The sequence below is a fragment of the Candoia aspera genome, chromosome 2, assembly GCF_035149785.1.
Source record: "Candoia aspera isolate rCanAsp1 chromosome 2, rCanAsp1.hap2, whole genome shotgun sequence".
Classification (NCBI taxonomy): Eukaryota; Metazoa; Chordata; class Lepidosauria; order Squamata; family Boidae; genus Candoia; species Candoia aspera.
This window is the reverse complement of record NC_086154.1, coordinates 168158647-168230735: the sequence shown is the minus strand read 5'-3', so window position 1 is coordinate 168230735 and position 72089 is coordinate 168158647. Positions and strand designations below refer to the sequence as shown.

The 72089-nt window shown below is 44.0% G+C and overlaps 1 protein-coding gene across 1 annotated transcript; it reads right to left on the bottom strand.

The window, feature by feature from the left end:
• Positions 1–27180: 27180 nt before the first annotated feature.
• Positions 27181–63439, bottom strand: LOC134490175 (stimulated by retinoic acid gene 6 protein-like). The gene is made up of 18 exons (XM_063293065.1): positions 63317–63439; positions 62615–62715; positions 61760–61890; positions 52254–52374; positions 49523–49568; positions 48491–48616; positions 44976–45046; positions 43564–43675; positions 41713–41860; positions 39142–39217; positions 35641–35722; positions 32850–32898; positions 32638–32755; positions 31913–32032; positions 30740–30903; positions 29448–29579; positions 28735–28794; positions 27181–27894 (listed from the first exon to the last, which is right to left on the bottom strand). The coding sequence occupies exons 1-18, from the start codon at positions 63437–63439 to the stop codon at positions 27755–27757; spliced, it is 1920 nt and encodes a 639-aa protein (XP_063149135.1). The 3' UTR covers positions 27181–27754.
• Between the last annotated feature and the right edge of the window lie 8650 nt (positions 63440–72089).

The window sequence follows — 72089 nt, the reverse complement described above, 5'->3', positions numbered from 1 at the left end:
ATCTTATTTATTTATTTACTTACTATCCCGCCTTTATTATTTTTATATGTATGAGTATGTATATATGTGTTTTCCTACATGTTGATAAAGGAAAATAAGTGCACCACACAAAGCAAGTTTAGCAAATACGACATAACTAAAATAAAAAGGTCAAAATGGAGAGTGAAAAATTGAAAAAAGGAAAAAAAAAACAGTTGGGTTTCTGACCTGCCCCCTTTTATGCATCTGCTGGTTTGCAATATATACAAGGGTTTACGGCCCCTCAAAAACCAATCTGTAGATGATTATGTAGCCTCTTAACATTAAGGCTTCCAAAGGCTCTCTTCCTGTTGGCACTGGGACTGAACCTTGCACCCTAGGCTTTCACCATCCTGTTGGGATGCAGAGGGCTTTGGATTTATATCTTGATATGAACAACTGTCATTTGCAGGATTCGATGGAAGCCCAGGGGGGCTCCTTAGACCAGAGCTTTGAAGACATGGAACCATTCCTGATTCAGCAAGGTACCTGCTCTCAGCTGATTCTGAAGCCCCCAAGAAGAAGGCTGCAGTACCACCCCAAAGAAAAAAGGCTATGGGAAATGTCTGCTGAGGGGAGGGATAGATTTCTATGGGATGCACGCTCAACCCCCTGGACAGGAAGACTTCCTCTTTCCTCCTTAATAGGATGGGGGGCAATTTGGAGCCAAAGGGGGACCTGGGCAGGGAGCGCATTGTTAATGTTTTCTACTACAGATTAAGGTTACTATGGTAACTAATCATTTTGGCCGGGTGAAGAGGTTGAATTTAATTGTCTCCTTTTCGGATGTTAATTTTTGCACCTGGGGGGAAGAACTTGCCTGGACTTGTTCTTTAGTTTCTGTTTCCCTTCTGTATAGGCATGTAGAGAGTTAAGCAGCTCTCACTGAGAGCCTGTCAGAATGCAGAAGCTTTTAAATATGTTTTGCTTTCTGTAAATAAAATTATTTTTATAGAAATGCCTGGTGTGTAACTTTTCTGATCTCTCCTGGGCCAAAGGCTTTCCTAGCAATCTGCCAACAGGTTATGGGCCCAGTAAACAGCCCAGTAAGCCCAGTAAAACCCAGAGAGAATAGAGAGATCAGCTCCACACCTCATGCACAATTTAAAGGCAGGTAGCAAAGACCTGTGAAGATTTTCTTTGGAGCCACCTGGAGGTTTTCCAGCAACTGCCGGTCTACAGGACAAAGAAGCCAGCTGAGGTGACTTGCAAAAGAAGGAAGAAGCCATGGCTACCTCCCAGCCCTCAGCGATGCCTCTGGAGTGCCTATCAGAGACCAACTATTTGAATTGGACCCTGAAAATGGAGATGTATCTTCGCAGAGAGAATCTTTGGCTGCCAATTGGTGAGCAAACCCCCCAAAATCCCAGTGCTGAATGGCTGAGACAGGACGAGCGAGCCAGAGCCACCATTATCCTGGAAGTTGAGGACAATCAGCTAGTCCACGTGCGAGGTATGCAGTCTGCAAAGCAACTTTGGGACGCTTTAAGAGACTTGTATATAAAGGCAACAGCAGGGAGTAAAGTTACCCTGACAAAAAAGCTGCACAAAGCCTACCTTGCAGAAGGAGATAGCCTTCCTGAGCACCTGCATTATATTCAGCAGCTGTTTGTTGAGTTGCAGGAGAGAGGAATGGAATTTACACCTCTCACAAAATCCTATATCCTCCTGTCCTCACTGAATGAAACATGGGACACGCTGATTTGTACCCTGGAGGCTATGCCTGAAGCAGACCTCACTCCATCATATGTTACACAGTGCTTACTCGCTGAATGGGAGAAGAGAGAGGAAAGATCCCCCCCATCTCTTCTGGAAAGCTGCAGTACCAGAAAACAAGGGAAAGGAAGGGAAAGGAAGCTGAGGCCACAGCACTAGCCAGCCAGCGATGCTTCACTTGTGGTTCAGCTGGACATTTGCAAAGAGACTGTGCCTTGAGACCCAAGAGTAGAAAGACAGAGAAGAAGAACACAAGGGCAACACAGAAGAAGGCTCTTCAGACAAGCCAAATTGCACAGGTTGCTGAGAAGGGTAATTCTGATGTATGGGTGTTAGATTCTGGGGCCAATTGTCATTTATGTAATTGTAAAAGCTCTTTTGTGTCACTGTCTAAAACTGAAAGACAAATTGTATCTTTGGCTGATGGGTCTGTGACTAAAATTATGGGACAAGGTGACTTGTATTTATCCTGCTTGGGAGAAACTGTAAAAGGTGTGTTGGATATAAAAATCATGAAAACTAGACCAGAGATCTCTGAAAAGGAACTTACTTTATTGAGCGGTTTGCAAAGCGCGGTGGGCACCTCGACCAGGTTACGCAGAGCCTGATCGAAAAGAGAGATACCACACACAAAATTACAAATACACACTTTCTTATACCTTTTCCCCTGTCCAACCTCCCCCCTCACTTTTTCTGGCCTGTTTCCCATTGGCTGGGTACTCTCAGACGCACAATCTTCCAACCGTCTCATCCCCTGGACCGCTCTATCTTATTTTGCTTACGCTTGTAAAAGCCTCATTTTGAAACATTTTAAACATTCCAAGGTTTTCACACATTGAAATCTTTATAGGCCAATCTTTCATATGGTGACATTTACTCTATCTCCTTGCTTAGCACATCCTGGAGGAGCCTCCTTTGAAGTTGTTCTTATCACACATCTGGCATATGTCTCCTCTGTTGGTCAGTGTTAGGCTAATTAGTTAGAGACCAATTGCTTCCCTTTGTTTCTTTTGAAAGCATTCTAAGTTGTTACCTTATTTGTAAGCCTGCCAGTTTTTACCTCATTATCCCAAGGCTTTTACACATTTAAATCTTTACCTGTGTTAACTGTCTCTTTCTGTCTTCATGTTAGTTTAATTATTTAACATCATGTTACTTACTAGCTTAAACTTTGCTATTAACTAATATTAGTATTTATACCTTAAAATCTCCCCCAACCAAGATCTATATGATATTGCTTTATATGGATATATAGATAGATAGATCTTCCTTATTTACAAATTGTATTTTTCTATACCTTACAGGTGTGTTGTATGTGCCAAATTTACAATCAAACTTTTTATCTGTGGCACAATTGGCTGCAACAGGGTATATACATTTAAGAAAAATGGTTGTGAGATACGTAAAAATGGAAAATTGTGTGCTACTGGTATATTAAAAGACTCCTTGTACATTGTGCAAAATGCAAGGAAGCCAAGCTGCAGGGCTGCAGTTGGCAACACGCCATATCATGACCAATATGTACACCTGATGCACAGGAGATTTGGTCATGCTAATTTCAAGTATATAGCACAAATGCCACAGCTGTGTGCTGACCTAAAGATAAAACCCTGTGACAAATACTTAGATTGTGTAGTTTGCAAAGAATGCAAAACACTAAAAGCTCCTGTGAGTAAGCACAGTGACAGAGTTACAACTAGACTTTTGGAAATTGTACACTCTGACATTATTGGTCCTTTTGCTCCAAGTCTTGGACAAGCAAGGTATGCAATGACCATCACTGATGATTTCTCAAGATACACATTTATCTACATCTTAAAACATAAAGATGAGGCATTTGAGAAATTTAAAAGTTTTGTGACATGGGCAAATAGAAAATTCCCTAGGCCTGTATCTGCACTCCAATGTGATAGAGGAGAGTACCTTTCTCACAAATTCAAAAGGTTCCTAGTGGAAAAAGGGATAGAACAAATTCTTTCTAACCCTTACACCCCTCAGCAAAATGGTGTTGCTGAAAGAAAGTGCAGAACCTTGCAAAATGCGATGGGATGCATGCTTAAAGATTCTTATTTATCCTTTAAGTATTGGGGAGAGGCAATATCTACTCCCTGTTATGTACAAAACAGATTGTATAACTCTGTGATTCAGGACACTCCATTCCATTTGTTTTATGGTGTGAAACCAAAGGTAAACCATCTTAGAGTGTTTGGTAGCACTGCTTGGGTTCATATTCCAAAACAACAGAGAAGGAAAGGAGGCCCCACAACAAAGAAAGCCATCTTTGTTGGCTATGAACAAAGCCAAAGGAGCTACAGGTTCATAATGGGAGAGAAATTAATAATTAGCAAAAGCGCTTCTTTTGCTGAACAAAACTGGGGGAGATTAAACTCTAGCTCTCCAGTTGATCTGACCACAAGAGAACAGCAAGGACTTGCTGATGGTGATCTTTTGCCTGATGAGGACATTAAACCAGAAAAGCAAACTGAAGATCTGTCTGATGAGACAGATGCTTCTCAGGAAAGTGATAGGAGTCAAAATTTAAGCCCTGTATTACCTCGCAGATCTCAGAGAAGTAATAAAGGCGTTCCTCCATCACGTTTTCAGGCTGAAACAGTAAAGGCTTTTCACATATTCACAGAACCTGAGTCTTTAGAACAAGTGAATGCTTTACCACCTGAGATTGCACAAAATTGGCATTCTGCCATGCAACAGGAGTTAGCATCCTTGAAAGAAAATAAAACATGGAAACTGGTAAATCTACCTCCCAATGAACCTGTCTAGGTTGTGATTCTGACTGGGGAGCAGATGTCAGTGACAGGAAATCCACTTCTGGGATTTTAATTCAATTTGCTGGATGCATTCTAGAAAACAAACACTTGTTGCTCTTTCCACTGCAGAAGCAGAGTTTTCCTCCAACTCGGGAGATGCGTCATGCAACAGAAGCACCATTCTGGTCAAGCATCCTGCGCTTGATAGGCCTTCTCTTCATTCTAGAGCCCCCAAGTCCCATGGAAATAGCAGTTCTGAGGTACTTTTCCCTTTCTGGCCACAGAGGAGTCATTGTCATTCACAGGATTCGCCCAAAGAAGACCAAGACACCCTGGACAATGTCAGCAGCCTGCAGGATGAGGCCTGGGACCCCAGTCTCAGTTTAAACAGGTGCCCTGTACAACCACTGAGGAACTGCCACCCCTTCCCCATAACACATGGCTGAAAAGCATTAGGTCTTTTCTGCTTGTTTATTTAAACCAGCATTTGATGGAAGCCTTGCAAGATGGTGGCTATTGCAGATAGAAATGCTTCTCTCCTCTCTTCTCACAGTGGAGCAAAGGACCTACGGGGAAGCTGGTGTGCTGTAGGTGTAAGACAAAATGTCACCTGAGCAGTTGATGGCAGAGGGACCTGTCCAGGGAACAGAGGGGCCCTTGGTCGGATCCTGCATGGCTCTATCTCACCTCTATTTCTCTGTCTTCCTCCAGAACCTTAGTTATGACTCCCATTCCACAAACTGACCCCTAATCTAGATCTAATCATCCTGTATTTCTCCTCTCAATAGCATGTCCGCAGAAGAGGGGAATACAACAGGGACCCAGACCCGGACCCGGAAGCAGTCAACTTCTCTGCAGGAATGTCGAGTAAGGCTTGCCACTGAGAGTTAAACTGAGGGCTCCCCAGAGAAGAACCTATTCCTGCAACCTCCAATTCAGCCCTCACCTGGAGGAATTAGCCTTTCACCATCCCCTTCCATTTCCTCTTTCTTTTTCTCTTGCATATGCAGGAAGTCCTGGATAAGATCTGCCACCTGGCCTCTCCTCCCTCCCTTGGATCGAGCCAGGTTGTGCACCACCTACAAGTCGTGGCCCAGAAGAACTTGGAATTGGTCACGTACCGCCTGTTAGAGCTCCCATGGAGGTAGGCAGGGGTGCGGATTCTTCTTCCCTTGAGTTTCAGGGAAGTCCAGCATCAGGCCGAACTTTCCATATTTCTCCTTGTGGACCTGGAACAGGCAGAGGGGTCTGACTTCGTCTCCTCTTGATTTTCTTCCCAGCACCTGGGCTGTTGTCATCTCGCCGTACTGCAGTGGGGATGCGGTCCTGTCCCTCCTCCTGGCCAAGGAGAAGGAGGGCCCCTGGGTGCCTCAAGGAGAGGAACAATCCACCCATCCTCTTCCCGCAGCTATGGTAAGGGGTAGAGCTCAGAAGGAGGTGGTCTCTTGTATGCCCACACTTCAACCTCTCCATCTTGGAGATGCCATCTTGTTGCCTGCATCTATGGGCTCCCCACAGGCAAATGGGAAGGCATTTCTTGAATTTTGCTGAGAGGGAGTTTGGGAAGAAGTGCGGGGGGAAGCCTTTTGGGTGGTAAGGGTTGGCAGAGAGAGCGATTCTACCAAGAGTCAGGGCTCTGTTAGCCAACTTTCCTTAGGAGCTCTGTGGGTGAGGCAGACTATCCTTTTCTCCTCAGGCCAGAGTGACAAGGCTCATCAGGAGGATCGTCCGGTCTGAGGAGTGCCCTGTGGTGCTGGAGGCTTGGTTCCCCGAAGTTCTGCTCTGCCTGGTAGATATCATCATCAAAGGTGCCAGGCTGCAGAATATATCATCTGAAGGAGAGGACCATCTGCCTCTGGAGTAAGCAGCAGCACTGGGAAGGAGAAACCTCCCTCTCCTTCTTGGGCTTTCGAGTTCCTCCCCCTTTTCTCTTCACACATCCAAGGATTATTTCTCGTTTAGCAATGCCCTTCTGGCCCAGCAAGTCCTCTTCTAAGATAGGCCGGGTGTTGCATAGACCCCAGGAAAAAAAGCTCTCAAGCACATAGTGCTCCCAGCTTGGGCACCTTCCTTTTCCCATGACGTCTGTCCTGAAGCTTTAAGGAAAACAAAGAGAACAGAATCTGTGGCTTCCATGATGTTTCTGGAATGCCCTTGGGGAGGGGTGGAAGGACAAACTCACACAGATGCAGCAACTCCCATTTGGTGGTGAACGGCTGCAAGGAAGAAGAAAGGTCCCTCTGCAGCTTCCTCCCCTCTGTGCTCTTCTCATGGCATTCCAGGGAAAGGAGGGAGAGAACCTGCGCAGGGAAGCTTCCCTGTGGGCATCACGCAAAGGATTTCTTTTGCCCCTCAGACTACAGGATCGTTCCTTGGTGACTCTGGCTTTCTCTCCTCTGCAGGGAGACAGTTGACATCATCCAGGTGCTGCTGGCCAGGGAGGCACACCTGTCCCTGAAGGAGACCTGCAGGGAGATGTTGTGCCACCCCAGATGCTGCCTCCATGGCGTGGCCATGTTGGTGATGTAAGTCAGAGGGCAAAGGGGAGCTTTTCTCCTCACAGAGAACCTTTCTTCGGCTCTTCAAGGCCCGCCTGGCCTGTCCGTCTGATGGCTTTTTCTCAAAAGAGCTTTGGTGTGTTGCAGGGCCCTCGTGGAGACCTCCTGTCCTGCCATGTGCAGCCTCCAGAGACATCTGAGCTCTGTCCTGGAGAAGGAAGAGGCAAAGGAGCATTCAGCTGCAGCAGTGGCCTTCTTTGTTGAGGTGGGAAAATCCCCACCTTAGTCTGTAGGATTCTGAGCCAGGGAAGCAGTGGGAGTTGGCTGACAAGGGTGATGTGGAGGAGAAAACGGGAATCGACCCAGGCCACTGTGAGGTCCCGTTGAGAGGCATAAAGTTCCCAAAGCAATCTCTCTTGCTTTCCCTGCCACTAAAGGAGAGCCTAGAGGCATGTTCCTGCTTCTCCAAAGAGCAAGGGTAAAGCATCTTCCCTGGGGTCCTTTTGGGCACCTTCTCCCCAGTGAAGCTAGCTCTCTCCTTCTCTTTCCTCCTCCGGCCACTGACGGGCCTTTGACTGCTCTGCTCTCTTTCAGCTGCTGACTAACTACAAGAGCCAAGCCCCCATGGAGAGGACCTGGAAGCTGCTAATGGCTTGGCTGGAACACCCCAGCCTGACCATTCGCCAACTGAGCAGGAAGGGTCTTCTCCATCTCTGCGAGAACTACAAGGTGATAAGTGGCCCTCGCCCACAGGCGATAGACAAGCACGGAGCTTCTCCTCTTTGGTCACAATCGTAGAGGATGCTTCTGGGAAGCCCCTTCCAGCAAGTACCTTCTCTTTCGAAGTACTGTACAGCAATAATGTTGCTGGCCTGGACAGATTTAGCCAGTGGGCTTTCTTACCCTAGGATGAGATCTAATCCCTCTGGTCTAGGATAAATCGAGCATGTGGGGAGGTGGCACTTTTACTCAGTCCTGGGATGATGATGGCTTGCTGTCCTCACATTCCATCTTCACTTCGATCTCGCTTGGAGTTAAGAGGAGATTGATAGCTAAGATACCCAACTGTGATGAGAAAAGGTTAGGCGTCTCTTCTCTCTTTCATCTGAGGAGAGTTTTTCAAATCTCCCATTTTCTCTGCAGCTGATGAGCCCCGAGGAGCTTTGTCATGCCATCCTCGGTGGGCTCTGCAGTTCCAGCCAAATCATCACCTTGCAGTTCTTGGGCTTGGTGGAGCAGCTTGGCCTCCAGACAGGAGAGGAAGTGTGGACTCCCCTGAATGCCTCCTTGGCTGCCCAGTACCGCTCGCTCTTCCACCACATGAGTCCTCAGCTCCTCCTTCCTTGGAAGAGGAGAAAAAGTCAATGGATACCTTAACTGGGAGGCTCCATGGGACCCATTCCTTGCAGGGGAAAGAAAAACAGCCTTTTCCTTGGTCTGTCATAGGAGGCGGCAACCATTTGATGGGCAGCCTTGAAATACGTCTGGCCTCTTCTGCAGCACTGGAAAGTTCTTGAGGGGACAGCAGCCATCCACACCCTTATTGTGGTGCTGAAGCACATGGAAGATGCTGGGGAGGAGGTGGCGAAGGTGAAGGCCCAGCTTGCCTGGGAAAAGAGGGTTGCAACTTGACTAGCTGACTCACTCAAGGAAAGCAGTAGAAGAATGGCACCAGCTTTTTTCTCTCCTCTTTTTCTGAAGGCAGCAAAGGTTATCCTGTAGCACCTAGCAGAGGTTCGCCACTGGGACCTTCAGGGCATCCTCCTGGTAGGGGGGAGTTACAGTCTGCAGGAGCTTCTTCATCAAATAGCCAAGCGCCTAGTAAAAGCCCTTCTCTGGCTCCTGTTCCCCTGAGAGGCATGGTTGTGCATGCAGCACTTGGTGGTCTCCCACCAATGACTTTTCTGCCCCTTCTCCTAGATTCTGTTCCCCATCTCAGAGGGGCAGTTGGAGATGTTCACTTGCCTTTCTTACTTTAAGAGCAAGCAGGCTTCAGTGAGGTGCACCCTTCAGTTCCCCATCTCAGAGGGGCAGTTGGAAACAGAAGTGTTCACCTGCCTTTTATACTTTAAGAGCAAGCAGGCTTCAGTGAGGAGAACGGCTGCTATGTTCATTGGTATGGAAAGAGAAGGCTCTTTGTGGGCAATCAAGCAGGTGGTCTCATCCCCCAGGTTCAGGGTTTCTCCTGCTCAGGGAAAGCCACGTTCCAGCCAAAAAAGCACACCCCCTGCAGTTTTTCATAGAGTCACTGGCCTGTTTGGGCCATGGACCTTCCTTTAGGCCAGGCAAGGCATGAGCCTGTAGTCCTCTTGATGAGCTTCTCATTTCTACCTGGATCAAAGGGACAGGGAATTCTGGAGTTCTGGCTGCATTCAGTGGAGAAGCGGGCTTTGAAAGAGACGGCATGTTTTTCTCCCTACTTTCCTCTATTGGTCACCTGTTTCATCAGAATGGCAGCCTCCTCGCTGGAGAGACGCTTCCCATCTATCTTGCTTGTAAGTAATGCCTGTGCAAAGTGACAAGAGGAACAGCTTTGGGTTGGGAGTGTTGGGGGGGAGGGGGGAGGGAAAGAGGTATTAAGCAGGATGCATTTTGACGCTCTGGTCTAACTGTTGTCTTTGCAGATCTGGAAATGCTTCTGGGTGACCAGGACCCTGCAGTCAGGCGAGTCGCCCAGAGAATGAAAGGTTTGATACGAAAGGCCTTCTCCCTCCACTCTCAACATGGGCTGATGGCTGCCCTTCAGCGCTTGGTGGCAGGCTGTAGGAGACAACGTTATCCCCCCGAGCATGAAGCCTTTCCGCCTGATGGACCGGTGAGGGAAACTGGGCAAACACTGCCCCAGGTGTAGGATGGAGGCTAATGGAGGGAAAGCAGGGGAAGAGGGCCAGGGTTTTCCTCTGCTGCGACGGGACTTGCTGTGGCCTGAGTCGGCTTTGTTAGGGTGGGGGCCAAAAGCAGAGGACCTTCCCATGAAGGGAGGAATGTCCCCTGATGGGCTTCCTCCAGTGAAGTTGAGGCAAGGCTTGCGAGCGGAGAAACTGACTGCCTGATATCTCTGTGTCTTTTCAGGGATTCGAGCCCTTCCGTGCCAGTGAACACCTTGCAGCACCGCAGGAAAGACCACTAGGGTGCATACCATCTCCTTGCTACGGACAAAAGTCAGTCGCCGGTTGACGGGGCTGGGAAGGAATTTTACCCATAATTTGCCTTTGGACTCGGCAAGTGGGGTTTTTGCCTTCCCCGTAGCAACGTTCACGCTACGTTGGTGGTTTCCACATTAAAATTGTTTAATAAATGGTGGAATTGCTACTTTTGACCTTGTGGCTTAGGTTATTTCATGTGTTCACTCCATTCTGTCTCTTTATCAGGCTTCCTCTGATCAAAGAGTGAAAATGTTGTTAAAAGCAGCAAGAACTTTGGTGTTGAAATACCGCTAAGAGTGGAGAAGGAAGAGAAATCAGTGCTGCTTTTCCTTATGTCAGTCTTTTAGGAGGCAGGTCTGGAGCCGAGGAGCAAATCCACCCGCCTTGGGACAAGGAGTCCTACTCCCCGCTTCCCAGTGGACAGGAGGGATCATGCAGGCTCATGTCAGAAGACCCAGGGATTGTTTCCTCTAGTCCTGCTCACACGGAGCCCTTTCTCCCTCTCTCACTTGCGAGCACCTTTTATTTGTATTGATTGTTGGGATGGTTTTGAAAGGAGAGGGAGACTGGCCAGAGCAGGCAAAGGCCTTGAGCCCAGATGCAGCAGGCTTTGAGCCATGGTGGAGAGAGGCTGGCAGCTTTTGTCACCTGCCCGGAAGAAGCTGCACCCTTTTCAATTTTCCTCTCTTATACAGCAGCAGCGCTGCATTCCCCAGAATCCAGAGAAGCAAAGATGGGTTTTACCTAATTAACATCTCCCACCAAAAGAACACCAGCCCTCTGGGATTAAGCCTTCCTAATGCCAGTGTGGTGCTCGTGTGGTGCAGAGTGGTAGGCAGCAGTATTGTAACCGAAACTCTCCCCACGACCCAAGTTCAATCCCAGTGGAAGCTGGATTTTTGGGTAGCCAGCTCAGGTCGTCTCAGCCTTCCATCCTTCCAAGGTCGGTAAAATGAGTACCCAGCTTGCTGGGGAAGGTGACAACTGGGGAAGGCAATGGCAAACCACCCCGCTAGAGTCTGCCAAGAAAGCGTCGCGAAAGTGGCATCCCTTCAAAGGGTCAGACATTGCACAGGGGACCTTTCACAATGCCATGTAGCTACTCACGAAGAAAAGCTGGAGCAACAGACTTCTGAGCATAGAGGGTCAAGATTCAGTGCCTTTTTAAAACCTTACCTCTCTCATAACACAGAAACCAGTCCTCGTTTTTAGACTGTCTCACTCCAAAGAATCTAAGAAGAGGTGTCATTTTCATGTCTTACAGAATTTATTCTGGTCAAGCCTACTTCAAACTTCTAGGAACAGAGATGTTCTAAGGAGCAATTTTCCTCCCTTCATCAAAAAAGGGCATCAAAAAAGACACATATAGTTTTCCTTTTTCTCCTGGTTTGGGTTGCTGTGAGTGGGTTGTCTTTGAATCGATAAGTCCACAGATTTTTTATTTCCCAACTCTTAAGTCCCGCTCCCTCCATCTTTCTGGAGGTCTTCAGTTTTCATTTTCTTGCAGGCTCCACAAATTAACTAATTTTCCTGCCACCCCCTACTACTCTATATCAGATCTATTTATTTCTGAACTCTTCTGCCTTGTTCTGGGTTATATTCCCTGTCATAGGATCTACTCAACTATCTGGCAGCACCATGGTGGAGCGGTTCAAGTTACCAAAATCTCTTCTTGCATAGCTATTATGGAGATACTCACCAGGTTGACGCACCTCTACATTCTTAATTATTATAGATGTTTTTAAGTATGATATAATGGTTTAGGAAAACATATTAAAAGTTCTCAAGTGAATAGACAGGGCAGAATTTCAATTAAAGAATCAATGCACTAATAATCTGCTATTGGCTATTTTTGGGAACTGACCTCCTCTCAGAGTACATGTCTTGCATGCGGAAATTCCTGGGTAAAATCTGAGCATCTCCATTTTTAAAAAAGGACCTCTGGTGCAATGCTAGGGAAGTTTTTTCATAGTAAAGTTCCATCAGACAGCAAAAAATGGGTCTTGAAATCCAATGCATCTGAAAGGTATCAGGCCAGAATGCCTGTAATGACCATCCTATTCCAAATTTGGATACTGTGCAAGATTTCAATCTTTTTTTTTATTTTACTTCATTTTTATTTTCGAATGAGTGAGAGATTGATAGCACTTAACTCTGAACAGTTACTCAGCTATGATGCAGTGCTAATGGGGCAGTTAGGAAAAGGTACATAATGGTTTAAAAAGTATCCTGCAACATGTTGTCTTTCACTTTGCTAATCAATGCTGCATCAATCACACTTCAGATGGAAGAAGGACATAGAAAATACTAGATTGTGACCATTTGACAATGACTTCAAGGACTGTATACTCTTAAACTTTGCTATTCTGCAATTATTAAAAGTGGAATTAAAATGGATGCTCCCCCAAAGATTGGTAATATATACTTTATAAATCTTTCTAGAACTGTTTACTGAAAGATGTAGGAGTCTTCAATGCTTTGGTAGTGTTTTGCCTATCCATGTTTCATCCCTGCCCCCAGTCCCCCAAGACACCAAAAATCCAATTTGAAGAAACCTGGGAGGAGAGGTCAAACACAGTGAACAAAAGTTGGTAATTGTGAAGATGAAAGTTTGTGTGGAAGTGCCATAATGTGGACCCCCTGTAAAAATGAGTGGACAAAGTATCACTCTGAAATGGACCTTCCAGATGTAGTGCCATGGAATTTGCACATTTGTGAAATTTACAGAGAACCCAGAAGATGTTGATTTTCATTTGGAATCCTCCCATTTTTTAATACTATTACTGAAAATTATTTAGAGAGAGAAAGATGGAATAGCTGCATAATCTCAACCACTGTGACTGCTAGGAACATTCTGTTTGAAAGTATGCAGAAAAGCAGCTTGCATTCAAGTTTTGTAATGTAAGGATTTGTCTGTGAATTTTAAGGCAACCAAATTTTCATTTAACACTCAGGCCAAGTTTACCACAATCATCCTAAAACAAATCAGTAAGGCAGCTCACAGAACACTTGGGCTTACCACTTATCACACAAAGCACATATTTTGAAATACTTACACTTGAAGGTATTTTTTATAAAACTTAAGTATGCACAGAAAAATATACTGTGTAGAGCAGTCCTCATTTAGACTGCATGACATCTTGGCCAATATGCCACTGGGTTCTGGAAAGAATTCAACAGGGAGTAGTAAATAAAGGTTAGACCCAAAATTAAATAATTAAAGCTTAGATCCAAAATAATAGCAGATTGTTTCTGTTCACCCACGGGGCCAACTTTGAAATTACTTTAAGGTTTCACAGGGGGGATAATGCCACCCACTAGCTCTGTCCTCAGCAATGCTCCCTGCCCTCACCCTGAATCGGCTTTGTAGAACCCAGCATAGTTAATCACACAGTGATGGTGCAACTCACGTAAAATAAATACAGAAAACTTTGCGCTAGCAGAGCCTTTATCTCCAAATAAGTGCAAAGGAGAAGCCATACTGTAAACTCAATATTTACCCTTTCCCCAACATTTTACAAAGGACTCCATGCTAATACTTCTCACTATTCTCCAATCAAACTTGAAACAAAATTATTTAGTTAGAAATGGCACATATTAAAAAGGAAAATACATCAATTTCCTGTTGTTGGGGGGTGGGGGTGGGAGAGGGTGCTGTCCTCACTATAAAAATGTGCTTTTATTCTTGGGACATGAGCTTGAGTCTTTTTTCCCCCCTTTATTAACATTATTTTGTTAATGTTTGCAGTGCTATGTAATTTTGACACAATTAATAGAAAATAACATAAAATCATCAAAATCTTTATATATACCGTATGTTTTAGCATCAGCAATATCCTCTCAAAGACCTAAAGCTGCTATTTTATTTCCCACAGAGATTTCTCCTTTAATCAGTTGGGAAGGCTTTTGGTACTGGCAGCGCATGGCATATACAGTACTGTAAAGTAACTTGCCCTTTCAGGCTTGAATTTCAGGGCATTGCTCAAGATAGCCAGGGTTTTTTGCCCATGTTTGGTTTAGGGTTGAGAGCTGGGAGGGAAGGAGGAAAAGGTGATGCTGGAGTCCAAAGTGCTGAGGCTCAGATTCCCCTGTCCCTCACCTCCAACTGATCCACCATCCTTGTCATGATCTCAAGAGACTGATACAGTAACCTGTCTCTCTGGAAAAAGAAAAAGAGGGTCCTGCTGGAGCCTATTCTATTTTCTTGAATTACAACACTTTCTTTTCCATCTGACATTTCATCAGGAGAGTTAAATAATTTTAGCGTGCAGGTTCTTCATTCATTATCTGGGAGATTCACTCCCAGCAGATTCTCTTTCATTTGCTTTTGCCACCATCTTGCAACAAGCTGCAGCGGATGGATCCATACATGCCATTTCAGAAACATGGGGAGTCAGGAAAGGAACACCCAGGCACATAACCCCGAAATTCAATCAACAACAGGGCAGACAAATTGCATAAAGATTTAACAGAAGATTGGGGCTGCCTCCTTTCTGCTTTTTGATAGTTTCCAAAGTTCATTTTTTATTCTTTCCAGTTCTATGGCAAGCTGGGAAAGGATTAGGGGAAAGGTCTTGGGACCTGTCTGTCAGCAGGAACACTTTCTGAACAGAGATCAGAGAAAGACCAAATCTGATGCAGGGGGAGGAGCCAGCAAAAGAGAAAACGAGTTCAAAAGTGAGCTGAATCTGGCCAGGGGCTGTGGAGAAAAGCATTCCCTAATCCAGCCTTTCTCAACCTTTTCACCCAGGAGGAACCTTTGGGATATTTTTTAGGCCTCAGGGAACCCCTGCACATTCAGGCTCATATACAGGCCAGAAGTTACAAAATTATTATATATGTGTTTTGAAGGGCCGCAATCACGGCTTAGGACCGGAGTCCCTTAAACTTGGTATGGGTCCCAATAAACACACCAAGCGAGAAATAGGATAACCCTTTTATTTGAGCGCTCAAGTAACAAGGGGTTCTCTCCTCTGAAAAGGAGAGGCCTTTGTGTTAGTAGACAGCATCTTTTATACCATTGTCTGTAAGATACCTATAGCAAAGGATCGTTACCTTGTCGTGGTGCTGGAGCTTGAGCACCTCAATGATGCCATGAGCTAAATCGTGAAGGGCCACCCAAGACGGGAAGGTCATGACAGAGAGGTCAGACTAAATGCGATCTCTGGGGAAGGTAATGGCAACCCACCCCAGTATTCTTGCCGTGAAAACTAAATGGATCAGTACAACCAGAGATATGTCGGTATACCATCGGAAGATGAGACCCCCAGGTCGGAAGATGGTCAAAATGCTACTGGGGAGGAACAGAGGATGAGTTCAACTAGCCCCAGATGTGATGACACAGCTAGCTCAAAGCCGAAAGGACGGCTAGCAGCCGACGGTGCTGGTGGTGAACAGCGAATCCGATGTTCTAAGGATCAACACACCATTGGAACCTGGAATGTAAGATCTATGAGCCAGGGCAAATTGGATGTGGTTATGGGGGTGTTGACGACCGACAGGAAGCTCTGGCGTGGGCTGGTCCATGAAGTCACGAAGAGTCGGAAGCGACTAAATGAATAAACAACAACTATAAGATACAGTTACAAGAATAAAATGATTATTGGACAATGTCCGTCACAAGGTACATAGGCACACATACATTTGTGTTATCTATGTTAACTATACACTACATCTACACCCATCACCATTTAGGGATTCCTCCCCTCCTTTGGGTGTAAATTCCACCTTGGGTCCTCCTTTAGGTGGGGAATTATTTCATAGTGGGAGGGAATGTTAACATTATAATTATCTGTCTGGTTACTTTTGGACAAGATATCCCTCATGTGCGCATGCTTGCATTCTTGTATTATCTTCTACTTGCTTCTGCTGGTTCTGGTTTGTATTTCCTTCCCTTATCTTCCATTCGTACCATCTTCCAACTTATACCTGTCATGTACTTGTCAGCCCCCCACATTCCAACTTATTCTTAGGCATCCGTATCCCCCAGGAGAGCCTTGGAGCTCTTGAGGAAAGGAAGCCATTATCTTCCTTGATATTTACAGCTTACCCAGTTAGCTGAACACGTACATTCCTTATAAAAAGGATGCTGGTAAAATTCTGTCTCCACAGTTTCATGCATAGGCCTGAATATATGCATTAACAGCATTCTTAAGCTAAAAATAAAGAATGAAACTTACCTCTTGAATATGAAGTTGCCTGAATTTGAAATAGTTTTTTAAATAAATCAAGATCTCCCAGGGAACCCCGAGTGACCTCTACAAAACCCGGCCCTAATCATCTCCCACAGGTCAGCTCTACAGGAGAGGCAGCTGCAGGGCAAGAGCTCAGGAGGCAATTGGCTGATCCATCCTAAGCCACTCCCTCCTGATCACATGACCCAGAGCAGGCTGCATGCAGCTCACCCCGGAGAAAGCTGAAGTATGCCTGCCGTGCGCATAGCCCTTGCTGGTAAAGGGGTTGAAAAGGATGCTGGGAGAGATGGTTTGCATGTCTTTTTTTAATCATGCATTTGTCAGCTTGGCCTCTTAATTTGCAAAGGAAAAGGCCATGCTAAAACTCTTTTCTGGGACATGGAAAGTGCTTTGGATTCAGACCAATTTGGAAAAATATGGATATATCCTCATCAAAATAGCGTTTCTCCAAAGTGGACCAAAGCTGCATCTGAACCTTCCCCAGATGTCCTCTGTAATTCACAGGCGCACAGAGATGGGGATTGCATATCTGCAAAAGTAACTATGTTTCCCCCAAGGGGCTTGTGCCTAGGGGCTCACACACAAAACATGAGACACCTATTAATCTGAAAATGGCAGGCCAGCAAGATCCACTGCTAAGGCTCAACTTTACCTGCAAATTTCTTCCAAATTGGCCAAGAATTAAAATATGTATATATTTAAAAATAAATCACAGGACTAAGAATCTGCAGTTACTCATCTAAGATTTGGCAGACTTTGTCACCCAATAATTTGATGCTATTCCTGAAACTTCCATCTGACTACGTCAAATACAAAAGCAGTGTAGCCATTTGCTAATTTCCAATCATAGTCAATGGGAGAATCATATTTCTGAATTGTGATTTGGATTTACGCTCTGAGTCAAATAAGGGTGCCTCTGGACCAGCCTAGGCAAATTGAACTGTTTCTGAATCTCTACATCAGGTTCCAAACTAAATCTTGCCATTACACTTCTCTGCTATTTTCTAGATTAGAGGTGAGTAATCTTCTTTCAGGCAGCAGACATACTTTATATTGATTGATTAATTATTCCTTTGCTGGTTGCAGTGAATGAATGATGCAATAAAGTTACTGGGACAGAAGCTGGTTTTCAGGCCTTTCATGTATTCCTGGAAGGGGTGGGGAGTGTTACAATACAAGAGACTTAGGTTGATCCTTGTAAAAATGGAATGTACAGTACGTAGCTTATATCTTCTTTTAATAAATAGAGCCAATAACCGTGACATTAAAAGTAGATTTGTTTGCTGCCAAGTTTAGCAACTTGGGGCATTGCAGAATCTGCAAAACTCAGAGAGGGGAGAAAATGTAGGGTATGAGTTTTGAGCACTATCCTATGTGAAGGCCATTTGTTCAGTTTGAGAGGGTTCATTTAATTATATGAACCCCAGCTGGAATTTGAAGTGGTATCACTCTAGACACGACTTATCACCTCCATGAAAACGGCTTGGTTTCTCCTGGAACAGAATGGCTCCACGACTCCAGTACTTGTGCAGTGGTTTATAAGGAAGATAGTGCTTGACCTGTCAGATGAAGAAACAAGGCTCATCTGGATGTTGTCAAGTCAGGGGAGAGAATTGTCCTGTTCAGACTATGCAACCAGGCAGAGTTATATCAAAAATACTCTTTATTTATAACTATTTACAATAAATAAGTCCTTGTTAAATGAAGACTTGAACCCAACGAGCCCACTGGGCCACAACAAGGCAGTGGAACAGAACTTCTAAAGGAAGCTGCAGGCTGGATGAGACTGGAACGCAAGGTACTGGTGAAATGGAAGGCGACAGTTCTTGAACTCGAACAATACTGGAACTGCTCTGGGACTGGAACACTGAGTAGCTGACTTGTGCTGGACTGGAAGCAGTAACTAGAACTTTGAAGCAGGACTAGAACTGGAACAAGGCTGGGCTTGACTAGGGACTGAGCTGGGTTGAAGACTTGAAGCAAGACTGGAACTCAAAGCAGGGCTAGACTCAAATGAGAGCCCTGGACTAGGCGGAATCCTCTGGACTGGAGACTTGGAACATGACTGGAAACTAGGAACAAGACTGGAATCAGCTGGAAATCCCGGACTAGACTAGATCCTCTGAATTGGAGACTTGGAGCAAGGCTGGGAACTTGGAACTAGACTGGACTCGGCTGGAAGCCCTGGACTGGGTGGGATACCAGATCCTGAACAAGATAGGTTTGAAATGTCTGGGCACAACGGAGCACATGAAGCACAGTTGGCCGAAATCGAAGGCACGTGGCAGTGCTGGAGTTTCCCGGTATGAAGAAGCCTCTTGGAAGATTGCAGAATTTCAACACTGAAAATGAAACCAAGACTGCTGGGCTCGGTGAGCAAAGGATCCTCAATGGCAGCAGAAGCAGGATTCAAGTCCTCTTCCGAATGGAGCAAAGGTGCTGATTCCTCCTCGGCAAGTCTCCGATGCAGGTAAGGACTCTTCTATAGACGCTGGAGGCGTTGAGGTTCAGTTGTCTCTGGCAGCTCACTCTTTGCACGCCTGCCTTTTATCCCGATCTTTCATGCGCCTGGACCCTTCTGCACCCAATTGGGCTGCCTTCTCCTTCGCACGCTTTTCTGCCTGTCGTTGGCGCACGCTGATTGGAGGATTCAAATCCTCCCCCAAATCTTGACCAATCAGCATCTTGGAGTCTTCCCATGCTGCTGACTCATCCCAGAGTTTCGTTTTCCCGGTTTCAGCCCAGTAAGTTTCCAAATCCTCCTCTGACTCCAGAAGTTTCACTTTCCGAGTCAGAGGCAGTCCTCTGTTATCAGCTGAGAATCAAATCTATGAAGGCATTGAGCAATACTTTCCTTATCCTCCCTTGCCATTTTCAGAATGCATGGCAATACCCACTGAGACATCATCCTTTGAACAATGTGCATGAGACTGATCCGCGACAATTCCTTCAGATGGAAGTATTGTTTTCTTTAGCGTAGAAAAGAAGCAACCCACACATTCCTGTTGCTTTGTATATAATGTTCCAGTATTGATGTTCCTCCCGCTTTTAAGCAAGATGATATCGGAAGTCAAGTTCTAATAGTTCTATTAAACACGTCTGTGAATCAAGTAAAATTGAATATTAAATCTGAAATGCAATTTTGAATGTAAACATAATTATGAAATTCTACCTCAAATCTGAAATCTAAATGCTCCTTGATTGTATTGTCAGAGTCACATATAAAATCTTGTAGAATCTTATAACTTAGTGCATATTAAGAGGTATCAGTAGCTGTCAAATGCTCAGTCCAATTGGTATTTGGGCATTGCCACTGCTGCATCCACAGACTTTCATCTTGTACATGGTGAATTTCGATTATCTACAGTCCTACTTTGTCATAGTGACAGCTGAGTGGATTCACCTGTATTTAATGATCATTGTGTGTTTTGCCATTTGGAACTGCAGTCTGCAAAGTTGTTGGGTTTTGTTGTTGTTATTGTCTTTAATTCATCAGCTAGGTTGGGTGTTCAGGATCTTTCAAATTATATAAAGTTTGGGGGCTTAGGAAAAAAGTTATTTCAGCCACTTTGCTGTTGATTCTTCAAGCAACTGCATGCTAATGTGAGGTTTGAGCCTGCTTCTGACTCCAAAAACGAAACTTATTCGGAGTCAGAAGGGAAAAACAAAACCTATCAGCAAGGTCTTAAAGAACCTAAACCAGGAAGTGACTCAGCAGAGCAGGAGAAATCACAGGAGATGATTGGACAAACTCCAGAGGGAGATTTGAAGCCTCCAATCAGTGCTTGAGAGAGGAAAGACGCGCAAAAGAAAAAAAAGTACAATTGGCTGGTAAGGGAAAACAGCATGAAAAGGAGCAAATAAAAAGGCAGGTGCACCAAGAGCAAGCTGCCAGAGACAACTGCTCCTTTGAGCTCACAGCACCTGCAGAAGAATCCTTACCAGCGTCAGAAGCTTCGTCTGTAGCCAGCATGGAACCAGCACCAGTGCCTTCTGCCTTCACGGAACAGCCTTCTGCTTGGGTTGCTCCAGTGGAGTCTCTCTACATCGTTCCTGTTGAGCACAGTCTGGCATCCAGCTCCAAGCCTTGTCACTTTGCTTCAACACAATCCGGGTGTGCCTCCAGATCTCAGACTTGCCTGAATGCCCCAGTCCAGTCCAGCCTTGCCTCCAGATCCCAGTCTTGTCTAAGTGCTCCAGCACAGTCTAGCCTTGTCTCCAGGTTCAAGCCTTGTCTCCAGAACTGAGCCTTACCTAGACGCTCCAGCCAAGTCCAGTCTTGTCTCCAGAAGCAAGCCCTGCCCAGATATTCCAGCCCAGCCTTGTCTAGCCTCTGTGTGCCAGCCTGATCCAGCCTGCGTGCCAGGACACCAATCCAAGTGTTCAGCCTCTCCTTTGCCATGCACCCTAGCTCCTTCCAGCCTCAATCAGAGAATTGGCCAAGTTCTGCCTTGCTGCCTTGCCACAGACTGACTCTGCAGTGTTGCCTGGGTGTCCTTTGCCACCTGGGAGGACTTGATTGAATTGCATGCTCTAATCTATTGCAAGAACTTGCTATTGCAAATAGTTTATTCAATAAAGAATTTTATTGGTAACTCTGCCTGGCCATTTCATAGTCTGAACAGGACAGCTAACAGCAGAAGTAGGTAATAAGGTACCAGTGGGGCCCCTCTCTTGCCATCAGCCAGGCTTCCTGGCTATTTTCTGTTCTATTCTGTTGTTTTCTTTTATCAGAAAAAGAGATCTGGCAGGCTGGAAAGCAAAGCACCAGCCCCTTAGATCACCTTTATTTATAACTATGTGTATATACAGCATTCTTAGAAAATCTAATTGCAACTGAGTGCTTTGGCTGGAAAGCAGGAGGAGAGGGGAAAAAAATGCCCTGAAGTAGTAGAAAGACTAATGGAGGGCTTGAGGGGATGGTGGTAAGGGTTTACTTTCTGGTAAATCAGTGGGTGTTTTGTGAATAGACTAATTTTCCCATCGGACTATTTAGTAAGTACCCCCATTAAATGCTTTCCAAAAATTAAACATGTCCACTGGTCAAAAATACCAGGCACTGTTTTGGGCCTAAGTTTTGTTACATTAGTGGCTCCTAAGGATGATGGATGCTTGAAATCTCTTTTTAATAGACAGTCTCATGATGAAGTATTATGATAGCCACATGACTAGTGTGAACTGCTGTATTCTGCATTCTACCTTTGGAATTTGTATGACACTCTGGAAGCAAAGCTCTTGCCTATTTAAAATCTAACACAGCAGTTCTGGCTTTTTCTGCAAGCTCCAGTGCACTGAAGCCAAGGTAGCCTTTGAAGGCTCTTTGTAATTATTGGATCATGGAGAATATGGTAACGAGACTGTTGGGTGCACTTGTCTGAACCAATTTCATCTGTTTTAAAGGAGCACATGAAGGTGTAATGTCAAGAAGCTGGTCTTGAATTGTTGGACTATGAAGTTCTAAATGACTTGGGACTAGGATGCTTAAAGGAGGGCCATTTTGGTCCACCTAATTATTAAAATCTGCCCTTTTCTAACTGTACTAGTTATTGAAAGTCAGGCAGGTGATGACTAGTCAGTGCAGAGACAAACTCTTCAATAGTGGTGCTCTAATTATAGAAAGCTGTTCCCAAATGGACCTTCGTCGCCGTCATCATAATCATCATCAATATTATAAGTTATTATAAGTTGGTTTTATTCAATAGTTATTTCAGTTGTTTAAATCAATTGTCCTCTGTTTCCATCACTGACTGTATTTGGGTTGAATTGTGTGCATTCATTTTTACATTGTTTCATTTTTCATATTTTTTATATTGCATATTGTTATAGTTCATATTTCATATTGTTTAATAGCTTTAATTAGACTTCTAAAATTGGTATCTGTGCCTTGAAGATGCACAGTCTGACTCTGTGGACAAGTCGGATTGAAATTGAATGGAAAGTGGATGTAAGAAAATAGGACTTGGAGGCTGCTTGGAACAGAGTGAAAGGAATTGTGTTACAAGAGTCATAGAAATGGGTGGAGTTATGCAAATGAAAGTTGGAAAAAGGATGCTGGGTAGAATATTGAACTAAAAGAAGTTGTGGATGAGACCAATACTTAGAGAAATGATGGGTGCAAATATGAAGATGTACAATTTGAATATTGGGAAAAAGATAACTCCAGCAAATATGGAGTCAAAGACTGCAAGGCACGCTAAAAGAATGAGAAAAAAATGCAGAGCAATTTCAATGGAAATTTTAAAAAAATGCTTTGGAAGCAGCTGAAAAATGCTATGCAAGGAGCTTCCAGAGAAATATGTGGAATTAAGAATAAAAGTGAAGAAGTACTTTCAGATAAAACAAGTGAGGGCATGCTGGAAGGCGTCTTTTAAAGATTTGTATGGGAACGATAGTGATGTATTAAAAGGTGGAATAAATGTTATTGTCCAGGCCAAAAAAAAATGGATAAAAATGAAGTTATAAATGTTCCAAGAACATTGAAAAATGGTAAGACTTCAAGAGAAAATGGTGTAACTGGAAATGGATCTTAAAATATGGCTGCAGTTTGCTTATGAAGTGGCTATGCAATTTATTCAACATAATCAAGAGTATGAGAAAGAAAGCTGAATTATTTGCAGCTAATGTTAAGATAGATTACATGCTGCAATGAGGAGCATGCATCTGAAATTAATGCATCAGAGACCAAGATGGTTGTGTCTGACAAGGAAAACAGAGTGAACAATGGGAAATTATACGTAAATGGCAAAAAAAACAAGAGCAAGTAAATGGATTTGCATATCTTGGTACAGTACCAACCAAAGGTGGAAAAATGTATGAAAAAAATTAAAATGTGCAGATGCTGGTAGAAGTGGGCAGCATGTACAGTAGTGTGTATCAAGAAATGAATATTGAAATAAGCAACAATGGCTGTGTATGGGACTTTTTGCCTGCTTTATTATATGGAAGTGAAGTTTGGGCATGTCATGAGAAACATGTAAGTCATCTGAATGCAGTGAGAATGGGGAACTTTAGAAGTGTGTGTGGTATAATAAGAAGAGGTAGTGTGCTGAATGAGAGAGGGCTGAAAGAATAGAGGCTGAATACAAAAGTGAGTGATCAGTAAGTACATTGAAATGATTTGATCATATAGAGGGAATGAATGAGAGAACTGCAAAACAAATATATGAAAAGAGAATGGATTGAAAGGAAGGGGAAACCAGAAGAGTAAAGGTTGGATGGAATTTATTTATTTATTTATTTTTCAAATTTTACCACTGCCCATCTCCACTGAGAAGAGGGACCCTGGGCGCTTTACAATAAAACTAACATTAAAACTGAACATACGAAAATGCAAATACAAATTGCCAATATAAATAGAAGATTAAAAATAAGTATAAAATCCAAGTGGCGATAAGATCTAAGTCAGTGGGGAGGGCTCTAAGGCACCAGCCACTTCCAGGAAGAACTACTCCCCTTCCCACCCCAGGCGAGGCGGCAGAGCCAGGTCTTCAAGTTCTTCTGGAAGGCCAGGAGCGAAGGGGCCTGCCTCACTTCTGGGGGCAGAGTGTTCCAGAGGGTGGGAGCCACTGCTGAGAAGGCCCGCTTCCTGGACCCCGGCCAAACAGAATTCTCTTACCGACGGGGTCCATAGCATGCCCTGTCCGCATGACCAGATGGGACGGGTCGATGTCATGGGGATGAGACAGTCCCTCGGGTAACCTGGACCCATGCCATGTAGGGCTTTAAAGGTAAACCAACACCTTGAATTGGACCTGGAAGCAAACTGGCACCCAGTGCAGCTCGTGCCGCAGTGGTGTCACATGTGCCCTTCTAGGGGCACCAATAACTGTGTGGCCGCATTCTGGACCAGCTGAAGCTTCCAGATACTCTTCATTAGTTCATTAGAGACAAGTGATAAACCTGAAAAACAAAAGGTAATGTATGAAGTGGCATCTGGACATGATGGAAGCAAGGATGTTTTGCAAGAATATCAAGATAAGGAGAGGTATAGCAAATGTGGGTGTAACCTAGATTTGGCTGCGTTTCCTTCATTCTACCTATTTTCATGTCTTTTCTTTTGTCCTACTATTGTCTTACTTTCTCCTGTTCTGTGCTTTGCGTAATGTTGCTTATCTCAAAAGGGAAAAGACTGATAGGTATGATGAAGATGATGATCCAACAGGAAGTTTTTCTTAAATCTTTAAAATTCTTTGTATCACTGTATGTATTTGAACCCAAAATTTTCTGGCTTTTTTGCAAGTTCACCAGGCATGATTAAAAAGACCCTTCACGTTTTCCAGATTTCTAACATAAATTTGAAATACTTTAGATCATGGGTAGGAAACACCCCAGGTGATATGTGACTCCCAACCCCTTTTTTTCAGTTCCCAGAAACTCCACTGACTGAACCAATCATTCAGAAGAAAATAAATAAATTGAAGATAAATATTTCCTACCCATTTTTAAAGAAATGGGAAAGGACAATGATGTGTAAGCCTTCTGAAAGGCTTCACACACTTCAGATGGATTTAAAAACCAATATCCATCCTCCCAAAACACAAAATAAACACTGCTGTGATGCCACACAGCACTCACAAGAATGACAGCTGACCCCTGCAGGAATGTACATCTCAATGTCTCTTAAATGTGGCCTTTAGCTTGTAGAAGTGTTTCTCAACCTTGGCAACTTTAAGATGTGTGGACTTCAACTCCCAGAATTTCCCAGCCAAAAATTCCCCAGGAAACATGCTGGTTGGGGAATTCTGGGAGTTGGAGTCAACACATCCTAAAGTTGCCAAGGCTGAGAAACACTGATGTAGAGAAAGGCACAGTTGGCACCACATGGGCAGGAAGAGATTCCCCACAACCGTTCCATATTCAGAGGAGCAAAAGTTGAGGGGCTGCTTAAATCCAAGCCTTAGAAAGCATCAAAGAGTAGAACCCCAGAGGAAACAGAAGGAAGAATATCTTGCATCTTTAGAGAGGAAAGGTATCCAGGACTAATTCAGATTGACGGACACTTGTTTCAGGCAGTAATTATCTTACTAGATATAAGTGGGTTGCACTAAAGCAACTGTATTTTTTTATTTGCTGTGCATTTTAAATCTGTTGTGGTCTCTGATAGCTATTGTTTCTATACGGTGGCTCATCTTTCCCTTGTGATCTGCCCAGCATCTTATATCTTTTTCTGAATTTCTCTGAGGGAGATTTTTTATAAAATGCTGTGTATGATTTTAACAGTACTTAATATTTTTATTTCATTCTCCATTTTTTTTTTTTTGCCTCAAAATGGAGTATTACATTTTTCCTTTTTTTTTTTAAATTTAAATTATCAGTTGTGCTTTTGATCCAATTCCCCAAAGAGAGGAGGCATTTTTCCTTAGTGGTACCACTCTAAAGGTGCAAAGACCAAGAGATGTCGGGGCAGATGGGCATTGCACTTATTTCCTATAATACACCAAATGATTCAAGGCTTTCCTCTTCTTCTGCCTCTCTTCCGCCCTGATGTGTTTACAGCAGCCTCAAGGGCTCTAATGAGTAGGGGACGGCCCCAGTCTGAAGAGATGAACACATATACTGCATACGCTGTGTGCATATATGCATCAGACAGCCTAAGGGTAAACTCTTTACATCTCTCAGGCAAGTTCCCTCTTCAAACCATCTCTTCCAACCTAGATATGGACACCTGGGCTGGTAGGCTGTGACAAGAAGTGAGGAACAGCAAGTTCACTTGATTTACGGCATGACATTTTGACTGTAAAAAGAACATTATTTCCTAGACATGGCTGAAATTTGCAGATGGCAGGACTTTTGATTGTCAAACGTATCGCCTCTCTCTGAAAGAAGAGAGCAAGAAAACGGACTGCGACAATATTCAGCTCAGATTACCAGTAGCGGTCCTCCCAGTCTTGTAGAAGAGCCAGATGTATGGAATTTCCAGGTACTGTTATTGTATCAATATTGTCTTACGTCACTACCTACAATGTAAAAAATTAGCATTTAGCATTCCAGAGAGCATATGTCATCCAAGCCAAGTGATCAAAACACTCTTAGTACAATATCTTGTCTGAAAAACCAAGTGAAAATGTCCAGATACTGCGTATCATCCAAATACGTCTACAGATAGTGGCCACGCAATTCCAGATGCATCTAGATGATGATGCTGGTGATGCTGGTGAAGATTTCAATCAGGCTTTCAGTTTGGACATGACATCTTAAGCAGATACTCAAGGATTGCATTATGACCTCTGTTACCTTTAATTTTTCATGCTTGTACAAAGGGCACTCAAAAAAAATAGAAAGGAAGCTTGACTTTTAAAATCGTTTTTATTCCATTTTAATTTAATAAATACAAAATAATGGCAAAATATTACAGCTTTGGAATACAGAATTACAGATGTCTCCTGCTCTTCAAATCACACCCCTTGGCTTCCCATCACCACCAAACTTTCTCTCAACTGATGTTCAGAATAATAGTTTTTATTCTACACTAGACCGAAAGCCCCCAGCGACACTCACTAAAAGCAGGTTTGGGGGACCAGAATTCTTACAGTAAGTCTGCAATTCTTGAATAGAATCCCAGCTTGGCTTCCACCTCAGATATACACAAGTCTCTAGAGGAACAGAAAATGCTCATCTGTAGCAATAAAAAGAGTGTATTCTCATATGGACTTAAGAGAACACCAACACCTGTTAGCATTCCAGCAACCAGACAAGCCAACATTTCTCAAGAATGGTGGTAGTGGTGCTGGGATTTAATATTTTTTTCATATAATTTTTATTAACTATTTTAAGACAAATTAAAAAACTAACAAGAATAGAAAGAAAGAAAGAAAGAAAGAAAGAAAGAAAGAAAGAAAGAAAGAAAGAAAGAAAAAGAAAGAAAGAACCAAAAGTGCAAAAAGAAAGAATGAAAAGAAATAGAAAGAAGTGGCTTCCAATTTTCTTTACAGCAATTTTAAGTACCAATACAAAGCTACCTCTTACTCTATGGTTACAAGAAAAAATACCCTCTCTTTTTACCATTATCTATTTTTTCTAATCATCAAAACCATAAATCATCAGTTAATTTTTTTCTGTTTCACACAAAAAGTCTGTAAGGGGTTTCCAGGCAGCAATGAACTTAGAAGTTCATCTTTTTTCTAATTAAGGAAGTCAATTTTGCCATATCTATAAGTTCCATCATCTTCACCAACCGTTCCTTCATTGTGAGTAGTAACAAATCTTTCCACTTCTGTGCATATAATCTCACTGTGTTGGGATTTAATGACATAATAAAAGTTCGACATGCAGCAAGTGTCCATTTAGGAAACAACAAGAATACATCAGCAAGGCGCTTTAGCTCAGAGCTCAGATCAAATACAAAGTCATTGCTGACCATAGAGGCAGCTGTATGCTAAGGACATTTAGTATATTTTTCACTTCAGCTGCATAGATTACAAAACAGAAAAATGATTTGGTGAGTCCACTGAATGAGACATGGATCTTAGCTTCCGGATTTTCTGGAGACTGGGGTTATTCAAAAGTGTATAGAGCAGTAGCCATCTTGTCCTGGCTTTGCCTGACATTCTGGGAACTAAAACAAGAAACCAATATTTAATTTTTGCCATGTTCAGCATCCATATCCCAGATGATTCTCTCGTTTATTACCGTCCAACATACTCAAGTGAGTATGTGAGGTTCTGAGACTCTATCATAGGCATTGTGTTTCAGCTCATCCCTTGCTGTAAAAGAATTCACCTTAGTGCATCTTTGGAGCTTTTTTTTTTTAAGAGATTGCTGGTTAAGATTTTTTTTTTTAAATAAAGTTTGTGGGAGAAAGGTAATAGATCAATACAATATCTCTAAAGCCTTACACAAGTGTTATAACTCACTGTCTCAGCAGCTCCACCCTACTAAGAGATGCTGTAACCCTCAGGTAAACAAAAATTTGGGATGACTATGCAGAAAGTTGCACTCTGGACACCAATGTCACTCTTTCAACTGACGTTACCAGATGAGTTTGGGGGGCAGGGGTTCATGTTGCTCACACAAATGCCAGAACAGATGGCCTTCAGAAAGCCATTCCTGAAATCCAGTGCACATGGTGGCAGAGAGGTCTAAGAGACCCAATTAGAAAGTAGTGAACTAAGCTGTTCTAGGGCACTATACACTGATGAAGAAAATTCTAACTAAATGCTCCAGGCTAGCCTTTCAGGTGTCTGGTAGAGGCCTATTATAGCTTTGTAACAGAAACAGCCAGGCTGGAAGAAAGAAGAAAAAATGCCAGCTCAGTCTTCTCCTCCAGCTGGGGGTGCCAACAAACTAGCCTTTTCTCTGCTACAGTATTGACATCAGTTTCCTATCTAAGAATCTAGATATTTCTCCCAGACTGTTGACCTTTCCCCATTTGTACCAAAATATGGCACAAACATACCTTGGCAATATCTATCTTCTGCCATATCCCTATAAAGTTGCTTCATCTTGTCCCCAGCCCAAGTGATACAAACATACATCATCCTTAGCTAAACTGGTGTTAAAGTAGCATTCCACACACAAACACTTATTCCAATATCATCCAAGGACAGACTTAAGGTACATAAAATGTATTAGGCTACACTGGCCATTATTTTGGGGGCAAGTCAAGGGACTGGCAAAGACTGATGACAGGGTACAATCAGCAGCATAGACAGCAAATTTCATGCCAGTATACTCTTCTATTGGCTCAAGGATTGGGGGTGGGGGAGGGAAAGCATGCCAGCTCAGCAGTTCAGGAGACTGTTTCTCCCCATAGTGGGATATTTATATCTTGCCAACCAACCATCCCATCTTCACCAACTTCTGGTATGAATCTAGTAGACCTGCAACCTTTATTCTGACTACTGTACTAGAAATATATGAAACTGAAACGTCTAATAAACTATAGGACATAAGTTTATTGTTATAATAGAGGCTAGTGCTTAAGGCCAAACTGTTGATGAAATGGCAATGTTCAGTTATGGGACCCACCTTCAAGAGTTCACCTTTGCATAAATACAATCTGCAGGGAGAGCTTCTTCCTCTGAAGTGGAGATCCTATCTTAATCTGCCCTACATCTTATATATTGACTAATATCCCAACAGGCCTTCTGGCCCGTGATTCAAGTTTACCTGTTTCCAATGTCTTAGGCGTATGCATGTATTTTTCTTTGAGTCTGGTGCCAAGTATGTGGCAGAAGCACACAAGGATGGGATTTAAGTGATAGTGATCCAGAAAAAGCATTCCAACCCAAACTGAGAATCCTGCAGTAAAATCAATCAATCAAAGTTTATTGATTAGCCCTTAGGCCTTATCAAAATACAAACTTTAAACACTGAATATTAATAAAACTCTGTGTAATATTAATATAAAAGGACAAATTAAGTGAGAAGTAGGTAAAAATACAGTGGATAACCATACTGTACATATGAGTGAAAATACAGATCATATTTCTGTGTCTCCCCTGCAATTTACCCCAATCAACCCCACGTACGCAGATCTCAAGCGTATTGATTTACTTAAGCACAGAGCTGTGTTAAATGTTATTTTTGGGTCTTGGCCACACAAAAAATATGTTGTTCTAATATATGGTTCCCAATGGGTCGTTTGTTTAATGTATGGACCAAGCTGCAGATCTCTCACCTTCCTGTACAAATTACAATCAAATAATATATGTGCTATATCCTCTGTTTCAGGCGCTCCGCATATACAAATGCATTTGTTATAAGGGATACTGTTCAATCTCCCATATCTGACCATTGTATCAAGCTGATCAAATCTAGCTCTGGTGAATACCTCCCTAAGATGTTTTGGCATTTGTATTTTTAAATGGTTGGCAGTTTGAAAAGTGTGTTTACCGTGTATCAACTCAGCCATTTCGAATTGCCAATCTTACTAAGGGTGGCTATATCTTTTTGCGCTTCTTCTATATCTGAGATTCTTTGTACAGCACTCTTTTTGACTTGATCTCCGGAAGCACAGGAGACGGGGAGACCACAGCTCCTTATATAATTTGTCAGTTGTATGATCCAGGAGGTCTGTAATTATAATCTAGTAATTAAGTACTAGATCCAAGCGTACTTTGCTCTAAGTGAGCTCCTTTGATGATGGAAAACCCAAGATCCAGTCTCAGAGAAAATTACCCCTAGGTAAGGAAAGGTATTCACTTGTTCTATTAATTCACCATCTAATTGCCATCTATGTCTCTGATGTCTTTTTCCAAACACCATAATTTTTGACTGCAGTAAAATCATGATTATTCCTTTTTTGTATGTTAAATGCAGTTTCTTGTTCTCCCATCCCACTCACCCACCCCACCCAAGGCTTGAAACCAAAGATCACTTGTTGCCAATGGGTGGAAAATTCAGTTTGCTATATAAAAGTATATGAGGCTCTCCTCTGCAAAATCTTTCCAAACTCTTACCTGAATCACAGTGTTCATAACCTTTTGGCATTACTGGCCTATCCATCCGTCCAACCAGCCAGGCTCCTAGAATAATGCTGCGCAACAGTCTTATCAGACAGGAAGTTAAGCCCACAACCACCGAATGGAAGAATAAAAAATAACTGAAGTTTATGAAGACTTTCCTGCAAAACAAGAAGCCACCACTCAGAAATCTCATGCTCACTGTCCAACTGTGGAGGCAGAAACAGACCAATTTGCTTTTGCACTCAGTTATGCTGAGATGTGCTGTGTTAGGATTTGGAGGCAGATACATCCCCAATGGGGCTTTCCCAAAATATTTGGGAAAACTTAGTAATTCTTCCCAACTCTCAGCTGAGGAGGTACAACAAAGACTGCAAATTATAATACTTTATCGAGCCTTTGAGAAGATGAGTAAGGTTTATTTATAAGCCCCACAAATCTTAAGTCATTAGATACAGACTGTTGTACCAAGATGTTATGCAAGTGCATACTGTATAACAAATTTCAGTAAATCTAATTTAGCCTGGAAATGGCACCGCTGGTGCAATATTAAAAGATTTTTGAGAAGAATAAGGTAAGAAAAACAGATCAACAGATAGGATAAAAAGAAGAAGGGAGGAGAGGAGAATGGGGAATTATATAGTTAAATCATTTCTAGTTTTCTTCATGCAATATTCAACATGAAAAAGCATTTGGACCTGTTTTCCCTATATCTTAAAATAGCATTATACAAAAAGCATTGGCTCACATTGTTCCTCTGAAACTTTTTTTTTCATTTAATTTTTTCCGTCAATCTTTTAACCTTTTCCAGCCCAGATGTTCTCATAGTGACTGACAAATGGAAAGATTCTCTTCTACTCTTCTAATTCAGCAGAGGCTGAATTAAATTAGCTTCCCTGGGTGATGATTTCCAAACAAGGCTTTTATTTGCACAAATATTAAATTTAATCCCATCTCACATTTTTCACATCCCTTCCTTTTTTCACTTTTTTTTCCAAACATTCACTTTAAAAATGAAAAGAAACCTGCAGAACTACACAGTACCTTACAAAAGATGCTGCTAAGAGACAGCCATCTGGAAGCATCCATGCCTACCAAATACAGGGGCCATACAATGGAAAAAATTATACTCATAGAATAGTAGTAGGAATATTACTCCCTAGCACTGACCTGTTATCAAGTGCGAAAGGCTTTTGACTGTCACTCGGTGACAATTTTGGCTGAAGAAAAAACCTGCCAGCTACAATCACCTGCATCTTCTTGATCAGTAGAATGATGACAAATGTCAGGCTGGGAGACAGAAACCAAAGAAAAATCACTGTGTTTATAACAAGCTAAATGTATCCAAAGATATGTAAGGAATATTGGAAGGATTGTGTTTAGCTACCAAACTCTTACTCTGGGATCCAAGAGTCTTACATTCATCATTATGCATTCCGTGGTAACCAATTCTCTCCAATTTGCAAATTCAAAAGTATTTAAAAAAAGATTAAAGATGGAATCCTACGAACATAGTATAGAACTAAACATGCAGGCACAGGTTTCTGTGTGTTTTGTACTGGACTGCTGCACTTCTTCCTATCAAGCAGACAAGCTGCTCTTCAAATGGTGCAACAACCCAGATTTGATTATGAATGTTTCTGCAATCAGAGCAGCAGGAAGGAATCAACGATTCTGTACATGGTTTTTCTAAGGTGTGCACATTCCTTCTTTGTAACCCAACCAATGAGGTGGATGATGGAGTAACTTCTCCAGCCCCATCCAGCCAGATTGTCTTCTAGGCTTTAACAATCTGTTCAGGATGGGCTTATTATGTGGATAATGCTCACATTTTCAGCTTGGTAAATTTTGAAAGGGAGGGAGAGCAAACTATTATTGTGACTGCAGGCACATACATCACAGTGGCCCATTTGTTCCAGAGCTGCATCCATTGGCCGTGCTTCATGGGCAAAATCAAAATATACATAAGAACCATTCCAAACACCCACTGTACCAAATGGATGATCAGGTATCCTAGAAAAGAAAATTTACAACTGGTCAACAAAAGGGGAGAACTGGAAGCCTCCAATCACTTATTCCAATGCCCATAAAACAAGTGTTCACATACCCCACATTATGTGTGCAGTCTGGAAAGAGATGAACTTTGAGAGTGCTACCTGTTGGTATAAAGAGCCAAAGAATAGGAGAGCTCAGTTAGGAATTCAGACACACACAAACAAAATGTATTTCCAGGAAACCTAAGGGGTATATTTAACACAACTGCAGAAACCAAATCTGACAGTATAATGCCTTAAAATAATTAGATCAGACTGAATGGTAGAAAATAGGGTGCTGAACCTTCAAACGCAACTTCTTTCTGCACAAACATTTCTACACAAATAAGATTCCAAATCAGAAGAGATTCCAAAAGGAGAAAAATGACCAGAGAGATTTGGATGAATGACATCCCAGAGGAAAGCTAGTTTTCTGTTCTTCTATAGCTCTGTCTTGTATTTGTTCTTGACATTATCCTGACACCTTGGCTCAAGAATGCATTTTGTTTTGAAAACCAGCTAAGTGCAGAGAGACTACAGTCTATTTGTTTATGGATTTATAAAACTGATTAGATGAAAGGGGCTTGGTGTCGGAGGAGGAGAAATAAATTTAAAATGATTAGTTGACTGACAGCTACCTGGTGAATTAATCTCCAGAGAAACCCATAAAACGGGCAACTTTACAGTGGGAGAAATGGTACAGTCTAGTGGAAAACCAGAAAACAGGCTAACTGTGAAATATTCCCACTTCCAAGAGCTTGTCAAAAGAAAGACATGATTTTCCTTCAGGCAAATAACTTTCAGGCAAATAACTTTAAAAATGGACAAGCATCTTATGTTTTCTGAAGAAACAATAATGGATCTGGGCTAGTTTTTTCTCTCCATCTTCCCATTTGGGAGAAGGGGCCTTCAATTCCGGTTGACTTCATGTGTACATCTTGTGGTATCAGTATTTGTTAATATCATATAACATGGTCAAGCAAACTTTGCTCAGTCAAAACTTCCCTAAGATCATTTTTCATGACTCAAGTTGAAACTATTGATACCTCTTCATATCATAGCCTCAAATCTATAAAGTCCTTTGTTCACTTTATTCTATAACTGCCTTAAGCCCAGCAACTATTTTTGTGCTTCAGCCTTTTCTTAGATTCCTAGCATATTTGTAGAGATTTACATCAAGCCAGTTTACTTACAGTTTACTTAGTCGCTAAAAGCACTCATCCAATTCTTTCCTAGCATTTTCAGAGTTAAAGCCTGCCATTTCTTTTATTTTCTTGAACTACCTTGTTTGCTCCATTTCTCCATTCTAGAAGTATTGGAAAAGACTGAACATTCTGAGAATTATAGTCACCACAAACACAAAAGGACAAGGTTAAGAAAAACTAGCCTAGATCATTTGCCCTGCATGCCCAGAGGGTATTTTTCAATTCGGTCACCTTGATGGATGGCCTGTAATGGAAACAACTACCATGCACTGCTATCCTGATGTAATGCTGTTTACCTAACTGGTGGTCTTGTCACCGAAGACCCTCCATAAGAGCTATTTTTACCACCTTCATTAATATTAACAAGTTGGGGACCATCCAGAACTCTGGGAGGCTGCTCCAAAGTGAGGGACTCAAGGAGCTGAGCAGAAGTCTCCCAGTATACTTTTGCTAGTGCCCAAGGAGTTAAGAACAAAATACTACAAAACAGAACCTCCAGACCTCAGCTACCTCAACTACTTCAAAATGGTCAATGAAAACAAAAGCCATCAAGAAATTTAGGAGCATCAATATGGCTGGTGGTCTATCACCTGCCATTTCCCATTTTTCCATTACCTTGCAACAATAAGGGTGGCGAAACGTCAATATTTCTCCGTCCTTATTGCATCTGCTGATAACCATCCAGTGGCCCTGTTTAGGGTGACCCATTCCTTATTGGGTAAGGAGAGCCTCCCAGAACATCTGCTGGCCTGTTGTGAATATTATTGAGGCTATCTGGTGGATAAAGTCACTCAGATTCACTCTGTCTTGGGCTGTGACTGGGCAGAGCAGGCTGAGGTGCATGCAGTATGGTTTGGTGGTGTGATCTGGGATGGGTTTGAGCTGGTGACTCCTGAGGAAGTGGACAGGGCTCTCTGTGCTATCAGCTCAGCCACCTGTTTACTGGATCCAGGTCTCTTCTGGGTTGAGAAAGTGGCCACGGAGGTGACCTGTGGTTGGGCCCATACAGCAGTGCCAGCCTCTTTGACAAGGGGTGGTGCCTCCAGCCTCTTTGAAAGAGGTGATGGTGCACCATCCATCTCAAGATGCTGTCCTTGGACCCAACACTGGTACAATCAGAAGACAAACCAGAGTGATATTCCTGATGTACCCTCTTCTAGACAAAAACTATCTGGCATCAGTGACTGATGGACTAGTAACTTCAAAGCTGTATTATTGCTTCTGAAGATGATCTAGAAATTGCAGTTGGCCAAAACTCTGGCAGGGCAGATGATAAATAGTGGTTTCCAGCAGTACCGTATCACTTCCATGTCAGAATAGTTGCACTGATAAGAGCTACTCTTTGAATTCAGTGCCCCTTGCTCATTGTATGTATGAAGGTTGACATGGTTTAGGCTCAAGATTCTTGCAAAACTGTTGATATCCATTAAAAACACCCGTATTTTGCAAGTCCTGCCACATATATGGCTAACATTAAGAACTGCTTCTGCTTTCTTCCATGCATCCTTGCTTTCAGGGCAGTTATACAGGCTCGGCATATTTTCCATAGTTTAATCTAAATAAAAGGTCATTATAATTATTTATGCTCTATTTTGCCTTGCAGCCCCCAATGCAAGTCAGTCGTAGTAAACTTTTTTGATACTCAGAACTGAAAACTCACCACGCTTTGAGAAGATGACACTTTCATAGATTCTGATAGAAGTAGGTACTTTCTGCCTGCTCTCAACAGTTTAATATGTTTTCTAGGAGGAAAAGAAATATAAATATAAATGTGCATATATATGGGTGCATACACACACACACACACACACAAATTCAATAAAATATATTTATATCTATGGAAAAGGAATGAATCAAAAATATAAATGATTTACTTTGAAAGATTGGAGAATTAATGATGTACATAAGGGTAATGAGAAGTTCTGAATGTGAAATAGACCATTATTTGATAGTATTGGCAGAATTCTGACCAAAATGGAACGACGAGCAAAATTTGGGAGGTACGTGCAGTTTTGTGCCAGGCAGAGGATGCATATTCCTTTTCTTGCTCCTTAGTCATTGAGAAATGTATCCTACATTTGTTGATTAAAAGGAAGTATATAATAAAGCAAATAGGCCTGAATTATGGAATATTTTGTACAGAATATGGAGGTGAAGGTTGGTTGTTCAATGAAACTAGAACAACCCTCCTGTTTTCCTAATGCTTTTTCCCACACCCATCAATATCCACCATTACCCATGCTGATATATTAGCTTGTTGTAAGTAGTGGAAAAAAGTGTGAAAATGATACTATCCATGTTGTTGTTGTTTATTCGTTTAGTCGCTTCCGACTCTTCGTGACTTCATGGACCAGCCCACACCAGAGCTTCCTGTCGGTCGTCAACACCCCCAGCTCCCCCAGGGACGAGTCCGTCACCTCTAGAATATCATCATCCATCCACCTTGCCCTTGGTCAGCCCCTCTTCCTTTTGCCCTCCACTCTCCCTAGCATCAGCATCTTCTCCAGGGTGTCCTGTCTTCTCATTATGTGGCCAAAGTATTTCAGTTTTGCCTTTAATATCATTCCCTCAAGTGAGCAGTCTGGCTTTATTTCCTGGAGGATGGACTGGTTTGATCTTCTGGCAGTCCAAGGCACTCTCAGAATTTTCCTCCAACACCACAGTTCAAAAGCATCGATCTTCCTTCTCTCAGCCTTCCTTATGGTCCAGCTCTCGCAGCCATATGTTACTACGGGGAACACCATTGCTTTAACTATGCGGGCCTTTGTTGTCAGTGTGATGTCTCTGCTCTTAACTATTTTATCGAGATTTGTCATTGCTCTTCTCCCAAGGATTAAGCGTCTTCTGATTTCCTGACTGCAGTCAGCATCTGCAGTAATCTTTGCACCTAGGAATACAAAGTCTTTCACTGCTTCTACATTTTCTCCCTCTATTTGCCAGTTATCAATCAAGCTGGTTGCCATAATCTTGGTTTTTTTGAGGTTTAGCTGCAAGCCAGCTTTTGCACTTTCTTCTTTCACCTTCATCATAAGGCTCCTCAGCTCCTCTTCACTTTCAGCCATCAAAGTGGTATCATCTGCATATCTGAGATTGTTAATGTTTCTTCCAGCGATTTTAACTCCAGCCTTGGATTCCTCAAGGCCAGCTTGTCGCATGATGTGTTCTGCATACAAGTTGAATAGGTAGGGTGAGAGTATACAACCCTGCCGTACTCCTTTCCCAATCTTAAACCAGTCCGTTGTTCCGTGGTCTGTTCTTACTGTTGCTACTTGGTCATTATACAATTCTTCAGGAGGCATACAAGATGACTTGGTATCCCCATACCACTAAGAACTTGCCACAATTTGTTATGGTCCACACAGTCAAAGGCTTTAGAATAGTCAATAAAACAGAAATAGATGTTTTTCTGAAACTCCCTGGCTTTTTCCATTATCCAGCGGATATTGGCAATTTGGTCTCTAGTTCCTCTGCCTTTTCTAAACCCAGCTTGTACATCTGGCAATTCTCACTCCATGAATTGCTGAAGTCTACCTTGCAGGATCTTGAGCATTACCTTACTGGCATGTGAAATGAGTGCCACTGTTCGATAGTTTGAACATTCTTTGTTGTTGTTGTTTATTCGTTTAGTCGCTTCCGACTCTTCGTGACTTCATGGACCAGCCCACGCCAGAGCTTCCTGTCGGTCGTCAACACCCCCAGCTCCCCCAGGGACGAGTCCGAACATTCTTTAGTGTTTCCCTTTTTTGGTATGGGGATATAAGTTGATTTTTTCCAATCTGATGGCCATTCTTGTGTTTTCCAAATGTGCTGGCATATAGCATGCATTACCTTGACAGCATCATCTTGCAAGATTTTGAACAGTTCAGCTGGGATGCCGTCGTCTCCTGCTGCCTTGTTATTAGCAATGCTTCTTAAGGCCCACTCAACCTCACTCTTCAGGATGTCTGGCTCTAGCTCACTGACCACACCATCAAACCTATCCCCGATATTGTTATCCTTCCTATACAGGTCTTCTGTATATTCTTGCCACCTTTTCTTGATCTCTTCTTCTTCTGTTAGATCCTTGCCATCTTTGTTTTTGATCATACCCATTTTGGCCTGGAATTTACCTCCGATGTTTCTAATTTTCTGGAAGAGGTCTCTTGTCCTTCCTATTCTATTGTCTTCTTCCACTTCTGCGCATTGCTTGTTTAAAAATAATTCCTTATCTCTTCTGGCTAACCTCTGGAATTTTGCATTTAATTGGGCATATCTCCCCCTATCACTGTGGCCTTTTGCTTTCCTTCTTTCTTGGGCTACTTCTAGTGTCTCAGCAGACAGCCATTTTGCCTTCTTGGTTTTCTCTTTCTTTGGGATGTATTTTGTTGCCGCCTCCTGAACAATGTTGCGAACTTCTGTCCAGAGTTCTTCCGGGACCCTATCTACTAAGTCCAGTCCCTTAAATCTGTTCTTCACCTCCACTGCATATTCCTTAGGAATATTAGTGAGCTCATATCTAGCTGATCTGTGGGTCTTCCCTAATCTCTTTAGTCTGATCCTAAATTGTGCAAGAAGAAGTTCGTGATCTGAACTACAGTCAGCTCCAGGCCTTGTTTTTACTGACTGTACAGATGTCCGCCACCTTTGGCTGCAAAGGATGTAGTCAATCTGATTTCGGTGTTGTCCATCTGGTGACGTCCATGTATAAAGCCGTCTCTTAGGTTGTTGGAAGAGAGTGTTTGTTATGCAGAGTGAATTGTCTTGGCAAAATTCTATCAGCCTATGTCCTGCTTCCTTTTGTTCTCCCAGGCCATGCTTACCTGTAGTTCCAGGTGTCATTTGACTGCCCACCTTAGCATTCCAGTCTCCTGTGATGAAAATAACGTCTCTTTTAGGCGTGTTGTCCAGTAGGTGCTGCAGATCCTCATAGAACTGCTCTACTTCAGCTTCTTCAGCATTTGTGGTTGGGGCGTATATTTGGATCACTGTGATGTTAGATGGCTTGCCCTGAATTCGAATTGAGATCATTCTGTCGTTTTTTGGGTTGTATACTATCCATAGCTTTCTACAAAACTGGACAACAGTGTCCAGGCCATTAAGACCACAGACATTTTCAGTCACCTAATCATAACATCAATGTTACATCTACACAAGGCTTCTACAATCTAAAACATATCTGTACCTGTAGCAGGTTAAGATGTGGAATACATATCCAGTGCATGTGACAGCACTAATAACAACGGTAACAATCCAAACTCCTGTGAAACAAGCAACATAATCTTAATTCAAAGATGATTCCCTCAGATCTCCTCAAAATAGTCCTTACCATGGCCTAATGTGGTAGTCATGATAAAATACAAAATTACCAAATAGCCCAGAAACATTTTTCATTCCTTTTCTTTCTGTTTCTCTTTTTTTACATTTGGGCATGGTTAAACTCATTGATTTTTTAAATGCCTGTAGCTTGTTATTCTGAAATGCTACAACATTTTGTTTTTCATTATTCAGTTATAAATATGGGCTTTATTCATCAGTGCTAATGTTCAGGATAGATCTAGATAGCCAACATTTTAAACAATTCTAGCCCGCATGATGTAATTTGTTAGCTATTGGAGTAGGTCTGAGGAGATTCAAGTCCAAGTCCACACTCAACTGTAGAAACTCACTGGTGTCTGTGGACCAACCGTCACTTCTCAGTCCAATCTATCTCACATGATTGCACTGTGGGGAGTAAGACTGAAGAAAACTAAATACACCTTAAAGAATGGTAGAATATTAATCTAATAATTATAAATAATGTAAATGCTGTTGTATATGTTTTATATGTCTTCTCATTTATCTAGACTACAATGTAAATGTGGCTTTCTAAACCTGAAACTCCTTGATCAATCTCTGGAATAAAGAATGGCCTGAACAGTCAGAAGAAAATACATCCTGGATCAGTTCCATGGCTATCAGTCCATATTCTGTATCCCACAAAGGTCAATCAACACATTCCAGAAGCAAGCATGGACAGGAAGTTCTTCTATTGTTACTCCCTAGGAGCTGATAATCAAAGCCATCAAAAATCATGTCTTTCCTTACCTGCCTTCACTTGATGCTAAAAAGCCCTCACAGAGAACTATTCTAACTCCCTAATCATTTTTGTTGCCTTTCACCACTCTTTTTCAGCTGATGCAATCACTTCTAAAGACCTTACTCATGCTGGAAAAGCCAGACAAGCACCTTAGTCTTTTAGGGAGTGCAGGGAATGAAACCTGTTGAGGGAGAAAGACTCCAGATCAAGTAGAGGCTACAGCTCGTTTTCAGGTCTATGCTTGGCCATAAGGTTTGAAAATGTTGGCAGAGTGCTAGAAAGCATTTGGCCCAGGAGAGATCAGAAAAGTCACACACCAGGCATTTCTATAAAAATAATTTTATTTACAGAAAACAAACATATTTAAAAGCTGTTTTCTGAGAGGAGAGATTTCTCTCAGCTGCATATTCTCTGCAAGCCTACACAGAAGGGAAACTGAAACTAAAACAAGTTCAGGCAAGTTCCTCCCTTAGGCAATGCAACCATTAACACGTGAAAAGAGGACAATTAAGTTCAACCTCTTCACCCGGCCAAAAACATTAGTTACCATAGTAACCTTAATCTGTAGCAGAAAACAATATATTAACAGAAAGAACATTATATTTTGCTACCAGAACCACATCCACATAGAGCTATCTGACAGAGAAAAGTATAAGACGGTCTATTACCTCAAGGAGCAAGGAAATCTGATGAAAACAGTTCTGCTGAACTGAGATACTTTTGCTAAACATCTTCTAAGCACAAAAGTAGCCCAGCCTAAGGGCTGCATCTAAATAGCAGAATTCTCTGCCTCTGGTTCCAGTCAGTATCTACCTCATGTAAGTAGTCTATACTATATAATCCTGATTTCATCCCACAACCATTTTTAATATAACTGCCCTTTATCTTAAAAAAAGGATGCTAATTAATCTGTACTACCATGAAGACTGAGAAAGGAATACATCCTCTTGTTACCTTCCAGCTGGAAAAAGCTCATACAGTAGGAAACCTGGACAGGAAAACTTTAGGAAAGAAAGTTTTCTTATATTTGGGGGGCTGCCAATCTCTGACCAGAGCACAGGGCTATGAACATATTTATTTTATTTGTATGGCATTCCCACTTTTCTATTCAAAGAGCCCTCACAGCAGCTGGTATTGGAGAATCCACTACCTTTTTTTGACTTAGGAGCAACGATAGTGTAAAGTAGTCTACCTGCCCATCAACTGAAGCCTACGGGGAGGTGGGCCAAGGGAGAATATAACATCTCCTCACAAGAAATCAAGGGAACAGGAAGCTGGGTGATAGTCACCTTTCTACCCTACTGAAGGAATGGTGGCCTTCTCCTTTTATCTTATTCTGTGGCTTTGAGGAGGCAGGCTTAGCACAACCCAGCTGGGTTCCAATAAGGAAGATGATTCTGCACAAAGGGGAAGTTACTTCTCCTCACGTTCAAGTTTAGAGATGTCAGGTTCCTAGCCCCGCAGAAAGGGCCTTTTCTAGCCTAGCTGCTCCTCCTCTCAATGAGAAAAAAAAAAAAAGAACAGGCATACAACAGCTATTGGGTGCTATTTTCTTCAAGCACTGTCAGGTTTTTGTTTAAGGACTACATTACTAGAAGTTTGTCCCTCTCTGTTTTAATACAAACCACACAACTCACAGAAACGTAATGCTATATTAACAGAATATTATGCCTCTACCTTGTACAACATCAATAAACTCCTCAATGTTTTCGATCCATGGCTCTGTAGTTTCTGAAACTGAAAGTGAAGCTTTGAAGTTGGTCCACAGGTTTCTGAGTGGTTTTAAAATTAGGATCTTGGCCATAAGAAATTCAGTCACAACAAACTGGAGGAGAAATGAAAAATAATGATGGATAAAAATGTCTGAAGAGAAAATTACAGGATAATATAAGATTGTAATAGACACCTCTAGGAACACAAACTTCTAGAGATTCCCATTAAGGTCAGAAGGCATCCACAGTTGACCTGTAGACCCTCACATCTATGGTAATTTAAGTTGGGGGAGACTGGTTGGCTAAATCCCTCAACAGGAATAACTCCCTTCCCTTGAGGTTAAATAGTAAGGGAGGAATTTGCTGGAGATTTTTGTACTTTTGATTTTTCCTGAGATACAGGCTGGCTATGGGCAAGGAAAGAAATAGAATCTAAGTTCCCCTCCATCCCAAATTTCCCAGACCTCAGGAAGGGATCTAACCCACTCAGTCTTCTAAATATAATGAGTAACTTGACAGAATGTAATTAGTCTTGATTTTGTGTGTGCTCAAGGCAAACTATGCAAAGGTAGCTTCTTCTCTGAGGTCTAATCACCATCTTAGGTAGACTTTCCTAGTGTTCCTTTGTTCACACTTCCCTTCTTGGAGCCTAATCCTTTTCTTCAACCCTAATGCTCATTTTTATTTTCTGTTAACAAATGCTAAACACTAGCTTATAAAGATATTTTTGGTGCCAATTTATGTCATACATCTCATGAGACCTAGGCCTCTCCAGATAGATTACCAGACACAAGCCCATTGTGCCCATGTGGTCCACCATTAGCAGAAAAGGGAAGGCATTTTCTTTCCTTTGGCTTTGTTCCTATAATCCTGACTGAGGAAAGGAAAAGATGTGGCAACACAGACTAATTGAGGATAATTGCTGCATCACCCCAGACTATCCTGGTTGTGTGAGCAGACAGAACCTTTATACAGGTATTGTTTCTGTGCTACTTAAAGTACAGTAAAATAATTGCCTGGGTTGTCTTCACTTATCTTATTAATCCACAATGTACTTGTCATGGTTGTGTCTTAACTTTATATAAAGCCAGCCAATTGTGATTATCAAACACAAGAACGATGGTTATTCATCAAAGCATGTGTAAAACAAACATTTGTTGGCATGGTGGGTGAACCTAGTCTGCGACAAATAATACTGCACATGATTACCACAATCCTAGGTTCACGCTACATGAAAATCTGGCCAGAGATTGATTTCTGACTGATCTTTCCTCTAATAAATAATGCTCTTCCATTTTTAGGAGTTAATCCTCCTTCCTTCAAAAGTATTCCACATGTATAGAGGCTATTTTAAAGCCTAACGGGGGGGGGGGATTAAATTGCATGCGAGTGTGGCTCAGATATATGTTTCAAAGAGCACATGAGGTGCTGAGAGGCTTGCCCACATAAATCTCTGGCTCCATCTGCTGCTAGTATGCAGCACCCACTGCACTTGCCCAGAATCAGTTAAGCCCTTCAGTCAATATAGGTACAATATGAGTAACAACATATAGCTTCACTTGAGCTGAAGAACAAGAGGAGGCTCTACTGCAGGAATGGTATTCTGGTATGCCGATATCATTAGCAACTTGGGATAGATTAAATATTAGAACTGAGCTCAGCATGCACTACACCTTAGCTTCAATATTCAACTCCTCTTCTTTGGACTACGAATAACAATTGATCCCTAGAATGCTTTCAGTTCAAAGGCGATTCCATCAGACCAGAATCAGACGTGGTTTCCTTGCTGAAAGCATCATGCATGACTTTGGCTTACCATGTAAAGACATATGAAAAGAACGACAACTGTGCTGATTATTCTGTTGGGGAATTTAAAGTAGGGATCCCATTGATATAACTTCCTCTGAATCCAGTTTTTCTGGGGCTGCCTGTCGGTAAATAAAAATATAGGAGTTTAGTAACAAAAAGGGGAAAAAATCAAGAAATTCCCCAGAGCTGCTTTGAATGTGATAAAAGAAACCCTCATCCCTGTTTTGCCTCCTTCGATGAACAGAACCCTTATTGTGGGGGCCTTTCTTCCTCTAAATGGCTGAATTGAAGATGATGAGAATTTATGAATGATGAAACTGAGAACAAGAACAATGAACAGGATGTGGCTGACAAATGTGCTCCATCTCATCCCAAACTACTTTTGCACAGTATCTTCAGAAAAAACAACTTTGGCTCATAAATCTACAAGCAGGGATAATTTCATCCATTTTTTCCAAAGGGATTGCCCTTTGCTGCAGCAAAACCAAGGATCCTTAAAACAGTCTTTCCTCACAAGTTTCAGCAGCGCCTGTATGGCCTGGCAACCTAAGCTTACCTCTGCTCCCATGACACTGTCTCATGACTGCAGTGGTCTTATCCCACTGCTTTGCATTCTGCAAAAGACTCAGTCTTTCCCCTTTTAGGTTGCTGCAAAGCTATGGTATTTAAACCCACCCATTAAATGGGGGGAAGTGCCTATGTCTTACAGGGGAAGAGGGAAAATATAGGTTGTTGGCTGTACCTTAATACAGTCAATTCCCTTACTGACTATTCATTCAACGACTGTTTGAAATTACGACGGCGCTGAATGAGTGGTACTTGCAACCAGTCCTTGAAATTCTGACCATTCCAGCACCCCCGTGGTCATGTAAACGCAATCTGGCACTTGGCAACTGGCTCACACTTATGACCATGTTCCACGGTCACATGATCACCATTTGCAATCTTCCCTGTTGGCTTCCCACAAGCAAAGTCAACAAGGAAGCCAGCAGGGAAGGTCGCAAGTCGCTCCGGTAAGTCGCTTGCACACTCTCCCCCACCCAGCAACAGCCACCCTGGCCCCGCTATGCTTCTGCCATGCCTTATTTACCTGCCAGCCTGCTTGCAATCAGCCTGGAACTCGCTTAACAATGGCAGTGGGGAGTGCCAGGACTGCCATCGCTAAGTGATGCACTTTACGACCACATCGCTTAGTGATGGAAATTCTGGTCTCAGTTACCGTTGTTAACCGTAAACATTCCCAAAATATTTCTCTCTTCACCAGAATGTCACCAAGGATCAAAGCATCAAGACAACATGTCACTTTGCCAGCAAGATGTGATACTAATACAAGAAGGACTGGGTTTTCCAGTCCTTATTGTATTAGCATATCAGAGTATGTCAAAGAAAAAATCCCTCCAAGAACAAAATGATGCTCACCCAAGCAGAGGCTTTCTCAGCAGCTGCTGGACATACTGCAACTGATGTTCTTCCAGAAAGGAATCTTCCTCCTGTATGGTAGAGAAAGCATAGTTGCACACGATCCCAGGAATTACAAACCCAGCATGTGTGTGTGTGTGTGTGTGTGTGTGTGTGTACTTTTAGGGATTAAAAAAATGAATTGGCCACATAACACATAACCCAGGTTTTATTTCTGCTACTGCATATAACTGACAAGAAACATGGTTAGACTATTTCAAATAATGCAGTGTGCCTGCCTGAATTCTTACTCAGAGTACATCAAGTGACTTAACACACTTCTCATAGTTTTCTCTTCAACTGGGACCTCAGGAAAGTCTCACAGAAATAGACCTTAAAGTGAGAGATGCCAAGATGGCAGCAGTGGAAATCAAGGGCACAACAAGTGGCAACCTTTTTAATAAGCCACCGGCTTTGTGGGTGCAATTATATCATCTAGTAAAAACATTAGAATGGATAATACTTAGGCTAGATTATAACTGTGGGAGCCCTTGCAATAATTGATGTCTCATCTTTTCTGCTGCTGTACAATGTTTTGCTACCATCTGTGTTATGGAAAGTTTAACACCCAAAAAGAATAAAGTCATATAAAACTTGTCTGTCTGCCCAGGGCATTGTTGAAAGAAAGCAGAATGTGGATGTTTTGGATATCCCTGCAAATACCACAGTGTAGTAACACCAATGGGCCTGTTTCAATATTTCCCGTTGCACAAGAGCAGAAACGTTTCTCCAGTGGGGTCTTAGAGTACCTTCCTTGTAGTAATGCCAAAAGGAGATTATTATACCTAGCCCAGAAGAAAGCTTTCCTTAGTTTGGGAAATGTTGAGAGGTAATTGGTCATTCCCCAGGAACCCTCTGTCAACCAGGTCCTACCTCTCTAAACTATTTATCTCCATCTGAATTTAGATATCATTTACAGGTAGTCCTCAATTAACAACCACTCATTCACCAACTGTTCAAAGTTACGACAGCGCTGAACTAATGGGACTTAAGAATGGTCCTTGAGGTTGTGGCTGTCACGGCATCCCTGCAATCACGTGATTGCGGTTCGGGTGCTTGGTGTCTGCTCGCAATTACAACGTCACAGCGTCTGACAGTCACATGATCGCCATTTGCAACTTTCACTGCTAGCTTCTGGCAGGAAAGTCAATGGGGAAGGTGGCAGGAGGTTGCAAATGGCAAATTTTCAGTCCCAATTAGTCTTGTTAAGTGAGTAACTATAGGAGTATATGTTTGGCACAGTTGTACCCCGAGTATCTAATGTACTCTGCCAGTAATCCCACTGTCTTCAAAGTTTGTTTGATGAGATTGTTCCAGCTTAGGTGGAAGTCATTAGCCATTACTAATGGGAGTAGGCCCAAAGAGAAGAACTGGAGTTTTAACCAGTAATTAAGCATTAATCTCAATGCCCTAACTTCAATTTTGGGCATCCTGGTTTCTAACCTAAGGAGGGCATTGGCAACCCTTCTGGGTGCAGCAAATAGAGTCCTCAAAAATTTAATTTGGCCTACCTCAAGATTGTTTCTCTCAGCATAGAGCCCCACCTGGGGGCCACACAACATCCAGGCCAGTGTTGTAGCTTGGAACAATTTCAAAGTGTCATGAGCACCGTTGAGCTGAATGCGTCAGCACAACGGCACACATAACAATACCACGGAAACAAGAGCAAGGGATTAAAAGATAAGCAAAGTGACGCACAACAACAGACACAGACCCCGAGGAGAAGGGAACGACCCCGGCCGGAAAATCCAGTCAAAAGAACGCAAAGGGGGAAGAAAGAGCGACAAAGACAGGGCGGAACACGAGGCACGCCTGGAGCTGTCAGCAGGAACGCAAAGGATATCGCCCAGCTGAAAGTAATCACCGGCCGGAGGAAGAAGAAGATTACGAGAGAAGCCCGGGGCACCAGCAGGGGCCCCGCGACCCCTCACCTACCGGCAACGAAGCATACAGGGCTTGGGGGGATGACACAACCCGAGGTGGGGGGGGCGCTGACCGGCGCGGGCTATTTAAACCCCGTACCGGCGCGCTCCCTTCACTCTCAGCTTTTTCTAGCTATGCACTATGCTGAAATAAACCAGAACCTGATTTTCCCTAAATTAGTGTCTGTGTCTTACTCAGTAGTAGGCAGCGCATGACACAAAGTAGGTAGAATGAGGTCATCTCTTCTGCCTGAGGAATTAGGTGAGGAGTCTCCCAAAAGAGACGGATCAGTTTCACAAGAAGAGATTATTAGCTCAGCTGAGCGGGCAACACCCTCAAGTGAGAAGTATGCATGGACCCAGTTAACCACAAGGCTATTATAGAATTTCCTTGTACCTGCTTGTTACAGAACACAGGTAAACACAAGCATTATTCCCTTAATTGATATTTTTCCTGATATTTCCTTATTCCTATGGTTTGCATACGTACAATGATGTTCGATACATAAACATGACACACAAAATCATAGAGCTACTACTGGTTAGAGATAATTAACACATAATTGATTATAAGATTGAAATGTGTTTTATACTATAGCTGTGCAAGGGCAGAACTTTCCACCTGCTTCTAGCTCCTTGCTACTGAAACTAAATCCTCTTGAAACTTAACCACGAGTACATAATAGTTTGCTTTAAAACTGCTCCACTAAGTTTAATGTTGATCCTTAACTGCTACATGATTACTAATCAATAGCTTATAATACGAAGTTTATAATATTGAGAAAAGCTTATTGATACAGAAAAGACCTTATTAATCTCAGGGACAATTTTTTCTGCTTTACCTCCTTTAATAAAGAATGGTTTGGTGGCTTTGCAAATCTTAAAGCCACCTGGGAGATGTAATCATGATGGTTCCTCCAATTTTCCTTAGGGTGGGTTATATTATCTATAGGGCTGGGAAAACTGACAAGAATTTGGCAGTGTGGTTAAATCCTGGAAGACATGATGATACCTGGTCCTGGAAGTCAGTTATTAAGTCTTCCAAAAATGTGGAACTTTTTGACCAAATTTGGAATGTTACCATTTCCATCCTTAAAATACTGATTTTAGGCAGAGGAATGTTTTAGTTATTTTAATATTCCCACTGATTGTATGCCACCATAATTGTACTTCAGGCACTTAATAAACCTAAACCAGAACACACTAAAGCCAGAAAACCATATAATAACATTTGCTAAAAATAATGAAGATAGCAGACAGCCAACATATGGCAGGTGGTGAGCAAGCCTTAATCTCCAAAGCCTTGTTGGAACAACCATCTGCTCTGAAATGGCCAAAATAATGGGTAAGAAAGGGATATGACTGCCAGTCATCTTTTTGTTTCTTAAATTAGTGAGTTTGATTGATGTTCAGCTTATTACACTATTCCTTTTCTAGGTTTGTCATTGGTATTCAATTGCATTCATAGAACTTTCATGTCATTGGAATACAACATCAAATAACCTGGAAAAAGTTGTTAAAAGAAAGGACTTCAGTGCTGCTACAAATACTCACATTTAGATTGAATTTAGATCGAATTCTCACTGCTTTCACAAACATAAAAAGAAAGCGTCCTAGCAGGAAAAAGTGGCACAGCAAGGAGGGCCACATCAGGATTGTGTTACTGTATTCTCCCACAACCTATTTAATGGAAAGCAGAATTACCAACAAAGTTGCACATGATCTACTCTTCTCCCTTCCCTGTACAAATTCCTCTTAATTTATGCAGTAAATTAATTGCAGTGAATGCTGACGCTTATCATGAGGCCCATCCCAGAAGTCTTGGGTCTTTAGAGAAAGGATGCAGTTCAGTTGCAAAGGCCTAGTTTGTTCTAATCTTGAGATCTAATGGGAAAGATCCTGCCAGTCAGCATAGATAATTGTCTTTACATAAAATCAGCTATGAAGAACCAAGTGATATGCTGGAAAGGTACAGAACAGTTTTGTCAAATCCAAGGTCCTCACAATTTGTTAGATGAAAACTCCCACCTCTTTCAGCCAGCATAAGAGTAACCATGCTACTAATGGATGTTGGAAGTTGTAATCCAACTCATATGTAGGTCCAGGGTTGGGGAAGGCAAGTATAGGCACATGCATAGTTGTGCACATTTCAAAGACATTGCTCACTAATGCTTCACTAGTGGCCATTGAGGGGCATGGCCAATGGTTGTTTGGTATCAGGAAGTGAGCCAACATTTGTGATCCCTTTCATTGTCTGAGTCCTGCCAAAAACTCATCTGCAGTGCTAGATTTCACAACTTTCTATTATTTCTTCAACTTTATTGCCTTCCTAAGCATATTGAATCCAGGTACTTTTTGCTTGAGCACTTGTTCCACATACACAGAAAGCACAACAGATTTTCCATAGGCCTCATCTTTAAACTTACATCACATCTTTTCTGCACAGTGCTCAGACCTCACAGGGGATTCTCCTCCAGCCACTAACCAGACCCGTTAACCTTTAGTAAGATTGATGCACTATGTACCTTAAGTGAGCCCACAATAGCCATATTTAAACAATAATAATTGTCATAAATAAGTACTTACATCTCCCTCAGGGCACTCTATAATGTCTACAATCATGACAACTGACCTGTAAAATACACACAGTTATTAGTTTCCTAAATTGGTAGTAGAAGCTATAGAAAATATAAATATAAATAGCTATTTGGTGTAGTGGTTAAGGCACCAGGCTAGAAACTGGGAGACCGTGAGTTTTAGTCCTGCCTTAGGCACAAAGCCAGCTGGGTGACCTTGGGCTAGTCACTTTCTCTAAGCCCTAGGAAGGAGGCAAGGGCAAGCCACTTCTGAAAAATCTGCTAAGATAACTGAAGATAGATATTTATATTTATATTCATATTTCTGTTAAGCCAAACGTCTGATGCACTGTCCTCAAACTGGATCCAACATCAGCATCCCTCTCACCCATATATTTCCTTAATTTCTATATTACTGGCGGTACTGACTGGAAGATTTTGGTAACTAACAACTAATACATTTGGAAAGTTCTGTTTGGAAAAGGATATTCTTGCATGAAAGCAGATCTTCACTGGCAATGGTAAAGTTCTAAAATTAAAGGCAATCCATACCCTTTCCTCAGTGGTTGCTTCCCAATGCGACTTTCATCTCATAATCCCCACCACCATGAGATCTCTCTACCTTTTCAGCAAGGTACAAAACAGGGAGATGCTGAAGGAGTAACAATAGTTCACCGCTTTGATTTCTCCTGTGTGCTCAGAAAGCATTTTTCTTAACACATCCCACTCTACATGCCATTTTCACTACCCATCCCAACTGTTTTCAGTCCTCTGAACCTCAAAACACCAGGCATACCATGAGCTAATCAGTACTCCCTCCAGCTGAACAACAGGAGAATACAAATCATCAGTGCGTGCCTCCTGTGCCGTAACAACTCTTGGCAGTACATGAAATCGCCTCACACACACACCCCACTTCAATACATGCTGTGTGCACTTCTCCGACCATTTTGCAAGACAAATGAGCTACCAGGACAGAGGGGAAGTGCTTCGATTACCAAGATGTCATTCTTCCTGCATATAAGTTCACACTGAAAGTTGTGATAGTGACACGACAGCATAATTTTGCAGCCAGCTCTTCTCCCAAAAGCTGCAACCATGGCTGTGGGAATAGAAAGTGTGACTATGTGTTTGTGTGTCAGAGACAGAGTAACGATCAAGGCTTGCTTGAGCCCCGAGACTGGAAGGTGCTTACAATATATAAGCAAGAAAACTTATATATTGCATGGCAATTTAGAAAGACTGGGAGAATGACTACAGAGTTCTAAATTCAGACGGCAGGAGATTCCACAAACAGGAAAAGAGCCCACACCAGAGGTTTTGCCATTTGAACTACACCACAGCCAAGCCAGAAGAAAATGAGTTTGACTGCCCAAGGAGGACCTAACATCAATATAGGACTAGTCCCATGTATTTTATGCATTAGACGTATTAGATACTAGTCCACCATATTTGTGCCATAATAAATGTATCAGTCTTAAGATGCCACTTGAGTATTGGTTTTGCCTTCAGCAATGTCCCATTGCTTTCATTCTGTTTCACAGCAGGAGCGTCAAGGTGTAGCAGCATGCTGTTGCTGCTGCCTCCTCTCCCCACCTTCTCAACTCTGTGGACAATTCTGTGTAGTTTTCCTGGCTATTTATTTATTTATTTGTCAAGTTTCTCTGCCATCCAACTCATTCACCACGACTCTGGGGGGGCTTTTGTTTTGGAAGCAGTTTTTTATTATTGCGTTCTTAACACTGAGCTACAGTGACTTGCCCAAAGCACCCCACTGGCTTCATGCCTAAGGAGAACTAGAGCTCAGAGTTTCCCAGTTTCTAGCCCAATGCCTTTACCCACTACACCAAATTGGCTCTCCTTCTCTTGCCTTATTGTTAAGTATATATTGTTACTATCAGAATAAATTAAGTGCTGATGGTTTTGCCCTCAAATTTAAGGTTGATTTAATATGTGATGATTCTTCATCTTCAAGAGCAAAGAGAAAGCAAGGGTAAGTTGGACTACCAGGAACCTTAGATCTTCTAAGGAGTTACCTCACACCATCCCCAGCCATGAACATTTAGTTCATAAGCTGAATGCTTTTTGTCCTTTCCTGAGCCTCCAGAACACGGCGGTCTGATTCTCAGGTTTCAGGACAGGGATGGCAAAATGTAGATCTGGAGGTATTGACAGTATCAACAATAGATGATCAAGGATTTTAGTTTGATAGCCAACAGGAACATCAGAACAACTCTTCCATCTATTCCAGGTTATTTTGCTGAGATCAAAACAGCTTATGCATATTCTGGAGTGGACCTTTGGGTGTGTAATGACTATGAACTCCAAACAACTCTGAAACTCAAATCAAATCCTGAGACTAAGAATTGTTTATTTCAAGGTTTCCTTCCTCCCCTGATTTGCAAATTTTGGAAATTTAGTTATTGGATTTTTAAAAACTAGCCTATGTTTTAATATCCCTGATTCACAGTTTATTATGGTCTTATTTCTAGAAGTTATGATCTGGAAGAATATCCACAGTTCTACCCTCCTGAGAAGTCAAAGACATTTGTTTGTTTGTTTGTTTGTTTGTTTGTTTAAATTTATCCCCGCCCATCTCCTCCCATCAGACATTTCTAGATAATATTTTTAGTATGAAAATCACTTTATTGTAATTTCCCCTTATATTATTTCGTGAATTGACTCCCACCTCTACTATAAGTCTCAATCAGGCCAGAGTCTCTTATTACTATTCTGCTTACCAAGACGCTGTGTAAAGAAATCCTAAGATTGCTCCTATAATTTCATGTTTTGTTGAAAGACAGACAAAGAAAGGGTATGAGGAGATGCCCATTTCAAAAGCCACGAGGAGGATCCAAAATACTGCAGAAGAAAACACATACATAAATTTTTATTCTGTTCTCCAGCAGTGAATGAATGAGAAATTATTTATGACAGTCACTGACTAAAGAATATGGAATAGCAAAGCACATGGAGTAGACAATAGAGTACAGCAATGAGACAACGTATACGCTGATATTAGCTCTTTAAACTTTGCTGAATTTTATAGTCTACAAAACAATTTTTCAAAATATTCAGGGAAAGTGATGTTTTTGAAACAAAATTAATAATTCAAATAAAAGAAATCTCAGTGCACTTTGAGAATTTTGCTAATAATGGGTTTATGAGGTAAAAGTGGACACCTTTGTAAAATTAGAAAGATAAAAACCACAGGCTATGGTTTCAATGGCTCCAGTACCTGAAGGATAAAGTCTAGCCACTTAAGGAATGTTCCTAAATTTCTTCCGCATGAGCACTATGAGGGGAGTGTTAAAGCAAGATAAGGATAAGGCTCTTGTGAATTTTGGAAATGTACACTGATATAAATATTGGGCTGGTCTTAGGTATATAGATTGATGATTTGCATAAACATCTCTAGGCAGGGAGGCCTGTTACATTTGGCTTTCTATAGCTAATATCCGTCATCTCTTACCTGGCATTCCCCAATCTCAACCTCAAGAGCACATCACTTGAGAAGCCACAGCCATTCCATTTCTGATAGAGTGATCTTTTCCATTCTGAACTGACATTGACAATTAATATTAAGGAGACCAGATCTGCTTGGCAAAAGGATAACCTTAACCAATAAGTAAACTTGTTTAACCAAAGACTGTTCTCCACCTTAGTAATGCCAGCTTTCTGAAGGAAAGCACACAGCCAACAACTTGGAAAGTAGTACACAGAAATCTGGATTACACGCTGTCTAAAATGGCCGTGTTAGTTATATGGTCCCAACTGGATATGAGCTTTAGCGACAACTAATTTTAGTGTTGCAGGTATAAACTATGTACTGTACCTCTTATGAAATGAAAGGATTTTACAGCTGGGGCTGATCTTAAGGTATTATGAGTTACATCATCCAGATGAGCATGCCATCTCACTGTTGTTTGAAAAACCACTCCTAAATATTTAAAAGTTTTAACTTGTTCTATTAGATGGCCATCTAAGGGACATGTTTCACATTTTGGGAACATTTAGAAAATGGAAGAAAATGTCTAGAGAGCTCTAGATGATTGGATATTTCTCACTTTTTCCTTTGTGTGTCTCCTATTTTTTTTTAATAACCTCTTGAATTTTTGGATATTTCTCAATTTTTCCTGTTTCTCCTTTTTTTTTCCCTAATAATCTCTTGCCCCATATAGAGCTCTGGAATACTTGAAAACTTGTACACTATTTTGTAACATTTCAGGTGGTCCTAATAAACTTACCAGCCATCTATGGAGTGATCACCTAAGCTTTGTTGAGGGTGAACTGTTAACGTGTGTGGATAATATGATGGGTCGGGACTCGTAAGTGTATGCAATGGACAAGTAGTACCTAGATTCATACAATACACCAAACCATAATATGGCTTAGCTATGGCTTGACATGATGCATAAATCTAGCCATGATACCTGTCATGAGTGCCGTTGAGCTGAAGTCATCAGCGCAATAGCACACATGACAATAGCAAGGAAATAGGTGAAGGGGCTCAAGATAAGTAGCCATCAACCCACAACGACTAACGGCCAACAAACAATAACTAAACGGATCACGGAGCACACCCAAGCCATCAGCGCCAATACAACGGAGATCGCCCAGCTGACAGCAATCAACAGAGGAATAGAAAACCTGATGATGGGCGATCCCGGAACCCCTCACCCACCGGCAGGGCAACGTATTGGACAAAGGGGGGTGACGTGACTGCGAGTGAGGGGGCGCTGACCGGCGCGGGGTATTTAAACCCCGCACCGGCGCGCTCCTGTCACTCTCAGCTTTTTTCTTCCAACGCTGTAACTGCACTGTGAATAAATCAGAGCCTGATCCACGAACCAGTGTCTGAGTATTATTCAGAGGCAGGCAGCGCATGACATAAAGCTGAGAGTCATAAACTCAGCCTCGCCGAGCCCCACCGGACGACAACGAGCCGCGGGAGGAGTAGACGGCGAGAAGACCAGCAAGATGAGGCCGGAGCGGCGCGGGCAAGGAGGGCGAGCCACGCGGCAAGAGACAGAGGAGGACCGACCAAGGCCAGAGGCACCGCGGACTCCCGGAGCCATGGACGCCCACCCCACCCGACCCGAGCCTCAGCTCCAACCCCAAGGGGAGATGGCGACGGAGGCAACCCGACCGCGGGAGGGAGCAGCACGACTTCCGAAACCAGCGGAGGACCCCGCGCCCCACATCGCACCCCAGCAACGGGCGTGGAGCGACAGCCCAACGGCGGTCAACACGGAGGAGGACGACGGAGACACCCAGCAGACGGCGGAGGAAGCGGACCCGCGGCAGAGGGACGATGAACCCCGCCGGCAACCCACCCCCGAGGACGCGCCAACGGAACCGGCCCCAGCGGCGGCGCGGGCTGTGGACGAGGAGGCACGAGCTGAACTCGCGGCCATGCGGGCTCAACTGACGGAACTCCGGACCATGCTCCAGTCGCTTATGCCCCCCGCGCCACCCAACGACGTCCCCGCACAGGCCCACACCCCGAGCGAAGCACCGAACCCCCACGGGCCAGCGGAGGGTCAGCAGACGGCACAGGCGGACGACACCACAGACCGGGAAGCGAGAGGCAGGGCCGCGCAAAACGCCCGGGCCCCAAAGGACTTCCCCATCTTCTTCGATGGGACCCCCACGAAACTCTCGTTTTTCGTCACGAACGCTAGGGAGTTCATGGGGAGGCACGGACACTCCTACGACTCCGAGGCCGACAAGATCGCCGCCGTGGCGATCAAACTCCAAGACAGGGCGGCGGACTGGTACGTCCAATTGTACGAGTCCAGCTCCCCCGCCCTCGCCACCTTCCCTGCTTTCATCAATGAGATGAAAAACTACTTCGAAGACCCCCTAGCCAAAGTAAGGGCGAAAAGCGCACTCCAAAGACTTAAACAGGGCACACGCACGGTCCCTGACTACGCCCTGGAGTTCAAAGCCCTCACGGGGAAGGTCAGCGACTGGTCCGAGACCACCCTGCTGGAAATGTTCAAAAGGGGGCTCAACCGCGACGTTCTCCAATGGGCCCTCTACCGCGACGACCCAGAAACGCTACACGGGTGGATCCACCTCGCGGGGAAAGCCGAACACGTGCACCGCACCTTCCTCATGACAACCACGGAAGACACAAACTATGCCGGAAAAAAGGTACCCGCACCACACGTGGGGATGGCCGGCCCCATATACCCAAAAAAGAAATTCAACCGGGAGCCCTGCGGGAGGTGTGGCAAATTAGGGCACAAGACGGTGGATTGCTTCGCCAACCGACCGCCGACCAGTGCGCCCAAACCCACCCCGAAAATTAGCCCCAAACTACCCAACCTGGGGCCGCCCCCTCACCGCCGAATGACCGTGGCCACAGCGACACCAGAGGAAGGCTGGGACGCTTACTGGGGGGAAGAGGATAACGCAGACCCCGACCAGCCGGCGGGAAAAGCTCCCCGCCTGCCCTGAAACGCGTGGCGAGGCAGGCGGTGGGACAGCAGTGCGGACCACCTCGACGGAACGACGAAAGCCCCGTAATAATGGCAGCAATCAAACTCTCTGCCGGCAACGGAGCCACCACGGCCGCGGCACTAGTGGACTCGGGGTGCTCAAAAAAACCTCATCCACCCCGACCTAGTCGCCAAACTCGACCTCCGCTGCTTCCCCCTCCCCACGCCGCTGGCATTCCACCAGCTGGACGGCTCCACAGCGGGAGGGAAACCAGCCACGCTACAAACCGAGCCGGTCACCCTGCAAATGGGCACTCACACCAAGCGCACATCGTTCGTCGTCACGCACATCGGACGGCCCATTGCAGTCCTGGGGATGCCATGGCTCGCGACAAACAACCCGCGGATCAACTGGGAGACCCGCACCTTCACATTCGGCGACGGCGAGTATCGAGCACCAGTTCCAGCGGGCAGAACCAACCCCACTGTAGGACGAGCGGAGGCGACCACACAAGACAACGCCGCTACCACAGCAGACCTACCGGAACAATACGCCGACTTCTCCGAGGTCTTCGGAGAGGCAGAAGCTGACCAACTACCCCCCCACCGCAAGACGGATTGCCGGATCGACCTACTGCCCGACGTCCCCTTACCTAGACCAAAGATCTACTCGATGACCCCGAAGGAGATGGCAACCCTCCGGGAGTTCATCGATAAAAACCTAGACAGGGGATTCATAGAGCCAGCATGCTCACCGGTCGGAGCCCCCGTCTTATTCCGGGAGAAGAAAGACAGCACCCTACGGCTCTGCACCGACTACCGGGGCCTAAACGCGGCTTCCCTGTCCAACAAATATCCCTTACCCCTGGTGAAGGACATGCTCGCCCACCTGTCCACGGGCAAAGTCTTTTCCAAACTGGACCTTCGCGAGGCGTACTATCGCATCCGAATCAGGGAGGGGGACGAATGGAAGACGGCGTTCAACTGCCCCCTAGGCGCCTTCCAGTACAAAGTACTGCCCTTCGGACTCGCGGGGGCCCCTGGGGTGTTCATGCAGCTCATCAATGAGGTACTGCATGAACATCTGTTCAAAGGGGTCCTGGTCTACATCGACGACGTCCTTATTTACACAAAAACGCACGAGGAACATGTGACCCTAGTCAGGCAAGTCCTCGACAAGCTCAGAAGGGCGCAGCTCTATGCCAAGCCTACAAAGTGCGAGTTTCACAAAGAGCGCCTAGACTACCTGGGGTACCGAATCTCCGGGGACGGCATCGAAATGGACCCCGCAAAAGTCGAAGCGGTGCTAAACTGGGAGCGCCCCCGCAACAGACGCCAACTACAGAGCTTCCTCGGATTCGCGAATTTTTACAGGTCATTCACCCGGGGGTTCGCAGAGATAGCCCTCCCCCTAACGGACCTCCTCAAAACCAAAGGGGTGGGGGACACCCGACGCGCCAAGAACCCAGGCACAGTGCTGAATTGGACTCCCGCGTGCCAGACCGCATTCAACAAGCTGAAAGCGCTGTTCACTATGGAGCCAATCCTCGCGCACCCGGACCCAGAACGGCCGTTCGTGGTCCAAGCCGACGCCTCAGACTTCTCCCTGGGAGCCATCCTGCTACAGAAAGACCCCACGGGACTCCTGAAACCATGCGCCTACCTGTCAAGGAAGTTCTCCGAGACAGAAAGGCGATGGCACGTCTGGGAGAAAGAAGCCTTCGCGGTGAAATCAGCGCTAGAGACATGGCGACACCTACTCGAGGGAGCCACCCAACCATTCGAGGTCTGGACTGACCACCGGAACCTCGAGGCCCTACGAACGCCTAGACGCCTTAGCCCAAAACAGGTCCGATGGGCCCAATTCTTCAGCCGCTTTAATTTCCAGCTGAAGTTCATGCCGGGCAAAAAGAACTTCCTGGCCGACGCCCTCTCCCGACTGCCCCAAGACGAAGAGCCCGCCCCAGACACCATTGGGACGGTCCTATCCGCCTCACAACTGGGGATGGCCGTGACCACCCGAAGCGGCGCGCGGAGGCAGCTCGACTCTACGGCGCAGCCGACGGCGGGACAACCGGCGACCGGAAGAAGCCAACCGCAACTACCAGGGGGAATGCGCACGGACCTCGCCGCCGCCCTCAAAACCGACCCCTGGTTCCTGGCAAACCCCGACAAGGTAACGATGGCACAGGACCTGGCATGGGGGGAAGGCAGAATCTACGTCCCGGACTTGCAACGCCAGGCGATCTTGCATAGGTCACACGACGCCAAACAAGCGGGACACTTTGGGTTCCTCAAGACCCTACACCTAACACGGCGTCAATTCTGGTGGCCCGCACTCAGGCGAGACGTAAAAGCCTACGTAGCGTCCTGCCCAACGTGCGCTAGGGCCAAACGGGCACCAGGCAAACCCGCGGGGCTATTACAACGGGTGGCAGAACCCTCCCGCCCATGGGAGGAAATCTCTATGGATTTTATAGTGGACCTCCCACCCAGCCAGAAGAAAACGGCCATTTGGGTGGTGAAGGACTACTTCTCAAAGCAGGCCCACTTCATCCCCTGCACGTCGGTCCCATCCTCACAACAGCTAGCCAAACTCTTCCTCATCCACGTGTACAGGCTACACGGATGTCCCGCACGTGTGGTGACCGACAGGGGCACACAGTTCACCTCCAAATTCTGGCGGGCCTTCCTAAAGCTGACGGGGACCCAACAGGCCCTATCTACGGCTTGGCACCCCCAGACGGACGGAGCCACAGAGGTTCTTAATGCCACCTTAGAGCAATTCATACGATCATATACTAACTACCACCAAGACGACTGGGCTGAACTGCTCCCGTTCGCCGAAGTCGCATACAACAACGCCGTCCACACGAGCACGGGGAAAACTCCGTTTGAAGTAGTCTCGGGGCGCGACTTCGTCCCCATACCGGAGCTACCTCAACCCCCGGAACCCCAGGTGGACGCTAGCGACTGGGGACGGAAGATCGCGGAAGCATGGCCAGTAATCACGGCGGCGCTGAAGGATGCACAGGCAGCCTACAAAGAGCAGGCCGACAAGCACCGGTGCCAACAACCGACGTTCCAAGCGGGGGATATGGCCTACCTATCCACCAAGTTCCTAAAGTCAACCCAACCCTCGAAAAAACTGGGGCCTAAGTACATCGGGCCGTTCCGAGTCACGCAAATAGTGAACCTGGTAGCAATACGCTTGGACCTGCCACACAACCTACGGAGACTCCACCCGGTGTTCCACACCAGCCTCCTGAAACCGGCAACCACCTCCCGATGGCACCCAAGCACGCCACAGCCCGCACCGGTGATGATCGACGGGCAACACCACTTCGAGATAAGGGACATTCTCGACTCCCGCAAGCAACGAGGAACTCTACACTATCTGGTCAGGTGGAAACACTTCCCCCACCCGGAATGGGTGGCGGCGCACAACGTTAACGCGCCTGACCTGACCAGAGCATTTCACCGGGCATACCCCGACAAACCACCTTTGCCAAACCAAAGGTCAGCAAGCCAAACCCCCCCCCGCAGCCCCCCCCGCCTCCCATGCCCCAAGGGAAAGGGCCCCCCCCAAGCCCGCGACTTGGGTGGACCTCCCCCCCCCGGGACTCACTCCCCCCGCCCCGGGCCCACGAGGTGGTGACAAGCGTTCGCCAGCACCCTCCCCCCGCCCCCCCGGCCGCGGGGGAGTGGCAAGCAAGTCAACAGGGCAACCTGGGGGCAACGCCCAGGAGATACAACAAAGGCGACGCACTTTAAATGGAAAAAAAAAAAAAGAAGGGCCCTACCTGGAGCTGATAAGCACCCGACCAGCCACGCCTCTCTCCTCGCCGAACTGAGCCAAACAAACAGGGTGTGGCTGGAGCATGCGCACGCCAGGACAGGACCCGAGCATGCGCACCATGGACACACCCTGGGAAGGCACGTGGTAGAGGGAGGAGCAAAGGGAGGGGCGACAACTACTCCGGCGGGAATTTCAAAAAAAAAAAAAAAAAAAGTGCCGTTTGACAGCTCCACCGACAAAAAAAAAAAAAAAAAAAAAAAACCCAGAAAACCGGGGGGGAGCACTATTCGGAAAGGGGGCAGTATGTCATGAGTGCCGTTGAGCTGAAGTCATCAGCGCAATAGCACACATGACAATAGCAAGGAAATAGGTGAAGGGGCTCAAGATAAGTAGCCATCAACCCACAACGACTAACGGCCAACAAACAATAACTAAATGGATCACGGAGCACACCCAAGCCATCAGCGCCAATACAACGGAGATCGCCCAGCTGACAGCAATCAACAGAGGAATAGAAAACCTGATGATGGGCGATCCCTGAACCCCTCACCCACCGGCAGGGCAACGTATTGGACAAAGGGGGGTGACGTGACCGCGAGTGAGGGGGCGCTGACCGGCGCGGGGTATTTAAACCCCGCACCGGCGCGCTCCTGTCACTCTCAGCTTTTTTCTTCCGACGCTGTAACTGCGCTGTGAATAAATCAGAGCCTGATCCACGAACCAGTGTCTGAGTATTATTCAGAGGCAGGCAGCGCATGACAATACCTACAAGCCACAACTTAACATCGTACGTGAACTAGTTCAATAGGCTTCTTCAGGAAAGTATGGTCAAAAACATTGTCTTAGCATTGTGTGAGAGTGAGGTGCTCAGCCCCAAGTATACCTGAAAGTGCTAATACATGGGCAGAGACATCTTCTGAAGAGAAGTATCGACGGGAAGGAGAGAAAAATTACCCCTTCCCTCCCTTGCCTTCTGCAAACGTCTCTGATCATTTTTAAAGGGTCCTAATATATGTGGACTGTTGGAGAAGACTCCTGAGAATACCCTGGACAGCCAAGAAAACAAACAAATAGATCAGCGAACAAATCAATCCAGAGTTCTCACTCGAGGCACAAATGACCAGGCTCAAATTATCCTACTTCAGACGCATTATGCAAAGACCTGGCTCCTTAGAGAGGTCCCTAATGCTGGGAAAGGTGGAAGGAAAGATAAAAAGAGGGCAATCAGCAGCAAGGTGGATGGACTCAGTTACAGTGGTGATGAGTGCACCATTGGAAGACCTGAAAGACCAGGTTATGGACAGATCATCATGGAGAAAATCTATCTATGTGGCCACTAGGAGTCAAAAATGACTTGATGGCACATAATCTGTCTATCTATAGGGACATGACCCATGTCACCATGGATCATGTTTAATTCAAGGGAGTCTTTTCTATTTTTTTACTATCATTATTAGGTTTTAAAACCAAAAGTCAGCAGAGAGGAAACATTGTTTTAGAAGGAGGAATTTGCAGGAAGAAATTAAGGACGAGAAGTTAAGGACTCTTCCCACTATCTGTTGACACTTCCCTACCATGAACCCTCTAACCCACCCGAGTTGTAAGTCATTTGCTTATAGGTATGGCTTGACATGATGCAGATGTTGGGACCTTATCTTCAGTCCCAAGTAAGAATGCATATTCCCTAAAACAGGTATTTAATTTCATGGTGTTACAAGGAGGGGGGATTTAAATGGCTATGTACTTATACTGGGAAGGCCTTGCCTACTCTTACCATCTCTAGTACTGATGCTGCTCCTATTTGCCACTGCCTTCATAACCTGTTCTTTTGAAGATCATGTTTGCTTCCAAAGTCTAGGTCTCATTGCACTCCTGAGTACATTAATTGTCTGGAATCCAGCTAACCCTAGATTAAAACGGCCAGACAGAAAAATCGGGGAATACAGAGATACAGAGTTCCTCTATTGCTCTCTTGTCACTTCTTAATCATAATGAATTTTACCTTTAGCCCAGCCAGGAAATTCCTCTGGAACGTAGTTTTTCTCAAACAGAAACATGAGTTTATCAGCAGTAACTCCAAATGCGAATCCCAACGACCATCGGTTGCTGAATACGCTGCCAGAATCAAGCGGGCTGTAAAATAATGAAAGAAATTTTAAGACTCTTTGGTTCTACAGAGTTGTAATATTCTCCAGCCAACCTTGAACTGGCAGAAAATTGTACTGGCATGAAATTGCCAATCCTTTACCTTAGCTCCCTTGTTCCTGTCCCCAATTATTGCCTTCCCTCCAAGTTAAAGGAAGACAAAACTTAACAGTGTCTATACAACTTGAGGCTCTCCTTCAATGGTGTCAAAATAAGGAAGAAAAGTGTACTTAAACTTTGGTACAGCAACAAAAAATGTGGAGCTTATCTTACTTATGAACTGCAAATGAGTGAAACCAACATCACAGGGACAGTGTAGAAAAAAAAACTGTCTCCAGGGCTTGTTTGTGCTGTAGGTGGGTGCAAGCGATGTGTCCACTATGGCCCTTCAGGTGTGTTGGATTAAAGTTCCAGCCAAGGCTTCCCATTTGGCTAAGGATGACATGAGTCAGACGTCCACAACTAGAGGCCACAACTGCCTTAGAAAGCGTTTTCCCTTTACCTGCTTTGGAATGATTAAAATTGTTTTTCATCACAAAATATAAACAGGCAGGAGTTATTGGACTCAGTCACTTTATTTCTTATATCAAAGGCCCAAAGGACAGCTTAGGCAATTGCAGCTTGTGCTTCCAAAAGGCTACAAGTCCCTAAATGTATATGTCACAGACTGCAACTCAGGAATGGCCTGCAAGCAAAGTATTGTCCAACTTACATCAGTAACCCACAATATCCTGCACATTTGGGACATTTTTCATCAAAACAGCATCTTTTTGTTCTCTTTTCAAGACAGGACAGCAGCAAAGTGATGATAACCTGCAAGAACAGAAAAAGAACGATGATGATAATGAAAGCATCAATAAATCTCCAGAAAACAATGCAGGTACCCAACAATTCAGAGCTGGATAGATGTTTCACTAGCCAGTGCATCAAAACTACGTCAGAATTCTGAGCAAGCATTCATCCTTCAAATCTCCTCCCAGATTCACCCAGCAGAATAAATTTCATCTTGCCTAGTTCCTTGGATGGATAGAGCATTAAATGCTTTGATAAGACAGTTATCATTTCTCCTCTGCATCTGCTCTAGGGTGTAAGAGTTCTGCTTTTCACATTTGTAAACACAACCACCCACGCGCTGCTTTGTGGTTTTGTTCTTGAAGCAGTGCAAGTTTCTCCTTGCCCCAAATGGCAGCCATCCCCAACCCAATACTCACATATGTATTGAACAACAGTTCCCATCATCTGCAGCTAGACCTTTTTTGTTGGGAATAATGGGAATTGCATCTGGGTTATGCATCTGGAGTCTGCCTGCTTTGGAAATGCTACTAAATGAGTTTCCTCCTATGAGTCCAAGGGTATATTCATTAATCAAGAGATTTCAAGTAGTCAATGGTTTTCCGACTATGGGTCTACTTACTGATGGAACAAGTGAAAAATGTAGAAAAGTCTCCGCTTCAACTGAACTTTGACAAGTAAAATTTCTGAGCAAATCTTCCCTGTTAAAGAAACATGATGAGAAATACAAGATTTTTATCTGCATGTTTTATTTTTAAAACTACAAACTGCCATTCATCCACGAGGGACCCCAGGTTTTAATTTACTTTTTTTTTTATTTTTTTTTTATTTTCCCATTTGTTTACATGGCGCATATATGTAGTAACAACAACTTTAAAGGACAAAAGCACAAGAACTATTCAGCTATTCAGCTATTCATGCAACTTCCATTAACTCAAGAGCTGAAATAGGTTTAATGTGATATGTCAAGGGCCAAATTCTCAAAAAGAGCAGAGCCAGGGCCTTCTCAGGGGATCTGAAGGAATTAAATGGGCCCCTGAAGTATCCAAACAATTTAAAGCACCAGTTTAGTTCCTAAACTCTCACTAGCAAAATGCAAAAAAGGGAATAGGGTTTCATTCTAATTTTCATGTGATTTCCACTTCAAACCACAGAAAACCAAAATGTGGTAATGCTGCTGGAAAGAGCTAAAAAAACAAAAAGGAAAAATAGTTGGTTTCTCATATTGTGCCAGATATGGGGTTTATTTTACTATGATTTGTTGAAAAGCCACATGTAACACTAAGGCATAAACCATGATTTCCAAACACTGTGGTTGGGTTCACATCTCATCGCATTTCACAGCTGAGCTATAAACCCAGACATTGATTATGAAGCAAACACCAATTCTTTTTGTTCTGTGTACGTTTGGATGTATTCCTTTATTTTCAGGTCAGTACTATCTAGATCCTGTCTAGATTTTTAGAATGCTGTGGTGAGTACACTCACAAAATACCAAAACACATAAAAGGGCGGATAAACTAATAGTAAGAAGAAGAAGAAGAAGAAGAAGAAGAAGAAGAAGAAGAGGAAGAAGAAGAGGAAGAGGAAGAAGAAGAAGAAGAAGAAGAGGAAGAAGAAGAAGAAGAGGAAGAGGAAGAAGAAGAAGAAGAGGAAGAAGAAGAAGAAGAAGAGGAAGAAGAAGAAGAAGAAGAGGAAGAGGAAGAGGAAGAAGAAGAAGAAGAGGAAGAGGAAGAAGAAGAAGAAGAGGAAGAAGAAGAAGAAGAAGAAGAAGAGGAAGAAGAAGAAGAAGAAGAAGAGGAAGAGGAAGAAGAGGAAGAAGAAGAAGAGGAAGAAGAAGAAACAGCTGCCCAAGAAAGATCTAAATGCTAAAGGCTGCTGCTTTACTTTGCAACATGTCAGCTTCCTATTTAAAATTTTGCTTTCATTAAAAAAAAATAATTAAAGAGCCTGGTAGGGCAGGGAGCTCTAGGGGAACTGAGGTATACAGGAACACATGGGATGCATAGACACCATGTTGCCTACCTTGGATCTAGCGCTCATACCTTATGCAATACAGTATCTGCAAACCACTTGCCTACCACTGCAGCTCCCATTTGCCCTTCCTGTGTGTACACCACTCCCTTCCCCCCAGAACTACACAAACCCTGAGCCCTCCCAGAGTTCATGTAGCTGCACAAAGCTGAGAGGGAGATGGAGCAGCAGCAGGTCAAAGGGATCAGATCCAGTAGGGGAAGGAGGAAGGCTCACATTACTACAGCCAATTAGCAGTGGACTGGGGCTCTTGCATCAAGCTGTTGACTGAGCTCGGCCAAGGAGAGAACCCCACGCCAGACACAACTGTACATGTTTTTGGGTGGCCATTTCCACCCCTTCCATCCTGGAGTCACAAGCAGAGACAGTCAGCTGGGTGTGTAGAAAGAAACTCATAGACCATGTCAAAGTCCTGCTCTTCTTCTTCCCTAAATTCACCATTCTTCTCCTCCTCCTCAGAAAAGCTACATTGCCAATCTCTTGGTGTCAGGGAAGAGCATAAGAAGGACCCCATGCTGGGGGAGGAGCTCTTCTTCCTCCTCCCAAAAAAGAAGAGGTAGTGGTGGTGAGATTTCAGGTAGTCAGCACATTCCTAAGGAACCCAGAAGGTTAGGAAATGGGCTTCCTTACCTGAGTTCACAGCACATGAATCATGAATTAACAGGGGATACTTTCTTCCCATCTCTGACAGTACTGGCAAGGCACCTGCTCTCAAGTAAGGCAAGATGCCTACAAGGTAGCTGAAAGATCCATCAGACAGCAAGCACCAGGGTGACTTGAAGGCTATCACACAGATTTTTGCTTTGGATGTCCACCCATTCTGCATGGTAGAGGATGCCAATCCAGTGCCTCCTCCACCTGGTTGTTCCTGACTATATTACCTTACACGCTATTCTCTACAGGCAAGTGATGCTCTTCTTGTATCACCGATGCAAGGAAGAAGTGTTAGGTCCACTGCAAGGAGGAAGCCAAGACACTTACATCCATTCACCTCCAACATTTCATCTAATCAAGGTGTAGGGTACACTTCTTACTTCTGAGAACGAGTGGATGCCTGCCACAACAGGCCCCAGAACCTCTCATGATGCAAAACATGGCACAGGTGGCTACTGCTTCATGCAAGGTACTGGACACAGATAGAAGAGGCACGACTATGGGTTGCACAGTTGAGAGCTGTTTCAGCAACCGCATTTCAACCATTTCAACCATTTCAACCATGGCTTCATGGGGACAGAGAGTGGGCCAACATGTAAAGGCAACCCAACATGTAAAGGCAACCCATCAGGTCTAGTTTCTAGCATCAGCAACACTGCTTACAAGCTGCATGAGATTATTCAAGGGGGTCTTGCCTGGAGGGGCCCAGAACTAGGATCATACCATACCAAGGTCACCCTTGGTGCTTTTACAAGCAATGTTACATGATCACTGGCTATTTTCATTGACGTGTGAAGGGGAGGCAGATACTAAACCAGTACCAGGTTGAACTCCACTTACCCCAACACCTGATCCTTCAGGATGTCCCCTCTCAGCAGAACTTCACCTACCAATAGCTGCTTGGACAGCAATTTGCTGTGTGCAACAAGGAACATTATTTTGTCTCCCTGGGAGTGAAGACTCATGGCTGAGGCAATTCCTAAACTTGAGCTGTTGTGTGTGTGTTGTTGTTTGCAATAAAAGAAGTGGGGAGACAGTTATGCTAAGCCAGGGTCTGTACTTGGTTCTTTTCTTTAAAAACTCCTTGTATTAACTTCAGGAGAAGGTGAACACTCCTCCCATAGCAGCAAGAACAAACGGGGGCCCAGTTCTGGCATGAGATTCTCCTTGGCAAGCCCAAGCACACAAACCTCAACTTGAGGCAACATATTGGTGCCTTGTCAGGGAGAAGAGACATGTTGTCTATTGGCTCAGACAGCAATGCAGAATGCTTTTTCTGAGCTATCTGAACGAGCCAAAGGAAAGTGAGGGGACCACTCCACTTTGAGGGAACAAATGCCAAACCCTGAATAGACATGGCAATGGTTGCCCAGCAATCCACCCTTGACCATGGGGTTCTTCCCCAAGGCAGGTAACACAGTAATACCAAGAAGAAGCTTAGGGTTTATTTTCAGTTATACAAATGCTTAGCTGGCTGGTTTTTTACTCCTGTTTGAAATGTGGGGGGGAGAAGAGAAACCCCCCAGATTGTTTTTGTTAAGCACTAGCTTATCTGTAAAGCTTCCCAGGCTCTTGGACAATGTCATAAACAGGTGCTCTAGACCCTGGGAAGCATCCCAGTCAAGGTCGGGTCATGAAGCCTCGATACCATGGAAACAGGGTCACAGGGTTTTAGGGCCAGACTTTGATAAAAAAAAAACTGAGGATTGCCTTTTGAGTTTGGGAGCTTCTGCACAGACCTGAGCACTGGGTGCTGTGGAAATTGAGCCATCCTGGGGTATCTCCGCTGTCCTTATGTTCTGCCAAGTGTCCAAGCAGTGATCTGGTGCTCAGGCAATTGGTTCTTTTAGATCCAGAGACAATAAGCATGCCAGTGGATAAAGAAACTTGAAGCTTTATTATAAACTTAAGCAAACAGACTTAAACAGAAACACAGTTTAAACCAGAAACACAGGTTAGGCAGATGAAACAAAAGCAAAAAAAGCATAGCATAAAGAAAGAAATCATAACATACCTAAGCAAGTTGATACCCAATCCCTTTTATGTTGCCAGGAGCCTCCTGACCAAGGCAACAGAGATGCCCCTAGGGTGGCAAAATTGTTCTATAGTACCCAGTGCACTGGATCTGTACAGAAGCTCCCAAACCCCAAAAACGAGTGCAGGAGTTTTTATCAAAGACTGGCCCTCAAACCTCATGACCATGTTTCCATGGTTGCAAGCTATGAGATCTGACCTTGACTAGGAAGCTTCCCAAGGCCCCAAAACACCTGTCTATAACATCATCCAAAAGCCTGGGAAGTTTTACAGATAAGCTAGTGCTTAACAAAACAATCAATCTGGGGGTTTCTCTTATCTCTCCCCTCCTACTTCACACTCTCTGGAGGGCTGTTGGAGGAGTGGGCTTGTGCTTACAAAAAACAATCTTGTGGTTTTATCTTCCCCCTCCTTATGCCAAGCAAAAATAAAAACAAGCCAATTAAACATCAGCATAACTCAACCTAAACTCTAATCTTCTTTGTGTGAGGGAGAAAATCAACATATGTCACTTAACTGCTCGAAATAACAATGGTCTGCTGCATTGCCACTACACCTTATTAAGGGGCTCCTGACAGCCTATGGGAGATTGGGTTTCAGATGGCTTGGTTTGTAATGATTTTCCTTTCTTTATAATAATGCTTCAACTCTCTTTATCCACTGGTGTGCTTATTGTCGCTGGATCTAAAAGCACCAACTGTCTCAGCACCTGATCACTGCTTGGACACTTGGCAGAACACCACTTTTCTGCAAGTTCACCTCATTAGTTTTAGAAAGACAAAGCTAGGTGTTTTATGTAATCCCACAACTGGCTGGGATTACACAACATGCTAAATCATAAATCACAATTTACAAATTTCCATTGTTGGGTCCCCATGACATTGCTAAGCCAAAATCAAAGACATGGTATCACATTCCAGATGAGTTGCATTCGAACAAGGAAGACTGGCTGACAAACCTTTTCCGGAAAAGTTAACTTTCCAATACTGGGAGTTCAATGTTTGTGTGATTCTTGGATTTCAGAAATCAGGAAGTCATACTTATTTCATAAGATAAATTTCAATATAAGTTCAATATGAGTCCAGCCTCCCCTACTAACCTTAATTTATTCCTGATTTCCATGTCTGTGTAAATTGTTTTTCAAGCTTTTTCTCCTAAAAAGTAGTCTTTTGTAAATCTGTTTTAGACTTTTAAACAACCTGAGGTTACCCTTGGATGGTGTCTGGAGCCAGACTCACTGTTTTAATGCTGGTACAGCTAAGGACACTTTAAGCCTGCCTCCTCATGGGCTAGGAATGACAGTCAAGGCAGTCAAGAGGCACAGCAGGGGAAAAAAGGGTGTGCCAGAGCTGGTTTGCGCCTCTGCTGTTGCAAGTGGGTACAGGCCCAAGCACTAGGGTTTTCCCTTGAAGGTAGTGAAAGGCCTTTCCCGACTTCAAACAGAGACAGGAGCAGGTTCCACCGCCAGAACATCACATTTCATACCAGAGAGTGCTGCATCTTGACAGTGGAGAAAAATCCCAAGTCCCTTCTGACCTGCCACTGGAGGGGAGGGGGTCCTTCTCCTGCATTAGCTCCCCCTCCATCTTTCCTAAAAGCCTATTTCCTCCGTTAGGGAGAAACCTAGGAAAGAGTTAAAACACTCCCCTCCCCTAAATTGTTGATTAGACAGCAAGCGCACCCGCTGCACGACTGTCAAGTTCAGAGAGAGGGAGAAATAAGCAAGCAACAGGGCAGATTGTCCCCGACTCCCCCTTCCCTCCCTCTCCCGCGATCCGCTTCCATTTCGTAAGGGCGCGCTGAACGTTCACCGAGATCAAAACTCCACATCATTCGGAGGTTTGGGTGGCGGCTCTATTTTTCCCCTCGCCTCTTTTTCCCCCTCTTTGCCCGGGCGGGGAGGGTGTGCAACGAGGCGGTTCCTGCTTCGGCTGCGCAAGACGGCCTTGAAGCGCTGCCTCTCCAAGCCCGACGGCCGAGTTCCCAGCCCTCGCTCTCCGGGCTGCGCGGACTCAACCCAAGAGATACAAAGAAGCGGACGAGAGAGGGCCGGCGGCAACTCGCGGCGCGGTCTTTCGCCACCGACTTTTCCACTAGCGGAAAACTGATCCAACTTTCCCGGTTTTTAGCCAGTTCTTAACCCGGGCAAAACCGCATCGGTAGCAATTTTCAACTTACAGCATCCGCCATGGTCCTCCTTTAGCAGCGGAGGCTGGACGAGAAGACAGAAGGACACAAGCGGAGAGGCTACCAACCTCGCTTCCAAAGTTGGTGCGCTCTCCGCCTAGCCTCTTTCAAGCCCCTGCATCCCCCACGTTCAAATGGTCGGCCTCCGGCGGCGCGCCAGGCAGCAAAAAGAAGCCAACATCTTTAGCTGTATACTTACATCTTTAGCGAAAGCGATTTCCTCTTCCCTCCGCCCGCTGTGATTACAACGCGAGTTTATCCCCAACGGGGATCGGGAAAGTGTCTGGTTGGTTCTCCACATGCGCAAAGACGCACCTTTCTAGAGTTATGCTTCCTGCAGATAAGCCTTCCTCAGCATGGGGCCTCCAGATGTATCCTGAGGCAACGCCCGCCATCTCCAGCCATGTACAAATCGTTGTGGACGGTCAGTCTGGAGGACGGAAGTTTTTAGTTAGTGGGTCTAAAATCAAAACATAACACACAGCCTCATTGAAGCGTGCCAAAATAATGATTGCAAAATGACGACAAAATCAAATCAGAAATGTGTTTCTTTTGGAAAGCAGGAGGCTTGGGCTCTAAGCAGGAATTTCAACCATCTTGACTGCAAAATTCCTTTTTGCACCCTATTGGGGAGGGGTGTTGCACAAGTTTCTGATTTAGCTACAGCACATGAAATTGGATACCTGTGATATTAAGGATCCACAAAAATATTTACTATTCCTTCCCAGTGCAGGGTGTACCCTGTAGATTAGAATAACACAGCCAAAAAAAGTTTTGCTCACTTTGCTCAAGAGAGCATCATTATGATCCTAATATTTCTCACAGGTAATCTGTAGCAAGGACAAAGTCTACATGGAGTAGACTCATCTTTAAACACCCGGGGGACATATATCTAGGAATCTTGACTGGGCCAGGTTTCCCAGACAAACATAAAACAGCAACTGTGCGTGTACCCACAGTTGCTGTTCTAATTTTTTTATCCCACCTTTATTATTTTTATAAACTCAAGGCAGGGAACATACCTAATGCTCCATCATCCTCCTATTTTCCCCCACAACAACATCCCTGTGAGATGAGTTGGGCTGAGAGGGAGTGACTGGCCCAAGGTCACCCAGCTGGCTTTCATGCCTGAGGCGGGACTAGAACTCACAGTCTCCTGGTTTCTAGCCTGGCGCCTCAACCACTAGACCAAACACAACCCATGTGTTGTGGAAATGGACATGTACTACATTTTTTTGCAACAATTATTTAAGGTATTTTATTTACTAGGTTTATATACCATTCTAATCAACAAATGATTCTGAGCAGTCCCCATGCTTCTTTCAGTTGTTGTTCAGTCGTTAAGTCGTGTCCAACTCTTTGTGACATAGTCAGGCCAAAAAGACACAAAATTAAAATAACTGTAGTAATAATTAATCCAACTAACAGAAAGAAAGAAAAGCTAGGATTGGAAAAGCAGCAAAGTTTCTCCTATGGGGGAACCATCTCATCTTTCAGATCCCGCAGGCTAACAGCCAAATCTTAATGGCTTTACAGAAACACAAGGCACTGTCTTGTGCAGAAAAGTCTTCCAATGAACGGAGCACGCTAAATCAATTGAAACATAAGGAACGTGTGCTAGCCTTGAAACTAATTTCTCACTTCAATTTATGGCAAGCTTATCCATACATTCTCATGGCAACCCATGCCAGATGCCCCAGAAGAATGTATCTGTCAGCACCTGATCATTCGAGCATTCACACAATCACAGTCAGTAGGCTGGGATTCCTTTACTGTTTTAATGAAGCGTAATGAACGGTACAGAAGGCAAGCTGCGAGTAAAGATTTCCCGCTCAAACCTAACTTAAAAACTACATTCCCTTAGTTAGTCCCCTTTCCCATGAAACCATGTCACCCCCTCTCCCATCCAGATGGTATTCCCGGCATATCTCAACCCCGTGTCCTTGATGTCCTCCATAGCCATAATAAACCACTTCACAATCCAACTTCACACCCCCTCCCATCTGGTGACACGGATTCCATTCCTTGGAGAAGGAAATGATGGTAGATGCTCCGATAAGGGTTTTTGTAAAACCTTTGAAGAGGGGGATCTGACAGTATCCTCCTTCCTGCATTGGCACTCCTAAATTACTCTATGAGGTTAGTAAGAAGAGGGCTTAGAAGGATACTTTGCATGGAATTTTTTGGTTAAAATAGGAACATTAACATGACATGCATTAACACACTCAGGATCTGGAAAATGCTTCCATTGAATCAAGTACTGTAAAGATTTGCAAAAAAAAAAAAAAAAAGAGAGTCCAGAATGTCTTTAACTTCAAAATGTTGATGGCCATCAATCATGATGGGTGAAGGGGTTGCTGCAGGCTGGTGCCAAATTAAAACATTCCGGTGCAGGTTTAAGCAAGGTGCAATGAAAAACAGGGTAAAGCCTTTTGAGGGTGGGGGGTAATTGTAATTGAACAGTCACAGGATTAATAATTTTTGTG

Coding starts and splice junctions, on each gene's coding strand:
- LOC134490175 (XM_063293065.1), bottom strand. CDS start 63,439: ATGCAGATAAAAATCTTGTATTTCTCATCATGTTTCTTTAACAGGGAA. Junction 62,716..63,316: donor ATTTTTCACTTGTTCCATCA/GTAAGTAGACCC, acceptor CTGTTCTTGCAG/GTTATCATCACTTTGCTGCT. Junction 27,895..28,734: donor AGAAGATAGATATTGCCAAG/GTATGTTTGTGC, acceptor TTCTTGTTTTAG/TTCCCAGAATGTCAGGCAAA.